Source organism: Ornithorhynchus anatinus, chromosome 3 (genome assembly GCF_004115215.2).
Source record: "Ornithorhynchus anatinus isolate Pmale09 chromosome 3, mOrnAna1.pri.v4, whole genome shotgun sequence".
NCBI lineage: Eukaryota > Metazoa > Chordata > Mammalia > Monotremata > Ornithorhynchidae > Ornithorhynchus > Ornithorhynchus anatinus.
Genome location: NC_041730.1, coordinates 1,858,006 through 1,930,094, shown reverse-complemented (window position 1 = coordinate 1,930,094; position 72,089 = coordinate 1,858,006).

The following is a 72,089-nucleotide window of genomic DNA, read 5'->3' as shown; positions in this document are numbered from 1 at the left end:
ACAAATACCAGAACGATGATGAGGTTGATTAAATGGTCTCTAATCAGCTTCTGGCTTTCCATAGAACTGAGATTTCGCTATTGGGTTTATCGGGCAGCGCGGCTCAGTGGAAAGAGCCTGGGCTTCGGAGTCAGAGGTCATGAGTTCGACTCCCGGCTCTGCCACTTGTCAGCTGTGTGACTGTGGGCAAGTCGCTTCACTTCTCTGGGCCTCAGTTACCTCATCTGTAAAATGGGGATTAACCGTGAGCCTCACGTGGGACAACCTGATGACCCTGGATCTACCCCAGCGCTTAGAACAGTGCTCTGCACAGAGTAAGCGCTTAACAAATACCAACATTATTATTAGTAGTTGTTGACCCAACACCTACCAAATGCAGAACACTGTACTAAGCGCTTGGACGGGGAACCCAGAAGCAAGACAGAAGCAGCCTGGCTTAGTGGCTAGACCACGGGCCTGGGAGTCAAAAGGACCTGGTTTCTAATCCCAGCTCCTCCACGTGTCTGCTATGTGACCTTGGGTAAGTCATTTCCCTTCCTCTATGCCTATATTACCTCATCTGTAAAATGGGGATTAAGATTGGGAGCCCTATGTGGAACAGGGACTGGGTCCAATTTGATCAACTTGTATCTACCCCAGTGTTTAGAACAGTGCTTGGCACACAGTAAGCACTTAACAAGTAGCCCAGCTCTGTCTCTGGTAAGCTGTATGACTGTGGGCAAGTCACTTCACTTCTCTGTGCCTCAGTTACCTCATCTGTAAAATGGGGATGAAGATTGCGAGCCTCACGTGGGACAACCTGATGACCCTGTATCTACCCCAACGCTTAGAACAGTGCTCTGCACATAGTAAGTGCTTAACAAATACCAACATTATTATTATTAAGTACCATAATAATAATACTAATAATAATATTTCCTGCCTTCAAAGGGCTTCCAGTTGAATGGGTAGAGACAGGCACAAATGACTCCCAGAGAGCGAAAGCAGGCAGGAAAAGCTGGAGTCAGAGAGACAATCTAACCAGATATATATTGTTATATTGTACTCTCCCAAGTGCTTAATACAGTGCTCTGCACGCAGTAAGCACTCAATAAATACGATATACTACGTGCCAGGCATTGTACTAAGCAGTGGGGTAAATGCAAGATAATCAGGTTGGACAGAGTCCATGTCCCACATGAAGCTCTCCGTTTTAATCCCCATTTTTCAGATGAGGTAACTGAGTCCCAGAGAAGTGAAGTGACTTGCCCAAGGTCACTCGGCAGACAAGTGGCGGGGCCAGGATTAGAACCCAGATCCTTCTGGCTCCCAGGCCCAGGCTCTAGCCGCTATGCTACACTGTTTCTCTACTTTGCCAGGAGGGCTGGGTTTCGGGGGGAGGATGAGGAGTTGTGTTTTGGACACGTTGAGCTTTAGGTGTCAGCAGGACATGGCAGGGAATGTGTCTGTTCATTATTATAGTGAACTCTCCCAAGTGCTTAGTACAGTGCTTTGCACATAGTAAGCACCCAATCAACACAATTGAATGCGTGGATGAATAATAATAATAATAATAATGGCATCGGTTAAGCACTTGCTATGTGCCGAGCACTGTTCTAAACACTGGGGTAGATACAAGGCAATCAGGCTGGACTGCAGGCCATGTCCCACATGAGGCTCACAGTCTTAATCCCCATTTTACAGATGAGGTCACCGAGGAACAGAGCAGTAAAGTGACTTGTCCAAGGCCACACAGCAGGTACGTGACAAAGCGGGGATTAGAACCCATGACCTCTGACTCCCAGGCCCGGGCTCTATCCACCACACCATGCTGCTCCTCCTGTTCCGATGAATGACATCCGAATGGAGATATCGCCGAGCCGGGAGGAGGTGTGAGACTCCAGAAGAGAAGAGATGTTGGGGCTGGAGAGGGTAGATTTGGGAATCATCTTTGTGACAAACTCTGGAGGTGGCAATTGACTGCACTTAGTGAGAGCTCAATAAATATCATCGATCAATTGATTGATTGATACCCACATGGCAACTAGGGAGATTGGATGCCAGGGGTGTCTAGGGACAGGCTGGGGGGCCCTCAAGATCAGCCCTGTGTGTTTGTTTCTACCTTCTGGGGTCTTTCAGATGCTACACCCCCAGATGGTAGAGGAAGCTTCGTTTGAGGGGAGATACCAGCCCCATCACCCCCTTGGCTGGGATCCGGGGACCCCGGCCTCGTTACCCTGGCGGGGTCGCCTCTCCTGGTCGGTGAAAGAGCCAGTGCTCTTCGCCCCTGACTGAACCTGGCCATTGACGGGGCGCTATGCCCCACCTGATTCATTCAGTCGTATTTATTGAGCTCTTACTGCATGCAGAGCACTGTACTAAGCGCTTGGCGGAGCATGCGATAACAATAAACAATTTCCCTGCCCACGACGAGCTTCCAGTCTAGCTGTGATCCCTGGCCACAGCCCCAGCAAAGGCCTGGCTTCATCCACAATAATAATTATGGGATTTATTAAGCGCTTACTATGTACCAAACACTGTTCTAAGCTCTGGGGTAGATACAAGCTAATCCAGTTGGACACAAGCCCCATCCCACATGGGGCTTGCAAACCTAATCCCCATTCCCAGGAAACCCCAGAGGGGACACTTGGCCCCCTCAATCTCCTGGGGAAATGCTGGTTCTGACTGATCTCCGTCCCCCCAACTGCCCCCCATGCCGGGTAGGAATGTGGGGGTCACACCCCACACCTTCCCCCTCATCTTCTTCCCCCACCCCGCACACAGGCAGAGGGGGTCTCTGCCTGGTTCACCCCGACACTGGCTAGGCCTCCCCGCTCTTGGGAAATGTTCTGTTCACTTTCCTTTATTTGAGTGATACCTCCTCTTCCTCTCCCCCTTGCCCCCTTCCCTCTCCTCTCTCCCTCTCCCCAGACCCCTTTCTGTCTCCCTTCACCCCCTTCCTTCTCCCCTCTCTCCCCTTCTCTCTCCCTTCACCCCCTTCTTCTCCCCTCACCCCTGCCCTCTCCCCTCATCCCTCACCCCTGCCCTCTCCCCTCACTCCCTTCCCTCACCCCCTTCCCTCTCCCCTCACCCCTTCCCTCTCCCCTCACCCCCTTCCCTCTCCCCCTTCCCTATCGCCTCACCCCTACCCTCTCCCCTCACCCCCTTCCCTCTCCCCTTGCCCCTTCCCCTTGCCCCCCTTTCCTCTCCCTACTCCTCTCACCCCGTTTCCTCTCCCTTCACCCCTTCCCCCTCTCCTCGCCCCTTCCCACTCCCCTCACTCCCTTCTCCCCCTCCTCGCCCCTTCCCTCTCCCCTCACCCCCTTCCCTATTCCCTCACCCCTTCCCTCTTTCCTTGCCCCTTCTCTCTCCCTTCACCCCCTTCCCTCTCCCCTTGCCCCTTTCTCTCTCCTCTCACCCCCTTCCCTCTCCCCCACCCCCTTTCCTCTCTCCCCCTTCCCCCTCCCCTCTCTCCACTCCCTCTCCCCTCTCCCCCCTTCCCTTTCCCCTCTTCTCCCTACTCCCTTCGCCCCCCTCCTCCTCCGTCCCTCTGTTTTCCTTCCCTGCTGGCCCCCGGGCCGGGGATTGTTTGAAGTCAGTGGCTAGGCCACCGGCCAGTTTAAATTTCATCTGCCTCCCCTCCTCTCCCGCCCCCACTGCCTCTGGCCTCTGGCCTCGCCCACCGGACCCCCGACGAAATCTCCACACCCTCTGGGACCCCCTTTTCCCAACCCCCCTCTCTGCCCTCCAGGCCCCCTCTCCCCCTTCCCCATTTTTCCTTCCTCCATCTCCCCCCACCCTTACCTCTTTGCCCCCTCCCCCCTTCCCTCTCTGCCCTCCAGACCACCCCCCTCCTCCCCATTTTCCCGTTCACTCCCTCCCCCAGAGCCCCCATAATAGCTTCCCCAATTCTCCGACCCCCGGGGTCCAAACTGTTTCCTCCGAGTTTTGTCTGTGTGTCTGAGTGCCTGGGGGGGTCGGGGGGAGTGAAGGGGGCTTCGCAGAATTTGGGGAGGAGGGGGACAGTCTGCATTTTTTTTCAAGTTCCCCCCCGCCCCCCCCCAAAACGAATACATTTTTCACATTTCAGCTCGTTGGATGGGGGGTGCAGACTTTTATTTGTGTATTTATTTGGGGCGGGGGGAGGAAGAGCAGGCCTTTGTTTTTTACTTAGGAAAGAGGAGACTGTGGGAGTGACAGGACCCTGAGCCAGAAAAGAGGGGGGATGCGGGGTTGGGGGGGGGGGGCGCAGACGTAAACAAAAAGTAGTAGAAGATCCGCCCTCCTCCTCCAGCCCCTTTCCTCTTTTTTTCAGGGACCGGAGGTTAGAGAGAGGCCAAACTGGTGCCCCTTGACCCTTGCCCTCTTGAATCTGGGGTCACCCTTTGAAGCCCTTTCCCCAAAATAGCCAACAGGCGAGGGGCTGGGGGGTGGGAGAGGGGACCGGAGGGAGGGACCAGCCCCCCTACCATCCTTCCCCGCTCCTGTGGCTAAAAAAGTGGCTGGCCCAGGGAGGACAGAGACAGAGACAGTTGCAGAGAGAGAGGTAGAGACACAGGGAGAGAGACAGGGCAACAGAGACAGGTAAGTATGGTACTTAATAAGTATGATATTTGTTAAGTGCTTACTATGTGCCAAGCACTGTTCTAAGTGCAGGGTAGACTCGAGTTAGGTTGGACCTGGTCCCACACAGGGCTCACACTCTTATTCCCCATTTTACAGATGAGGTAACTGAGGCCCAGAGAAGTAAAGTAATAATAATAATGATGGTATTTGTTAATGCTTATTATGTGCCATGCACTGTACTGAACACTGGGGTGGATACAAGCAACTCAGGTTGGACTCAGTCCCTGTCCCATGTGGGGCTCACAATCTCAATCCCCATTTTACAGATGTAACTGAGGCACAGAGAAGTGAAGTGACTGGCCCAAGGTCACACATCAGACACGTGGCAGAGCCGGGATTAGAACCCATCACCTTCTGACTCTCAGGCCCGTGCTCTATCCACTACACCATGCTGATTTGTCCAAGGTCCTACAGTAGACATGTGGCAGAGCCAGGATTAGAACTCATGACCTTCTGACTCCCAGGCATGAGCTCTATCCACTAAACCTTGCTACTTCTCCAGCATAACAAATACAGAGAGAGAGGTAGAGTCACAGGGAGAGAGGCAGAGAGAGACAGAGGGAGAGACAGAGACATAGGGATAAAGACAGAGAGAGGTAGAGACGGGAGACAAGGACACAGAGAGAGAGAGGCAGGGGCACAGAGACAGAGAGACAAAGGCAGAGACACAGGCAGAATGGCAGAGAGACAAGCAGAAAGAGGCAGAGGCACAGGGTGAGAGACAGAGACAGAAAGAGGGGCAATAGGGAGACCGACACCCAAAGAGAGTGAGATAGACACCCAAGGAGAGAACAGAGACAGACAGACACAGAAGGACAGAGAAACAGGGAGAGACACAGAGAGAGATATTCATTCATTCAATTGTATTTATTGAGCGCTTACTTTGTGCATAGTACTGTACTAAGCATTTGGAAAGCACAATTCAGCAATAGAGACAATCCCTGCCCACAGTGGGCTTACAGTCTAGATTCAATCAATCATATTCATTGAGCGCTTACCATGTGCAGAGCACTGTACTAAGCGCTTGGAAAGTACAATTCAGTAATAAGGAGAGACAATCCCTGCGCACACCAGGCTTAGCGTCTAGAAGGAGGGAATCTCTCATTCTATCCCACCTGGATTACTGCATCGGCTTCCTTGCTGACCTCCCCGTCTCCCGTCTCACCCCACTCAAGTCCACCCTTCGCTCTGTTGCCCGGATCATTTCTCCACAGAACCGTTCAGTCCACTCACTCCTCAAGAACCTCCTTTTTTTTTAATGGTATTTGTTAAAAGCTTAGAATGTATCAGACCCTGTACTAAGCACTTGGTAGAGGAGCAGCAGGGCTTAGTGGATAGAACAAAGGCCTGGAAGTCAGAAGGTCCTGAGTTCTAATCCTAGCTCCGCCATATGTCTTTATGTTATTTTGTTAATGAAATGTACATCGCCTTGATTCTATTTATTTGCTATTGTTTTAATGAGATGTTCACCCCCTTGATTCTATTTATTGCTATTGTTCTTGTCTGTCCGTCTCCCCCGATTAGACTGTAAGCCCGTCAAAGGGCAGGGACTGTCTCTGTTACCGATTTGTCCATTCCAAGCGCTTAGTACAGTGCTCTGCACATAGTAAGCACTCAATAAATACTATTGAATGAATGAATATGTCTAGAAGGGGGAGACAGACTTCCAAACAAGTAAACAAACATCAATAGCATCAATATAAATAAATCGAATTAGAGATTATATACATATCAAAACGAGTAAACAGGCATTAATATAAATAAATAGAATTATAGCTATGTACATATATACACAGGTGCTGTGGGGCAGGGAGGGGGGTAGAGGAAAGGGAGCGATCGGTGCGATGGGGAGCGGAGGGGGAACTGAGGAAAAGGGGGCCTAGTCCGGGAAGGCCTCCTGGAGGAGGTGAGCCTTCAGTAGGGCTTTGAGGGGGGGAAGTGTGCAAGTTTGGCAGATTTGAGGAGGGAGGGTGTTCCAGGCCAGAGGTAGGACGTGGGCCAGGGGTCGATGGCGGGGCAGGTGAGAAGGAGGCCCAGTGAGGAGGTGAGCGGCCGCAGAGGAGCGGAGTGTGTGGGCTGGGATGGAGAAGGAGAGAAGGGAGGTGAGGTAGGAGGGGGAAAGGGGATGGAGATAGAGAGTGCAGCATGTCCTCGTGGATAGAGCATTGGCCTGGGAGTTAGAAGACCTGGATTCTAATCCCCATTCTGCCCCTTGTCTGCTGTGTGACCTTGGACAAATCACTTAACCTCTCTGTGCCTCAGTTCCCTCACCTGCAAAATGGGAAATCAATACCTGTTCTCCTTCCTATTTATTATTAGTAATAATAATAATAATGGTTTTTAAGTACTTACTATTTGTACTTTACTTACTATTAAGTAATTTTTAATGAGATGTTCACCCCCTTGATTCTATTTATTGCTATTGTTTTTGTCTGTCTCCCCCGATTAGACTGTAAGCCCTTCAAAGGGCAGGGACTGTCTCTATCTGTTACCGATTTGTACATTCCAAGCGCTTAGTACAGTGCTCTGCACATAGTAAGCGCTCAATAAATACTATTGAATGAATGAATGAATATTACTTTACTTAAGTTACTTACTTAAGCTACCATTAAGTAACTATTACTATTAAGTACTTACTATTACTTACTACAAGCACTGTTCTAATTGCTGAGCACTGTTCTAAGACTGTGTGCCCCATGCGTGACCTGATTATCTATTATCTCAACGATCAGTACAGTGCTTGACATAGAGCAAGCCAATTCCCATAACTTTTATTACAGGGACGGAGACACTGAGGCAGAGACCAAGAGACAGTATGGAGAGATATACAGTCAGAGACATGGAGAGACACAAAAGCAGAGAGAGAGTAGTAGTATTTATTAAGCTCTTACTGTGTGCAAAACACTGTGCTAAACTCTCCCTTGACCCCACGGCTTCCTCCAGTTATCGCCTCATCTCCCTCTTACCATTCCTCTCCCAACTCCTTGAGCGAGTCGTCTACACCCTCTTCCTCTACTTCCTCTCCTCCAATTCTCTCCTCGACCCCCTCCGATCTGGCTTCCGCCCCTTCACTCCACAGAAACCCCCCTCTCAAAGGTGACCGATGATCTCCTCCTTGCCATATCCAACGGCCTCTATTCCATCCTCATCCTCCTCGACCACCCAACCGCCCTCGACATGGCGGACCACCCCCTTTTCCTGGAAACATTAGCCAACCTCGACTTCACTGGCTCTGTCCTCTCCTGGTTCTCCGCTTGTCTCTCTGGCGGCTCGTTCTCGGTCTCTTTCACGGGCTCCTCCTCTGCCTCTCACCCCCTAACTGTTGGGGTCCCTCAAAGCTCAGTGCTGGACCCCCTATCTATTCTTCACCTACAACTACTCCCTTGGAGAACTCCCATGGTTTCAACTCCCGTTTCTATGCAGAGGATTCCCAAATCTGTATCTCCGGCCCTGATCTCTCTCCTTCTCTGCAGTCTCGTATTTCCTCCAGCTTTCAGGACATCTCAACTTGAATGGCCTGCCAACACCTCAAACTTAACATGTCCAAAACAGAGCTCCTTATCTTCCCACTCCATCCGTGTCCTCCCCCGACTTTCCCATCACCATATTCATTCATTCAATCCTATTTTTTGAGTGCTTACTGTATGCAGAGCACTGTACTCAGCACTTGGGAAAAGCACAATAAACAGTGACATTCTCTGCCCACAATGAGCTCACTATCTAGAGCTGGGGAGGCAGACATTAATACAAATAAAGAAAATTACAGATATGTACATGAGGGCTTTGAGTCAGGGAAGGGGGAAGACCAAAGGGATTGATACCCCTGCCTCACAAGGCTATAAATTTGGCATTATCCTTGACTTATCTCTCTCGTACAACCCACGTATTCAATCCATCACAAAATCCTGTCGGTTCAACCTTCCCAACAGTAAAATCCACCCTTTCCTCTCCATTCATTCAATAGTATTTATTGAGCGCTTACTATGTGCAGAGCACTGTACTAAGCACTTGGAATGTACAATTTGGCAACGGATAGAGACAATCCCTGCCCAGTGATGGGCTCACAGTCTAATCGGGGGAGACAGATGGACAAAAACAAGACAACATCATCACGATAAATAGAGTCAGGGGGATGGACACCTCATTAACAAAATAAATAGGGTAATAAAAATATATATAAATGAGCCTTCTATCCAAACTGCTTCCGCATTGATCGTAGCACTTATCCTACCCCACCTTGATTACTGTATCAGCCTCCTTGCTGACCTCCTTCCACACTCTAGTCCATACTTGACTCTGCTGCCCGGATCATTTTTCTACAAAAACGTTCAGGACATGTCTCCCCACTCCTCAAGAAACTCCAGTGGTTACCCATCCACCTCCACATCAAACTAAAACTCCTCACCGTCGGCTTTAAAGCCCTCAATCATCTTGGTCCCTCCTACTTCACCTAGCTGCTCTCCTTTTACAAGGCAGTGCCCATATTTCGCTCCTCTAATGCCAACTTTCTCACTGCGTCTCCATCTCGTCTATCTCCCCGCTGACCTCTCACTCACGGCCTGCCTCTGGCTGGGACCACCCTCCCTATTCATATCCGATGACAATTACTCTCTCCACCTTCGAAATCTTAATGAAAGCAAATCTCCTCCAAGAGGCCTTCCCTGATAAAGCCCTCATTTCCTCTTCTCCCACTCCCTTCTGCTTTACTCCGATTTTCTCCCTTTATTAACCCCCAACCTCAGCCCCAAATCACTTATGTCTACATCCGTTATTTATTTACTTCTATTAAGGACTGTCTCCCCTTCTAGACTGTAAGCTCTACTTGGTTATCCTCCCGTCATCTCAACCTTAACATGTCCAAAAAACAGAACTCCTTATCTTCCCAGCCAAACTCTGTCCTCCCACTGACTTTCCCATCACTGTAGACAGCACTACCCTCCTTCCTATCTCACAAGCCCGTAACCTTGACTCCTCTCTCTCGTTCAACTCACATAGTCAGTCTATCACTAAATCCTGCGGGTTGCACGTTCACGGCATCACTAAAATCCGTCCTTTCCTCTCCATCCAAACTACTCCCGAGTTAATACAGTCACTCAATCTATTGGCCTTGATTCCCCTGTCAGCCTCTTTGCTGACCTCCCTGCCTCCCATTTCTCCCCACTCCAGTCCATACTTCGCTCTGCTGCCTGGATCATTTTTTGACAGAAACATTCAGGCCATGTTTCCCCACTCCTCAAGGACCTCCAGTGGTTGCCCACCCACCTCTGCATCTAACAAAAACTCATCACCATTGGCTTTAAAGCAAAGTAATAATAATTATTATTATTATTGTTATGGCATTTGTTAAAGTGCTTACTATGTGCCAGGCACTATACTAAGCACTGGGGTGGACACATGCAAATCAGGTTGAACACAGTCCCTGTCCTAAGGGGGGCTCGTAACTGAGGCCCAGAGAAGTAAAGCGACTTACCCAAAGTCACCCAGCAGACAAGTGGTGGAGATGGGATTAGAACTCATGACCTATGACTCCGAGGCCTGTGCTCTATCCACTATGCCATACTAGTGCTCTAGTGATGTCCAGCACAGCGCCCTGTTCCCAGTAGGAGCCCAGCAAAGCACTCTACACACAGTAGATGCCCAGCACATTGCTCTGGAGACAGTAGTTACCCAGCTTAGTGTTTTACATGCAGTAGATACCCAGCACACCACTCTGCACATAGTAGATACCCAGCAGAGAGCTCTGAACACAGTAGATGCCCAGCATAGTGCTCTGCACACAGTAAAAATAATAATAATAATAATTATGGTACTTGTTAAGTGCTTACTGTGTGCCAAGCACTCTTCCAAGCACTGGGGTTGATACAGGTTAATCAGGTTAGACCCAATCCCTGTCCCACATGGGGCTCACAGTCTCAATCCCCACTTTACAGATGAGGTCACTGAGGCCCACAGAAGTGAAGTGACTTGCTCAAGGTCACCCAGTCCAGAAGTGGCGGAGCCGGGATAATAATAATTATGGTATTTGTTAAGTGCTTACTATGTGCTAAACACCGTTCTAAATGCTGGGATAGATACAAGGTGATCAGTTAGTCCGACTCACAGTCTTAATCCTTATTTTACAGATGGGATTAGAATCCATAACCCTCTGACTCCCAGGCCTGGGCTCGATCCACTGGGCCATGCTGCAGCTCTACTCAGCCACTTGTCAGCTGTGTGACTTTGGGCAAGTCACTTAACTTCTCGGTGCCTCAGTTACCTCATCTGTAAAATGGGGATTAAGACTGTGAACCCCACATGGGGACAACCTGATTCCCCTGTGTCTACCCCAGCGCTTAGAACAGTGCTCGACACATAGTAAGCGCTTAACAAATACCAACATTATTATTATTATTATTACCTGCATCCATTAATGCCCAGTCAGTCATTCATTCATTCGATAGTATTTATTGAGCGCTTACTGTGTGCAGAGCACTGTACTAGGCCCTTGGAAGGTACAATTCAGCAATAGCGACAGAAAATCTCTGCCCACACCGTGTTTACATTTTAGAAGGGAGGAGACAGGCATCAAAACAAATAAACAGGCATCAATAGAAATAAATGGAATTATAGCCATATATACACATCAAAACAAGGAAACAGGCATCAATAGAAATAAATAGAATTATAGATATATACATATATACACACAGTCCTGGTGATATGATCGAGCACCCGTAATTACACACACACACACAAGCCCTAGACCAGCGTTTCCTCTCCTCCCACCCCCTTCTGGAGCCCACCAGGGTGGGCTGGAGGAGGGGGCTCCCCCTCCCTGGAGCTGTCAATCATCAGCAAAGCCCTGCTGAGGTGGGCAGGGCCTCCCTGGCCGGATCGGGTAATTCTCTTTAATGACCCCGGGAGGCCCAACTAATTAATAAACGGAAACACAACTAGTGGGACTACCGCCAGGGTCATCAATCATTCATTCAATCGTATTTATTGAGCGCTTTCTGTGTGTAGAGCACTGTTCTAAGCGCTTGGAAAGTACAATTTGGCAACTGAGAGAGATAATCCCTACCCAACAATGGGCTCACAGTCTACAAGGGGGGAGACAGTCAACAATACAAGTAGACAGGCACAGTAGCATCAATATAAATAAATAGAATTATAGATAGATACACATCATTTGTAAAATAAATAGAATAATCAATATGTACATATATATTCACAAGTGCTATGGGGCGGGGAGGGAGGTAAAGCAGAGGGAGGGGACAATGGGGAGGGGAGGAGCAGAGGACAAGGGGGGTTCAGTCTGGGAAGGCCTCCTGGAGGAGGTGAGCTCTCAGTAGGGCTTTGAAGGAGGGAAGAGAGCTAGTTTGGCGGATTTGAGGAGGGAGGACATTCCTGACCAGAGGGAGGATGTGGGCCGGGGGTCGACGGCGGAACGGGGTAGAAGGAGGCCCAGTGAGGAGGTGAGCGGAGGCAGAGGAGCGGAGTGTGCGAGTTGCGATGGAGACGGAGAGAAGGGTCATCCCTCACCCACCCTTCCTCCCTCCTCTTTCGTTTATTCAATCATATTTATTGAGCACTTACTGTGTGCAGAGCACTTTACCAAGTGCTTATACTAAATTTCGGTATTTGTTAAGCGCGTATTACATGTCAAGCGCTGGGGTTGTCCCACGTGGGGCTCACAGTCTTCAGCCCCATTTTACAGATGAGGTAACTGAAACACGGAGAAGTTAGGTAACTTGGCCAAGGTCACACAGCAGACAAGAGGGAGAGCAGGGATTAGAATCCCTGTCCTTTAAGTCCCAAGCCCATGTTCTTGCCACTAGGCCACGTGGCTTCTGGAAGGGCATCAGCGACAGCCGGTTCTTGCTGGAATAATAATCATAATACTGGTTTTTAATAGTGATGGTATTTGTTAAGCGCTTACTATGTGCCAAGTACTGTTCGAGTCACTGGGGTAGGTAGAAGGTTATCAAGTTATCCTATAGTTGGCTCACAGTTTTCATCCCCTTTTACAGATGAGGTAACTGAGGTCCAGAGAAGTGAAATGGCTGGCCCAAGGTCACAAGACAGACAAGTGGTGGGGTCAGGATTAGAATAATAATATTGATGGTGTTTGTTAAGCACTTACTATGAGCCAGGCATTGTACTAAGCGCTGGGGTGGATTCAAGCAAATGGGGTTGGACACAGTCCCTGTTCCCCATGGGGCTCACTGTCTCAATCCCCATTTTATAGATGAGGTCACTGAGGCCCAGGGAAGTGAAGTGACTTGCCCAAGGTCACACCGCAAACAATTCACATCATCTGACTCCCAATCCTGTACTCTTTCCACTAAGCCACGCTACTTCTGCCTACTCTTTTCTGAGCCCCGTAACTAAGTTGTGGGGTAAAATCAAGATACTCAGGTCCCACGTGAGCCTCAAAGCCTAAGAATTTTCCCAAGCCCTTAGTACAGTGCTCTGTACACAGTATGCACTTAATAAATACGATGGAATGATTAAGTAGGGGGGAGAACAGGGATTGAATCCCCATTTTGCAGATGCGGAAACTGAGGCACAGAGAAGTAAATTGGCTCCCCCAACATCACACAGCAGGCTCGTGGCAGGGCAGGGATTAAAACCCAGGTCTCTTGGGCCCCAGACCCTCTCCCTTGGTCCTAGACCCTGAGGGTCCCCGACGCCTACCCAGCTGGGGACACTGAATAGGGGAGGGGAGACTGCGACCTCTGAGAGGAAATTCATTCCGAGACCCCGCTGTCATTCATTCAATTGTATTTATTGAACGCTTACTGTGTGCACAACACTGCATTAAGTGCTTGGAACGTACAATTCAGCAACAGAGAGAGACAATCCCTGCCCAACAACGGGCTCACAGTCCTCTTGTGTGTGTGTGAATAATAATAATAATTATTATTATTATGGTATTTGTTCATTCATTCATTCAATCGTATTTATTGAGCCCTTTCTGTGTGCAGAGCACTGTACTAAGCTCTTGGAAAGTCCAATTCTGCGATAAAGAGAAACAATCCCTGCCCACACGGGGTTTACAGTCTAGAGCAGGGGGAGACAGACATCAAAACAATTAAACAGGTATCAATAAATAAGCGCTTACTATGTGCCAAGCACTGTTCTAAGTACTGGGCTAGATACAAGGTAATCAGGTTGTCCCAGTCTTCATCCCCATTTCACAGATGAGGGAACTGAGGCCCAGAGAAGTGAAGTGACTTGCCCAAGTGGCAGAGCTGGGCGGGGGAGCGGTTGTGTGTGTCTGAGAGGCTCGAATGGGACAACCGGATTACCCCCTATCTATCGCAGCGCTTAGAACAGTGATTGTCACATAGTAAGCGCTTATCAAATACCAACATTATTATTATTATTTGGGAGGAAAGAGGTGGTCCGTCGGGTCCCCCCCGAAAGGAATCGCCCCTGCAGGGTTAACTTCTCTGGGCCTCAGTGACCTCATCTGTAAAATGGGGATCAACTGTGAGTCTCACGTGGGACAACCTGATGACCCTGTATCTACCCCAGCACTTAAAACAGTGCCCTGCACATAGTAAGCGCTTAACAAATACCAACGTTATTCTTCTTCTTCTCTGGGTGCCCGGTTCCGGAAGGCGGAGGGACTTCCACTGCAGCCGGAGGGATTGAGGTTAGACTTTCTTCACCGCCTCCTCTTCCCCCACGACCGAGGCAGGATGGGCCCGGAGGCCCCGAGGCCGGGGAGGGGGTGGGACGGGGTGGAGGAGGGGAGGGGGCCTTTCCGGTCCCGGTAGGCTTCCCGGCCCTTCCCCTGCCTGGAAGTGTGACTCAGACCAGAGGGGGTGACCCCGGAGCCGGGCACAGGACGCTGCCCGCCAAGGGAAGGGAAGGGAGAGGAAAGGAGGGCTGCCCTGCCCTGCCCTGCCCTGCCCTGGAAGTCAGGGTTGGGCTGCTCGGGAAGAGGAGAAGGGGAGTGGGCTGCCCTGAAAAAGGGGGTTGGGGTTGCCCGGCAAACTGGTGGTTGGCCTGCCCTGAACTGGGCCCCCCTTTTCCTCTGCTCCCCTTCCCCTCCCCATCGCCCCCGACTCCCTCCCTTTGCTCTACCCCCCTCCCCGCCCCACAGCATCTGTGTATCTAGGGACATATTTATTATTCTATTTATTTTATGAAGGATGTGTATAGGTCTATAATTCTAGTTATCTATTTCGAAGCTACTGATGCCTGTCTCCTCGTTCTGTTGTGTTGTCTGTCTCCCCTCTTCTAGACTGTGAGCCGTCGTTGGGTAGGGATTGGCTCTATTTGTCGCTGAATGGTGCTTTCCAAGAGCTTAATACAGTGCTCTGAGCACAGTAAGCGCTCAATAAATACGATTGAATGAAATGGGCCCTGGGCTGCCCTGGAGGTGGGGGTTGGGCTGCTTGATAAAGATGAGGGGTGGGCTGCCCCAGAAATGGGGGCTGGGCCACCCTGGAAATTGGGGTTGGGTTGCTTGGGAAAAATGGGGGGTGGGCTGCCCTAGAAATGGGGGCCGGGCCGCCCTGGAAGTGTGGGTTGGGCTGCTTGGGAAAGATGGGGGGTGGGCTGCCCTAGAATTGGGGGCTGGGCCACCCTGGAAGTGTGGCTTGAGCTGTTTGGGAAAGATGGGGGGTGGGCTGCCCTGGAAATGGGTGCTGGGCCGCCCTGGAAAGTGGGGTTGGGCTGCTTGGGAAAAATGGGGGATGGGCTGCCCTAGAAATGGGGGCTGGGCCGCCCTGGAAATTGGGGTTGGGCTGCTTGGGAAAAATGGGGGTTGGGCTGCCCCAGAAATGGGGGCTGGGCCGCCCTGGAAGTGTTGGTTAGGCTGTTTGGGAAAGACGGGGGGTGGTCTGCCCTGGAAATGGGCGCTGGGCCGCACTGGAAGTGGGGGTTGGGCTACCTGGGAAAGATGGGGGGTGGGCTGTCCTGGAAATGGGGGCTGGGCGGTCTGGGAAGGCCGGGAGGTGGGCCGCCTTGGAAGTGGCGGTTGGGCTGCCGGGATTTGAAGGCGGGGGGGTTTGGCCTGCCCTGGAAGTGGGGGGATGGGCTGCCTAGGAAGGGGGTGCGCCCGGCTGCCAGCAGCTCCCTGCCAGGAAGGGCAGGGCGGTCAGCCAAGCCCCCGTGGTGGGCCACCCCTGGCCAGCCGGGGGTCCTGACGTGGTGGTCCACTCCTGGCCGGCCGGGGGTCCTGATGTGATGCCGGGACGGGAGGACTCGGTCCGATTCTCTTCCAGGAAATAGGAGGATCCCGGGGGTGGGATGGGGGGTTGGGGTGTTCGGAGGCAGAGTCAGGAGACCTGGCCCGGTGTGGCGGGTCTGGGGGAGAGGGAAGCGTCTGGCTGTGCTGTGCGGCCAGAGGAAAGCTGCCGGACCTCTCTGGTCCTCTCCAGTCAATACAGTGGGGAGAATCGTCCTGGCCCACAAGGAGCTCACAGTCTAAACGGAATGGAGGACAGGCCTCAAATCTCCGGCTCAGTGGAAAGAGCACGGGCTTTGGAGTCAGAGGTCATGAGTTCGAATCCCAGCTCTGCCACTTGCCAGCTGTGTGACTGTGGGCAAATCACTTAGCTTCTCTGTGCCTCAGTTACCTCATCTGTAAAATGGGGATTAAGACTGTGAGCCCTACGTGGGACATCCTGATTCCCCTGTGTCTACCCCAGCGCTTAGAACAGTGCTCGGCACCTAGTAAGCGCTTAACAAATACCAACATTATTATTATTATTTTACGGATGAGGAAACTGAGGCCCCGAGATGTTCATTAATGTATTCAGTTGTATTTATTAGGTGCTTACTGTGTGCAGAGCACTGTACTGAGCGCTTGGGAAAGTACACAGTGTAACAATAAACAGAAGGGAAGTGACTTGTATAAAGTCACATAGCAGGTAAGTGGCAGGGCTGGGATTAGAACCCAGGGCCTCTGACTCCCAGGCCTGGGTTCTTTGCACTGGCCCAGGCGGCAGTGGGAAGAAGCAAGGCCTAATGGATTGACCATGGGCCTGGGAGTCAGAAGGCCATGCGTTCTAATTCTCACTCTATCACTTGTCTGCTGTGTGGCCTTGGGCAAATCACTTCTCTGTGCCTCAGTGTTGTCATCTATAAAATGGGGATTAATAGTAATGTTGGTATTTGTTAAGCACTTACTATGTGCAGAGCACTGTTCTAAGCACTGGGGTAGATAGAGGGTAAACAGGTTGTCCCACGTGAGGCTCACAGTCTTAATCCCCATTTTACAGATAAGGTAACCGAGGCACAGAGAAATTAAGGGACTTGCCCAAGGTCACACAGCTGACAAGTGGCAGAGCCGGAATTCGAACACACGACCTCTGACTCCCAAGCCCATGCTCTTTCCACTGAGCCACACTGCTTCTCTGGGTAGATACAGGGTAATCAGGTTGTCCCATGTGAGGCTCACAGTTAATCCCCATTTTACAGATGAGGTAACTGAGGCACAGAGAAGTTAAGTGACTTGCCCACAGTCACACAGCTGAGACAACCTGATTACCTTCTATCTACCTCAGCGCTTAGAACAGTACTTGGCACATAGTAAGCACTTCTTAAATGCTATCATTATTATTATTATGGTCTTCTCTTTCAGCCCCATAAACTCCCTTTGGGGAGCCAGGTAGTAATCATTCATTCCATTGTATTTACTGAGTGCTTACTGTGTGCAGAGCACTGTGTTAAGTGCTTGGGAAAATTCAATACAACAATAAAGAGTGACATTCCCTGCCCACAGTGAGTTTGCGGTCTAGATTGAGGGAGACAGACCTCAATTAACAAATGCTATCATCACGATCGTGGTATTTGTTAAGAATTTACAACATGCCAGGCACTGTTCTAAGCACTGGGTGATCGGTTGGATCCAGTCCCTGTTCCACATGGGGGTCGCAGTCTTAATGCCCGTTTTACAGATGAGGGAACTGAGACCCGGAGAAGTGAAGTGATATGCCCTAGGTCACAGAGCAGACAAGCGGCGGAGTGGGATTAGAACCCAGGTCCTTCTGGTTCCCAGGCCCGGGCTCCGGCCACAGGCCCGGGCTCTGGCCACTAGGCTGGGCTGCCTGGGGCGGGGCGGAGGTGGGGGGTCCAACCTCCCTTGAATCCAGTTCTCCTGGTAGCCGGGCAGGCCGGAGAAGCTGGGGAGACCAGGGAGCTGTGGAGGCTGGGGAGGCTGGGGAGCTAGGGAGGTTGGGGATCAAGGGGGCTGAGGAGGCTGGGATGGGGAGGTGGGGAGGCTGGACTTCTGAGACAGTGGGAAGCAGGGGGGCTGGGGAGACTGGGATGGGGGGGGTGGGGAGGCCGGGGGTCTGGGGCAATGGAGAGCAGGGGGGATGGGGAGGCCGGGGAGCTGAGGGGCTGGGGAGGCTGGGATGGGGTGGGGGAGAGCCCGGGGGTATGTGGCAATGGGGAGCAGGGGGGATGGGGAGGCCGGGGGGTCTGGGGCAATGGGGAGTGAGGGGGATGGGGAGGCCGGGGGTCTGGGGCAATGGGGACCGGAGGGGATGGGAGGGCCGGGGGTCTTGGGCAATGGGGAGCTGGGAGATGGGGAGGCCAGGGGGTTGGGGGAGTGGGGAGGCTGGGAGCAGGGGAGCTAGGGAGGCCGGGGGTCTGGGGCAATGGGGAGTGGGGGGGATGGGGAGGCGGGGGTCTGGGGCATGGGGAGCGGGGGGGATGGGGAGGCCGGGGAACCGGGGGGGATGGGGAGGCTGGGATGGGGTGGTGGGGAGGCCGGGGGGTCTGGGGCAATGGGGAGCGGGGGAGATGGGGAGGCCGGGGGGTCTGGGGCAATGGGGAGCGGGGGGGATGGGGAGGCCGGGGGGTCTGGGGCAATGGGGAGCGGGGGGGATGGGGAGGCAGGGGGGTCTGGGGCAATGGGGAGCGGGGGGGATGGGGAGGCGGGGGGTCTGGGGCAATGGGGAGCGGGGGGGGATGGGGAGGCCGGGAACAGGGGAGGAGGCCGGGATGGGGCGGTGGGGAGCGGGGGGGATGGGGAGGCCGGGCGGTGGGGCGATGGTCGGAGGAGAGAGAGGACCCCGCGGGGCGGGGGTCCGGGCGGGCGTCGGGGGTCGTCGGGTTGGCGGCCGGGGCCGGGGCCGATGAGTCACACGTGGAGGCCTCCGGGGGCTGCGGGGCAGCAGGGCCGGGGCCAGGACGCTTCCCGGAAAGCCCGGGGCGGGGGGCGGGGGCCGGGGGGCTGCGATGCGGGGAGGGAAAAGGCGGGGGAGGGGGAACCGGGCCCTGCCCGGAGATTGAGCAATCTCCGTCCGGATTCATTCATTCGGTCAATCGTATTTATTCTAATGATGGCATCTGTTCAGCGCTTACTATGTGCCAAGCGCTCTTCTAAGCGCCGCGGTAGACACGAGCTCATGAGGTTGGCCCCCGCGGGGCTCACGGTCTTCATCCCCATTTTGCAGATGAAGGGAACAGAGGCCCAGGGAAGTGAAGTGACTTGCCCAAAGTCAACCGGCTGACAAGTGGCGGAGTGGGATTAGAACTCACGACCTCTGACTCCCAGGCCCGGGCTCTTTCCACGGAGCCACGCTGCTTCTCTATTTAGCGAGCGCTTACTGTGTGCGGAGCACTGTACTAAGCGCTTGGGAGAGGACAATTGCCAACCTGCGGCCGCCCCTCCGACCGGGAAGACGCTCGGGAGGAGGGGGCCGGGGGGGAGGGGCAGCTCTGAGCAAGGGGGGCTCCCCCACCCCCCTGGCGAAGCTCCAAGGTCATGGATTCTAATCCCGGCTCTGCCACTTGTCTGCTGTGTGACCTTGGGCAAGCCTTTTCACTTCTCTGGGCCTCAGTGACCTCATCTGTAATAATAATAATAATGTTGGTATTTGTTAAGCGCTTACTATGTGCCGAGCACTGTTCTAAGCGCTGGGGTAGACACGGGGAATCAGGTTGTCCCACGTGGGGCTCACAGTCTTAATCCCCATTTTACAGATGAGGGAACTGAGGCACAGAGAAGTCAAGTGATTTGCCCACAGTCACGCAGCTGTAAAAGGGGGATTGGGACTGTGAGCCCCACATGGGTTAACCTGGTAATTTTGTATCCACCCCAGAGATTAGAACAGTTCTTGGCACCTAGTAAGTGCTTAAGAAATACTGTAATAATAATAATAATAATAATAAGCACTTTTCGAAGCACTGGGGTGGCCCAAGGTTACCACATTTTCCCACGTGAGGCCCACAGTATTAATCCCCATTTTACAGATGAGGTAACTGAGGCACAGAAAGTTAAGTGATTTACCCAAAATGACAGCTGCCAAGTGGCGGAGGCTTAGTGTTTAGAACAGTGCTCGGCACATACTAAGCGCTTAACAAATATCATTATTATTAGAGCCCGGGTCTGAGAGTCAGACAGTCATGGGTTCTAATGCCGACTCTGCCTCATGTCTGCTGTGTGACTTTGGGAAAGTCACTTCATTTCTCTGGGCCTCAGTTCCCTCATCTATGAAATGGGGTTTAAGACCGTGAGCCCTATGAGGGACAGGGACTGTGTTCAACCCAATGATCTTGTATCTACTCCAGCACTTAGAACAATGCCTGGCGCAGTAAGCGCTTAAGAAATACCGTAATTATTATTGTCTGTTGTGTGACCTTGGACGGATCACTTCCTTCTCTATGCCTCAGTGACCTCATCTGTAAAGTGGGGATGAAGACTGTGAGCCCCAAGTGGGACAACCCGATTACCTTGTATCCCCCCCCAGTGCTTAGAACAGTGCTTGGCATATCTTAGGTGCTTAACCAATACCATTATTATTATCATCATCATCATTATCATTTTCCGGGCCTCGGTTACCTCTCAATGCTACCTTCAAAAAAAGATAAAAAGTTTTTCTAAAAGAAAAACACCAAACAAAAAAACTACACTGTATATAAGAGAATTTACAGTGCTCAGCACACAGTAAGTGCTTAACAAATACCATAATTATTATTACTATTATTATTACCTCACCTGCAAAAAGAGTGCGAGCCCTATGTGAGACAGGGATGGTGTCCAACCTGATTAGCGCGTATCTACCCCAGTGCTGAGAACAGTGCTTGGCACATAGTCACTGCTTAACCAATGTCATTATTATTATTATTACCTCTTCTGCAAAATGATTGCAAGCCCTATGTGAGACAGGGACGGTGTCCAGCCTGATTAGCGTGTATCTACCCCAGCGCTTAGAACAGGGCTTGGCAGATAGTCAGTGCTTAACAAATGCCATCGTTATTATTTATTAGGAACTCCTCGGGGGTCGGGGTGCCCCTCGGGGGGGGAGCTGGGGGGCGCGGCAGGATCCGCACCCCCCGGCCCGGCCCGGGCCGCCCCCCGCACCGGGCGCGGGGGCAGGACAAGGGGTGGGGGGCGGCCTCGTCGATGCACAGCGCGAGGGGCGGGACGTCCAGAGCAGAAGCCACCCTTCCAGCTTCTGGGGCTTCTCTTCCAGCCTGGCCTTCTGTCCTCTGCCACCCTTCTCTCTGCCCCCGTCCCTTCTCTCTGACCTCTACTTCTGCCCCTTCTCACTGCCTTCTGCCCCTGCCCCTTCTCTCTGACCTCTACTCCTGCCCCTTCTCACTGCCTTCTGCCCCCTGCCTCTTCTCTCTACCCCCGTCCCTTGTCTCTGCCCCCCGTCCCTTCTCTCTGACCTCTACTCCTGCCCCTTCTCACTGCCTTCTGCCCCCTGCCCCTTCTCCCTGACCCCGTCCCTTGTCTCTGCCCCCCGTCCCTTCCCTCTGACCTCTACTCCTGCCCCTTCTCACTGCCTTCTGCCCCCTGCCCCTTCTCCCTGCCCCCATCCCTTCTCTCTGACCTCTACTCCTGCCCCTTCTCACTGCCTTCTGCCCCCTGCCCCTTCTCCCTGCCCCCATCCCTTCTCTCTGCCCCCCATCCCTTCCCTCTGACCTCTACTCCTGCCCCTTCTCACTGCCTTCTGCCCCCTGCCCCTTCTCCCTGCCCCCATCCCTTCTCTCTGCCCCCGTCCCTTCTCTCTGACCTCTACTCCTGCCCCTTCTCACTGCCTTCTGCCCCCTGCCCCTTCTCCCTGCCCCCGTCCCTTGTCTCTGCCCCCCGTCCCTTCTCTCTGACCTCTACTCCTGCCCCTTCTCACTGCCTTCTGCCCCCTGCCCCTTCTCCCTGCCCCCGTCCCTTGTCTCTGCCCCCCGTCACTTCTCTCTGACCTCTACTCCTGCCCCTTCTCACTGCCTTCTGCCCCCTGCCCCTTCTCCCTGCCCCCGTCCCTTCTCTCTGCCCCCCGTCCCTTCCCTCTGACCTCTACTCCTGCCCCTTCTCACTGCCTTCTGCCCCCTGCCCCTTTTCTCTGCCCCCATCCCTTGTCTCTGTCTCCGGTCCCTTCTCTCTGACCTCTACTCCTGCCCCTTCTCTCTGCCTTCTGCTCTCTGCCCCCTGGCCCTTCTCTCTGCCTTTTGCCCCTCTCTCTGCCCCCATCCCTTCTCTCTGCCCTCTGCTCTTGCCCCTTCTCACTGCCTTCTGCCCTCTGCCCCCGACCCTTCTCTCTGCCCTCTGACCCCTCTCCCTGCCCCCGTGCCTCCTCTCTGCCCTCTGCTCCCTATCTCTTCTCTCTGCCTTTTGCCCCTTTGCTCTACCCTCCGTCCCTTCTCTCTGCCCTCTGCTCCTGCCCCTTCTCACTGCTTTCTGCCCTCTGCCCCGACACTTCTCTCTCCCCCTTCTCTCCTCTCCATGCCCTCTTCCCTATCTCTCTGCCCCCTGGCCCCTCTCTCTGCCTTCCGACCCTTCTCTCTGCCCCGTCCCTTCTCTCTGCCCTCTTCTCCTGCCCCTTCTCACTGTCTTCTGCCCTCTGCCCCCCTCCCTTCTCTCTGCCCTCTCCCCCTTCTCTCTGCCCCCTGCCATTTCTCTCTGCCCGCTGCCCCTTCTCTAGCCTCTGCCCCCTCTCTGCTCCCTACCCCTTCTGTGTGCCCTCTGTCCTTCTCTCTGCCCTCTTCCCCCTACCCCTTTTGTGTACCCTCTAGCTCCTGCCCCCACCCAGGGCCCTTGATTTCTGCTATCTGCCTCCTCTTCTTGGTTTTAGCCCTCTGCCCCTTGTCCTCTGCCCTTTCCCCTTACCTCCAGCTCTCGCCTTGCCCTCGGCCTTCTGCCCTTCCCACTCCTGCCCTCTTCCCGGTATCCTCTGCCCCCGCCCTCCTGCCCTGTCCCTGCCTTGGGGAACACAAGCCCCTGTCTGTGTGTCCCCCGATTTACGTCTTCCTCTTAGCGCCTGTCTCCCCCTCTAGACTGCAAGCTTCCTATGGGCAGGGAATGTGTATATTTATTGTCGCATGATCCTCACACACAATAAATGCCCAGTAAATACGATCGAATGAATGAATGAATCTCCGTCTCCACGTGCGACGCTCTGTCTTCCTCCCTGGTGTCTCTCTTCATCTCTGTCTCCTTCCATCTCTGGCCCCGGTTGTTTCCTCCAGTTCATGTTCTAACCGCTGGCTCCCGGCCCCCGCTTGAAAACCCATCAAGCAGAGCCCCTGGGGCCTCCCCCGACTCCCCCTCCCCGGTCTGCGGCCGGCCCGGCTCGTGCCAGAAGCAGCCGCGGCCTGGGATAAACCCCGTGGCTGTGCCGCGTGGGCCAGGCCGAGACGGTCTCTGAGCAGGGGAAGACGGTAGGCGGCGGGAGCTTGGGGGACACCCCCGGCCTCCCTCCCCGGGAACCCCAATTTGCTGCTGGGATTTCCCCATCAAGCAATCGATCAATCAATCAATGTGGTATCTATTAAGCACTCACTATGTGCCAGACACTGTACTAAGCTGTGGGGTGGATACAAGCCTATCGGGTTGGACGCCGTCCCTGTCCCACGTGGGGCTCACTGTCTTCATCCCCATTTTGCAGATGAGGGGACTGAGGCACGGAGAAGCGAAATGACTTGCCCAAGGTCACACAGCAGATGAGTGGAAGATCTAGGATTAGAACCCATGACCTTCTGACTCCCAGGCCCGGGCTCTACCCACTAGGCCATGCTGCTTCTTGGGACCGTGCCCAGAAGCGGGTGATGATGATCGTATCCGTTAAGTGCTTAGTAATGATGATATTTGTTAAGCACTTACTATGTGCCAGGCACTGCACTAAGCGCTGGGGTGGATGCAAGCAAATGAAGTTGGACACAGTCCCTGTCCCACATGGGGCTCACGCTTTTAATCCCCATTTTCCAGATGAGGTACCTGAGGCCCAGAGAAGTGAAATGACTTTCCCAAGGTCACACAGGAGACAAGTGGAAGAGCTGGGATTAGAACCCATGACCTTCTGACTCCCAGGCTTCATCCACTAGGCCATGCTGCTTCTCAAGGTCCAAAGTGGGTGATGACGATGAGATCTGTTAAGAAGCAGCGTGGCTTATTGGAAAGAGCCCGGGTTTGGGAGTCAGAGGTGGTGGGTTCTAATCCTGACTCCCCCACTTGTCAAGTGGGTGGCTTTGGGCAAGTCACTTCACTTCTCTGTGCCTCAGTGACCTCATCTGTAAAATCGAGATGAAGACTGTGAGCCCCACGGGGGACAACCTGATTACCTTGTATCTCCCCCAGTGCTTAGAACAGGGCTTGGCACATAGTAAGCGCTTAACAAATACCCTCATTATTATTATTGTTATTATTATTAAGCACTTACTATGTGCCAGGCACTGTTCTAAGGGCTGAGCTCACTGTGAGCCTGAGGACCCCAATCTCTGCTGGAATTTCCCCTCACTTGGGCTCCCACGGATACTCAGTCCACGATTCCCAAATCTACCCCTCCATCCTCGATCTCTCTCTTTCTCTGCCGTCTCGTGTTTTCTCCTGCCTTCAGGACATCTCTATTCGATTGTCATTCATTCATTCATTCAGTCATATTTACTGAGCGCCTACTATGTACAGAACACTGTACTAAGCACTTGGAATGTACAATTCAGCAACAGTAAGAGACAATCCCTGCCCAGGAAGCAGCGTGGCTCACTGGAAAGAGCATGGGCTTTGGAGTCAGAGGTCATGGGTTCGAACCCTGGCTCTGCCACTTGTCAGTTGTGTGACTTTGGGCAAGTCACTTAACTTCTCGGTGCCTCAGTTACCTCATCTGTAAAATGGGGATGAAGACTGTGAGCCCCACGTGGGACAACCTGATTCCCCTATGTCTACCCCAGTGCTTAGAACAGTGCTCGGCACATAGTAAGCGCTTAACAAATACCAACATTATTATTATTATTATTATTAAAAGAAGAAGCAGCGGGGCTCAGTGGAAGAAGCGCGGACTTCGGAGTCAGAGGTCATGGGTTCTAATCCCGGCTCTGCCACCTGTCAGCTGTGTGACTTTGGGCAAGTCACTTAACTTCTCTGGGCCTCAGTTCCCTCCTCTGTAAAATGGGGATGAAGACCGTGAGCCTCACGTGGGACAACCTGATTACCCTGTATCTACCTCAGAGCTTAGAACAGTGCTCGGCACATAGAAAGCGCTTAACAAAACCCAACATTATTATTATTATTATTATGAAAAGCGGGAGACAGACACCAAAACAAAACAAGTAGTCAGGTATCAATACTATCAAAATAGATAAATGGAATCATAGATATATACACAGGTGTCGATTGTCCTGCTGACACCTCAAACTTTACCCGTCCAAAACAGAGCTCCTTATTTTCCCACCCAAACTCTGACCCTCCCCACTCCCGTTACTTCCTCATCACTGTAGACGGCACCACCATCTTCCCCGGCTCACAAGCCCGTGACCTTGGCGTTGTCCTCGCCTCCCCTCTCTCGTTCGATGCACATGTTCAATCCGTCCCCAAACCCTGTCGGTTCAACCTTCACAGCACGTTCAGAATCCGCCCTTTCCTCCCCATCCACGCTGATCCAAGCACTTCTCCTCTCCCTCCTTGACTTCTGCATCAGCCTCCTTGCTGACCTCCCTGTCTCCGGTCTCTCCCCACTCCAGTCCTTCCTTGCTCCCCTAACAAATACCCTCATTATTATTGTTATTATTATTAAGCACTTACTATGTGCCAGGCACTGTTCTAAGGGCTGAACTCACTGTGAGCCTGAGGACCCCAATCTGCTGCTGGAATTTCCCCTCACTTGACTCCCACGGACACTCAGTCCACGATTCTTCTACAAAAGAAGAATTTTTCTACAAAAACGTCCGGTTCCCATCTCCCCATTCCTCAAAATCTGCAATAGTCGCCTCTCACTTCCTCATCCAACAGAAACTCCTTACCAATGGCTTTAATAACTCAGTTCGCCCCCTCCTTTCTTACCTCTCTGATTTCCTACTGTAACCCAGCCCACTCACTTCACTCCTCTAATGCCAACCTACTCCCCGTTCCTCTATTTCACCCCGGACCTCTGGCCCACCTCCTGCCTCTGGCCTGGAACTCCCTCTTTCTCCATATCCGGCACTTAGTACAGTGCCTGGAACATAGTAAGCACTTAACAAATAGCATAATTATTATTATTATTATCCAACAGATGATCCCTCATCCCACTTTCAAAACCCTCCTAAGAATACATCTCCTCCAAGAGGCCTTCCCGGACTAAGCCCTCATTTCCTCCCTCCGTCTTCCCCTCTGCATCGCCCTTGCACCTGGAGGCCCCCTTAAGCACTTTAATAATAATAATTATGGTATTTGTTAAGGACTTACTATGTGCTAGGCACTGTACTAAGCGCTGGGGTGGATATAAGCCAATCGGGTTGGACACAGTCCCTGTCCCACGTGGGACTCACAGTCTCAACCTCCATTTTCCAGATGAGGGAACTGAGGCTCAGAGAAGGGAAGTGACTTGCCCAAGGCCACACAGCAGACAAGTGGCGGAGGCGGAATTAGAACCCATGACCTTCTGACTCCTATGCCCAGGCTCTATCCTTTACACCACGCGTCTTCTCCCACCACCTGTAGTCCTGCACTATTTATGTCCATATAATTACACTCTGTTATTTCTCCTGTCAGGAGGGTGTTTTAATATCTTCTTTCATTCAACAGTATTTATTGAGCACTTACTATGTGCAGAGCACTGTACTAAGCGCTTGGAATGGACAAATCGGTAGCAGATAGAGACAGTCCCTGCCCTTTGATGGGCTTACAGTCTTCTTCCCCTCTAGACTATAAACTCCCTGTGGGCTACCACACAATCTATCAACTTTATGCTATAATAATAATAATAGCATTTGTTAAGCACTTACTATGTGCCCGGCACTGTTCTAAACGCTGGGATAGATACAAGGTAATGAGGTTGTCCCTCGTAGGGCTCACAGTCTTAATCCCCATTTTAGGGATGAGGAAACTGAGGCACAGAGAAGAGAAGTGACTTGCCCAAAGTCACCAAGCTGATAAGTATTGTACTCCCTCAAGAGCTTAGTACAGTCGATAAACACCACTGACAGATTGATTGACACAGCATCCAGCTAGGGTGCACATGTAAATTTACATATGTGTACACATCCCCACTTACTAAGACTCTTAGCACACATGCGTACCACGAAGGCCTCCTGCACATAGAAAAACACGTCATATATGCATTCCTCCACACGCTGAGACTGTACACACAAGTGCCTGCATGCACATGCAAACCCACGTGTGCACAGCATGCGGTAGTGGATCGGAAGCGGCGCGGCATAGTGGATCCGACCTTTCATTCATTCAATAGTATTTATTGAGCGCTTACTATGTGCAGAGCACTGTACTAAGCGCTTGGGATGAACAAGTCGGCAACAGATAGAGACAGTCCCTGCCGTTTGACGGGCTTACGGTCTAATCGGGGGAGACGGACAGACGAGAACAATGGCAATAAACAGCGTCAAGGGGAAGAACATCTCGTAAAAACCGATGGCAACTAAATAGAATCAAGGCGATGTACAATTCATTAACAAAATAAATAGGGTAACGAAAGTATATACAGTTGAGCGGACGAGTACAGTGCTGTGGGGATGGGAAGGGAGAGGTGGAGGAGCAGAGGGAAAAGGGAAAAATGAGGCTTTAGCCGCGGAGAGGTAAAGGGGGGATGGCAGAGGGAGTAGAGGGGGAAGAGGAGCTCAGTCTGGGAAGGCCTCTTGGAGGAGGTGATTTTTAAGTAAGGTTTTGAAGAGGGAAAGAGAATCGGTTTGGCGGAGGTGAGGAGGGAGGGCGTTCCGGGACCGCGGGAGGACGCGACCCGGGGGTCGACGGCGGGATGGGCGAGACCGAGGGACGGTGAGGAGGTGGGCGGCAGAGGAGCGGAGCGTGCGGGGTAGGCGGGAGAAAGAGAGGAGGGAGGAGAGGTAGGAAGGGGCAAGGTGACGGAGAGCCTTGAAGCCTAGAGTGAGGAGTTTTTGTTTGGAGCGGAGGTCGATAGGCAACCACTGGAGTTGTTTAAGAAGGGGAGTGACATGCCCAGATCGTTTCTGCGGGAAGATGAGCCGGGCAGCGGAGTGAAGAATAGACCGGAGCGGGGCGAGAGAGGAGGAAGGGAGGTCAGAGAGAAGGCCGACACGGTAGTCTAGCCGGGATATTCCGAGAGCCCGTAGCGGTAAGGTAGCCGATTGGGTGGAGAGGAAAGGGCGGATCTCGGCGATATCGTAAAGGTGAGACCGGCAGGTCTCGGTGACGGATCGGACGCGTGGGGTGAACGCGAGAGACGAGTCGAAGACGACGCCGAGGTCGCGGGCCCGAGAGACGGGAAGGATGGTCGTGCCATCCACGGTGATAGAGAAGTCTGGGAGAGGACCGGGTTTGGGAGGGAAGATGAGGAGCTCAGTCTTGCTCATGTTGAGTTTTAGGTGGCGGGCCGACATCCAGGTGGAGACGTCCCGGAGGCGGGAGGAGATGCGAGCCCGAAGGGAGGGGGAGAGGACAGGGGCGGAGATGTAGATCTGCGTGTCATCTGCGTAGAGATGGTAGTCAAAGCCGTGAGAGCGGATGAGTTCACCGAGGGAGTGAGTGTAAATGGAGAACAGAAGAGGGCCAAGAACTGACCCTTGAGGAACTCCAACAGTTAAAGGATGGGAGGGGGAGGAGGCTCCGGCGAAGGAGACCGAGAATGACCGGCCGGAGAGGTAAGAGGAGAACCGGGAGAGGACAGAGTCCGTGAAGCCGAGGTGAGATAAGGTATGGAGGAGGAGGGGATGGTCGACGGTGTCAAAGGCAGCAGAGAGGTCAAGGAGGATCAGAATGGAGTAGGAGCCATTGGATTTGGCAAGAAGGAGGTCACGGGTGACCTTAGAGAGAGCAGTCTCGGTAGAGTGGAGGGGACGGAAGCCAGATCGGAGGGGGTCTAGGAGAGAATGGGAGTTAAGGAATTCTAAGCAGCGAGTGTAGACGACTCGTTCTAGGATTTTGGAAAGGAAGGGTAGTAGGGAGATAGGACGATAACTGGAGGGGGAAGTGGGGTCAAGAGCGGGTTTTCAGCGGGTCATGGGTTCTAATCCCGGCTCTGTCACTTATCTGCTGTGTGACCTTGAGCAAGTCTCTTCACTTCTCTCTGCCTCATTTACCTCATCGGTCAAATGGGGATTGAGACTGAGCCCCCCGTGGGGCAGGGACTGTGTCCAACCCAATTTGCTCGTACCCACCCCGGCGCTTAGTACAGTGCCTGGTACATAGTAAGGGCTTAACACCCTGATTATTATTATTCACACACCCACGTTTTCTAAAACCATATGCACACAGGTGGGAAGCAGCGTGGCCTAGTGGATAGAGCACAGGCCTGGGAGTCAGAAGGACCTGGGTTCTAATTCCAGTTCTGTCCCATGTCTGCTATGTGACCTGGGGAAGTCACTTGACATCTCTGGGCCTCAGTTCCTCATCTGTAAAATGGGGGTTACGACCGCGAATCCCATGTGGGACAGGGAACTATGTCCAACTTTATTAGCTCGTGTCTATCCCAGCATTTGGAGCCATGCTTGACACATAGTAAGTGCTTACCGAATACCACCGTCATCATCACACGTGCACCCACCCCCAGTCCATCAATCAATCGGTCGTATTTATTGCGCGCTTACTGGGTACCGAGCACTGTACTAAGCGCTTGGGAGAGGGCAATGCAACTTACTTGGTTAGACACATTCCCTGCCCACACTGAGCTTAGCCTAGAGGAGGAGGCAGATATTAATTGAAATAAATAAATAACGGATATGGACATAAGTGCTGTGGGGCCAAGTGAGGGGAGAATAAAGGGAGCACACATTTTAAGACCACACACACATACACATAAATACACAGAGAAGCAGCGTGGCTTAGTGGAAAGAGCCCGGGCTTGGGAGTCAGAGGACGTGGGTTCTAATCCCGGCTCCACCACTTGTCTGCTATGTGACCTTGGGCAGGTCACTTCACTTCTCTGTGCCTCATCTGGAAAATAGGGATTCAAAGTGTGAGCCCCACGTGGCACAACCTGATTGCTCTGAGTCTACTCCAGCGCTTAGAACAGTGCTTGGCACATAGTAAGCACTTAACAAATACTATCATCATCATCATTATTATTAATATTAGTATGCAAGCACACATTCATTCATTCATTTGGATTTACTGTGTCACACCCACACTTTCTACAGCCACATGCACCCAAATGTATGAGCAGCATGGCATAATGGATAGAGCACAGGCCTGGGAGTCAGAAGGTCACAGGTTCTAATCCTGCCTCCGCCACTTGTCTCCCGTGTGACCTTGGGGAAGTCACTTCACTTCGCTGGGCCTCAGTTCCCTCATCTCTAAAATGGGGATCGAGACTGTGAGCCCCGCTTGGGACAGGGACTCTGTCCAACCCGATTTGCTTGTACCTACCTCAGTGCTTGGCACTTAGTACGTGCTAAACAAATACCATCGGTATTATTATGAGCACCCACTCCATGCTGCCTCTGACTGTTTCTGAGAAAATCTATTGTCTCTTCACTATTTTGGCCCCTTTGAAAACTCTTTAGTTTTCTTTAAAACTCCTCCACCTCACCCCAGTCCCCTCACGGGTTGTGGGGCATGGAATCCTAGAAGCTCCATGAGGAGTCCCCATGGGAGAATAATAATAACACTAATTATGGTATTTGTTAAGCGCTTACTATGTGCCAGGCACCGTACTAAGCGCTGGGGTGGATACAAGCAAATCGGGTTGGACACGGTCCCTGTTCCACATGGGGCTCACACACTTAATCCCCATTTTACAGATGAGGGAACCGAGGCCCAGAGAAGCGAAGTGACTTGCCCAAGGTCACACAGCAGACAAGTGGCAGAGCTGGGATTAGAACCCCTGACCTTCTGACTCCCAGGCCTGTGCTCTCTCCGCTAGGCCACGCTGCTTCTCGCTATCCCATGATGTTTCTCAAAGGTGAGGGTCGGGGAGGTTGCAAGCCGGGGACCCCAAGGGTCTTCTCTGTGTGACTCGCGGGACCTTCTTGGTGGCCCTGAGCCCCAGGACCCTCGGCTTCCCCTCTTTTTCTCGGGCGGCGCTGCAGCCGGGAGTGGGGACGGGGGAGGAGTAGTGAGGACGCTCTCGGGGTGGGGAGGGGGGCTGGAGAAGCCCGGCGGCCTCTTTCTCCTTCCCCTGCGTCTCCCACAACTTTGTCCCGACCTCAAGCTTCTTGGAGAAATTTTGCCGATGTCCGAGCCAGAAGGTTTGTCCTACCCTCCCCCGAGCCCCCAACAGGGCCAACGTCCACCCCCTGTACCTCCACCCCGCCCCCTCCCTCCGACATCCCCTCCCCACGCCGGTCTGCCTCCCGAAGGATTCCCCCCGCGCCCGCCCCCGTTTTCTCTGGCCTGTTCCCCGTCCCGCCCCCGGCCCCCCCGGTTCGGGATAGCCTCTCGGTGCCTGCCGTTTGGAGAGAGAGGCCCCCCTTCCCCGGGCGGCCCTGGGCGCCGATGGGGGGACCCAGACATTCCCGCCCGGGAGGAGCCAGGCCTGGGCCTGGATCACTGGAGAGGGAGGCCGAGAAGCGGGGTGAGCCAAGCTCTCCGGGAGCTTCGCGGATCAGACCCTCCCACCGCTCGCCCCCAGCCCAGAGGTCGTCCGGGGGACCCAGGAGCCCCGGGTTGGAGTCCCCATCCTGGGGCGCTCCAGGCCTCGGTTTCCCCACCGGTGAAACGGGGATGGGTTCCCCGCTCCCCCTGTGGGACCGTGAGCCCCGCGTGGGGGAGAAACGGGGAGGTGGGGAAGGGTGATAGATCCGATTCTCCGGTCATCCACCCGAGCGCTGGACACAGAGTGAGGGCCTAATCCAACCCGGAATGATGCCGCTGAGAGCTTCGCGTCGGATCAGCTCCCGGCCCTGCCGGATCACCGAATGGGCCGTAAGAGACCCCTCTCCCGAAGACCCTCGAGGCCAGAGCCCCCCGCCCCCCTCCAGGGTCCGTCCTTCCCTACCCCCACCCGTCGGCCGTCGCCGCCCTGACTCCTTCCAATCCCTCCCCTCCCTTTCCCGACTTCTGGCTCGCTCCCGCCTTCTCTCTTCCTTCCCGGCAGAAGGCCTCCCACCTGACCATCCTAAGGGAGCGTCCCCTCCCGCCCCCCCCCCCCAACACACCCTGTCAGGCCGCTGACCTTTTGACCCCGGGCCCTCTCCCCATCTCCGCTTTCCCCATTTCCCTCCCCCAGGCTCAAGACAGCCTCGCGTTCCCTGGAATCTGGCAGAGCCCGACGCCTTGTTGATTGCTATAAACAATCTTAAAGGTCACATTTTTCCCCCCCTGCAGAGGAGGAAAAACGAAAAGTCTTTCTCTCAAATTAACGACCGCAGCGATGTAAACTGGGGATCCAGCCCAGAGCAGCCTCTGCCCTAGACCGAGAAACCCCTCAGAGGACCCAAGGGTGACCCCCTCCGCCCCGCAAGCCCCTGTCCCACGTGGGGATCGAGGGGGGGCTTAGGTTCAGGCAGGGTGAGGAGGAGGAGCGGAGCTTGGAAGAGGGGAAGTGGTCTTTCAGAGGAGATGAGGGGATAAACTGATATCCCATCCATCGCTGTCATCACCGAAGTCAAGGTGAAAATCATCATCGACATCTACATTGGTCCATCCTGGACTTCGTCACCATGGTGACTATCATCACTGTCATCATTGGTCCAACGGGCCATCGTCACCATGGCGATCAATGTCATCGTCACCATCATCGGTCCGGCGAGGTCCTCGTCGCCATGGTGACTATCATCACTCTCATCATTGGTCCGCTGAGGTCCTGGTCGCCATGGTGAACATCATCATTGTCACCATTGGTCCATTGTGGTTATCATCGCCAAGGTGAACACCATTGTCATCATCCTTCCACTGTGGCTACCGTCACCATAGTGAACGTTGTCAGCGTCGTCGCTGGTTCATCACAGACATCATCATCATGGTGAATATCATCATCCTCACATTAGTCCATCGTGGTCATCGTCACTATGGCGAATAGCGCCATCATCATCGTCACTGGTCCATTGTGGTCATTGTTGCCATGGCCAACACCATCATCATTGATCCATCATGGTCATCGTGGCCTTGACGAACGCCATCATCATCTACCACCGGGCCTTCGTTGTCATCTTCTTCAGTACCGCCATCATCATAGGAGCATCGGACAGACATTGAACCTCTTCGTGCCTGGTCCTTCCATTCATTCATTCATCCGATTATATTTATTGAGTGCTTACTGTGTGCAAAGCACTGTGCTAAGTGCTTGGGAGAATCCAAAACAACAAAAAACAGGCACATTCCCTGCTCACAATGAGCTCAGGACTCTGTCTCTGGCAGCATGGAGTGCTGGAAGGAACTGTGTGCTGGTCACCCTCCTGGACACTACCCCCAGTTAGAGATGGACCATCCAACCCCCATGACTCTCCTTTCTCCATCCCTGATTCTCCTCCAGTGACCCAGCATGGACCATCCCACACCCCTGACTTTCCCCTCTCCATCCCTGACTCTCCCCTAGTGACCCAGCACAGACCATCCCACACCCCTGACTCTCCCCTCTCCATCTCTGACTCTCTCCCTGATGACCCAGCTCGGAACATTCCTCACCCTGTACTCTCTCCTCTCCATTCATTCATTCATTCATTCAATCATATTTATGTAGCGCTTACTGTGCTCAGAGCACGATACTAAGCACTTGGAGAGGACAGTACAACAATAAACAGACACATTCCCTGCCCACAACGAACTTTAATTCATTCAATCATATTTGTTGAGCGCTTAATGTGTGCAGAGCACCGTACTAAGCACTTGGAAAGTACAATTTGGCAACAGATAGAGACAATCCCTACCCAACAATGGGCTCATAGTCTAGAAGCGGGGAGACAGAGAACAAAACAAAAGACGGGGCGAGTCAGACGTGAATACAAATAAATAAAATGACAGATATGGACATAAGTTGTGTGGGGCTGGGGGGAGGGGAAGAGAAAAGGGAGCAAGTCAGGGCGATGCGCAAGAGAGGGGGAGATGAGGAAAAGTGGGACTTAGTCTGGGAAGGCCTCTTGGAGGAGATGGGCCTTCAATAAGGCTTTGAAGTGGGGGGAGAATAGTTGACTGTCATATTGAGGAGGGATGGCATTCCAGGGCAGAGACAGGACGTGGGAAAGGGGTCAGTGGCGAGACAGTTGAGATGGAGACACAGTGAGAAGGTTAGCACTAGAGGAGTGAAATGTGTGGACTGGGTTGTAGAAGGTGAGAAGCGAGGTGAGGTAGGAGGGGGCAAGGTGGTGGAGGGCTTTTAAGTCAATAGTGAGGAGTTTTTGTTTGATGTACAGGTGGAGGGGCAACCACTGGAGTTTCTTGAGGAGTGGGAAAACATGGCCTGAATATTTCTGTAGAAAAATGATCGGGGCAACAGAGTGAAGTATGGCCTGGGGTGGGGAGAGACAGGAGGCAGGGATGTCAGCGAGGAGGCTGGTACAAGTAATCAAGGTGGGATAGGATGAATGATTGAATTAACCCGGTAGCAGTTTGGATGGAGAGGAAAGGGTGGATTTTAGCCATGTTGTGAAGGTGGGACTGACGGGATTTAGTGATGGATTGAATATGTGGGTTGAAGGAGAGAGAGGAGTCAAGGCTAAAGCCAAGATAATGGGCTTGTGAGACAGGAAGGATGGTGGTGCCGCCTACGGTGGTGGGAAAGTCAGGGGGAAGACGGGGTTTGGGGGGAAAGTTAAGGAGCTCTGTTTTGGACATGTTAAGCTTGAGGTGACGGGAAGACATCCAAGTGGAGATGTTTTGAAGGTAGGAGGAGATGCGAGACTGGAGAGAGGGAGCGAGATCAGGGCTGGAGATGGAGATGTAGGAATCATCCAAAAAGAGTTGGCAGTTGAAACTATGGGAGCAAAGGAGTTCTCCAAGGGAGGGAGTGTAGATGAAGAATAGAAGGGGACCCAAAACTGAAGCTTGAGGGACCCCCACAGTTAGGGAGTGGGAGGCAGAGGGGGAGTCCGAGAAGGAGACTGAGAATGAACGGCCTGAGAGATAAGAGGAGAAAGAGGAAGGGACAGAATCAGTGAAGCCAAGGTTAGATAACGTTTCCAGGAGCAGGGGATGGTCCGCAGTGTCAAAGGCAGTTGAGAGGTGGTGGAAGATTAGGATGGAGTAGGGGGCCGTTGGATTTGATGATCTTTGAGAGGAGGGTTTCTGTGGCGTGAAGGGGATGGAAGCCAGATTGGAGGGGGTCAAGGAGAGAATTGGAGGAGAGGGATTTGAGACCGCAGGTCTAGATAACTCCCTCAAAGAGTTCGGAGAGGAATGGTAGGAGGGAGATGGGAGGGAGATGGGGCGATAACTGGAGGGAGCCAGGGGGTCAAAGGAGGGTTTTTTTAGAATAGAGGAGACACGGGCATGTTTGAAAGCAGTGAGGAAGAAGCTATTGGAGAGCAAAAGGTTGAAGGTGGCTGTTAGGGAGGTGACTCTCCCCCTTTGACCCAGCACAGACAATCCCACACCCCCTAACTCTCTGCTCTCAATCCCTGACTCTCTCTCCAGTGACCCAGCTTGGACCATCCATCTCCCCTGACTCTCCGATCTCCATCCTTGACTCTCCTCCAGTGTCCCAGCACAGACCATTCCACACCCCTGTTGCTCTTCTTTCCATCCCTGACTCAGTGGTTCATAATAGAATATGATGACGCGATACAAAAATCCACCCAACCCCTCCAAACCTAGAATGCTTCCCCCAAGACCCCCTGAGATTTCCCTTTTCATCCAAAGAAGCAATTCAGATGAAGTTGGTTTGGAGCTTTCTAAATTTTTTCATCAATGCCTCTCTGGCCTGTCTCTGGCTCTGCTCTTGCCTTGCTGTGTGACTCTGGAAAAGTTACTTATCCTCTCTGGGCCTCAGTTTCCTCCACTGAAAAATGAGGATGATGGCATTCCCAGCCTCTCCCTGCCTCTCTAGATTCCCCGACAGTGAATCGTACTTATTGAGCGCTTACTGAGTGCAGAGCACTGTACTAAGTGCTTGGGAGAGTACAATATAAAAATTAACAGGTTTATTCCCTGCCCATAACGAGCTTACAGTCTAGAGGATGATCTAAGGGTCTCACTTCTTGAGCCATGGCGGGAGAAGGACAAGGACATGGACGGGGAAGAGGAAGAGAGCTGTTTCCAGCCATTCATTCATTCAGTCATATTTATTGAGCACTTACTATGTGCAGAGCACTTCACTAAGCGCTTGGGAGAGTACAACAGAACAATAAAGACACATTCCCTGCCCACAAGGAGCTTACAGTCTAGAGTGGGGGAGATAGGCATTAATAATGATAATAATAATGTTGGTATTTGTTAAGCGCTTACTATGTGCCGAGCACTGTTCTAAGCGCTGGGGTAGACACAGGGGAATCAGGTTGTCCCAGGTGGGGCTCACGGTCTTAATCCCCATTTTACGGATGAGGTAACTGAGGCACCGAGAAGTTGAGTGACTTGCCCGAAGTCACACAGCTGACAAGTGGCCGAGCCGGGATTCGAACCCATGACCTCTGACTCCAAAGCCCGTGCTCTTTCCACTGAGCCACGCTGCTTCTCTATTTATTTATTGCTATTTATTAATAGCAATAAATAGATATGGACATAAGGGGTGTGGGGCGGGGCGTGGGGGCGATGACTGAAGGGAGCAGGTAAGGCTGATACAGAAGGGAGTGGGAGAAGAGGAAAGGAGGGCGCAATCAGGGAAGACCTCTTGGAGGAGATGGGCCTTCAATAAAGCTTTGAAGTGGGGGAAAGTCCTTGTCTGTCAGATTTGAGGAGGGAGGGCATTTCAGGCCAGAGGCAGGACGTGGGCGAGGGGGCGGCGGTGACGTAGATGAGATGGAGGTCCATTGAGAAGGTTGGCATTAGAGGAGCCAAGTGTGCGGGCTGGGTTGGAGTAGGAGGGCAGCAAGGTGAGATACGAGGGGACGAGGGGACTGGGGGCGTTAAAGTCGATGGTGAAAAGCCCTGGCTCTCTATCTCCTCCCACTCCTCTGTTCGCCCCCCGGGCCCAAGGAAGATGGTGGAGGAGATGGAGGAGATGATGGGCTATGAAAAAGCAGCGTGTCTTAGTGGAAAGAGCCCGGGCTTGGGAGTCAGAGGTCGGGGGTTCCAAACCTGGCTACGCCACTTGTCGGCTGTGTGACTCTGGGCAAGTCAAGCAGCGTGGCACAGTGGAAAGAGCCCGGGCTTGGGAGTCAGGGTTCATGGGTTCCCATCCCGGCTCCGCCGCTTGCCAGCTGTGTGACTTTGGGCAAGTCACTTCACTTGTCTGTGCCTCACTTACCTCATCTGTAAAATAGGGATTAAAACTGCGAGCATGGGACAACCTGATCACCCTGTGTCCCCCAGCACTTAGAACAGTGCTGTGCACAGAGTAAGTGCTTAACAAATATCACCGTTTTTTCTCTGTGCCTCATTTATCTCATCTGTAAAATGGGGATTAAGACTGTGAGCCCCTCATGGGACGACCTTGTTACTTCGTATCTATCCCAGCACTTAGAACAGTGCTTGGCATATAGTAAGTGCTTAATAAATACCATCATCATTATTATTGAGGTGGTTGACATTTGCTGCAGTAGAGCTCGGGAAGGACAGCCCCGTGGCTCAGTGCAAAGAGCCCAGGCTTAGGAGTCAGAGGGCACGGGTTCTAATCCCTGCTCCGCAACCTGTCAGCTGTGTGATTTTGGGCAAGCCACTTGACTTCTCGGTGCCTCAGTTCCCTCATCTGTAAAATGGGGATGAAGACTGGGAGCCCCAAGTGAGACAACCTGATTACCCGGTATCTACCCCAGTGCTTAGAACAGTGCTCTGCACATAGTAAGCGCTTAACCAATACCAACATTATTATTATTACCCCAGACAAAAATGGGGGACTATGGGGCAGAGAGTACGGAATGCCCGAATCTTCCCTTCCCACCCCTGACCCTCGAGTGTACCTAGGGCCAGCTGGTCAACCCAGGCCAGCCTCCCTGGTCCTTCCCCCTGACCCCGCTCATCTTGGCTCAGTGGAAAAGAGCCTGGGCTTTGGAGTCAGAGGTCATGGGTTCGAATCCCGGCTCGGTCACTTGTCAGCTGTGTGACTGTGGGCAAGTCACTTCACTTCTCTGGGCCTCAGTTACCTCATCTGTAAAATGGGGATTAACTGTGAGCCTCACGTGGGACGGACCTGATTCCCCTGTGTCTACCTCAGCGCTTAGAACAGTGCTCGGCACATAGTAAGCGCTTAACAAATGCCAACATTGTTATTATCGTTTTATCAATCAACTGATCAATCATTCAATCATATTTATTGAGTGCTTATTGTATGCACAATACTGTAATAATAAAAATAATAAAATTAGGGTATTTGTTAAGCGCTTACTAAGTGCCAAGCACTATTCTAAGCCCTGGGATGGATAGGGAGTCATCAGTTTGTCCCACGTGGGGCTCAAAGTCTTAATCCCCTTTTTAAAGATGAGCTAACTGAGGCACAGAGAAGTGAAGCGACTTGCCCAAGGTCACACAGCGGACAAGTGGCAGAGCCGGGATTAGAACCCATGACCTCCTGACTCCCAAGCCTGGGCTATTACCACTGAGCCACGCTGTTTCTCCACTGAACTAAGCGCTTGGGAGAGTACACTATAACCGAGTTGGTAGGCGCGTTCCCTGCCAGCAAGGAATTTATAGTCGAGAGGGGGAGGTAGACACCAGAACAAATTATGGATTTGTACCTACGTGTTGAGGGTGAGGTGAATAAAGGGCAGAAATCCAAGGACAAATCCAAGTTCCAGCCTCTCCCTGCAGCCAGCCCCCTGCCCCCGAGCCCCCCAAGGAACTTGGCTGAGTGGAAGGAGCTCAGGACTGGAAGTCAGAGGACCTGGATTCTAATCCCAGCCCATCATATGCCTGCTGTGTGATCTTAGGTGAGTTGCTTAACCTCTCTGGGCCCCAGTTTCTTCCTCTGTAGAATGGGGATGAAATACTTGTTCTCCCTCCCTCTTAGTCTGTGAGTTAATAATAATAATAGTGTTAGTATCTGTTAAGCGTTTAAGCACTGTTCTAAACACTGGGGTAGATACAGGGTAATCAGGTCGTCCCACATGAGGCTCACAGTCTTAATCCCCATTTTACAGATGAGGTCACTGAGGCACAGAGAAGTGAAGTGACCTGCCCACAGTCACACAGCTGACAAGTGGCAGAGCCGGGATTCGAAACCATGACCTCTGACTCTCAAGCCCGGGCTCTTTCCACTGAGCCACGCTGCTCTATCCGGTGCTTGGCACACAGTAAGCGCTTAAGAATTCCACGCTGTCTCCTAGGTCCTCTGGAACTCATAATTATGATATTTATTAAACGCTTACTATGAGGCAGGCACTATACTATGCGCTGGGGTGGATAAAAGAGAAGCAGTGTGACTCTGTGGAAAGAGCCTGGGCTTGGAAGTCAGAGGTCATGGGTTCTAATTCCGGCTCTGCCACTTGTCAGCTGTGTGACTTTGGGCAAGTCACTTCACTTCTCTGTGACTCAGTTACCTCATCTCTAAAAAGATTAAGGCTGTGAGCCCCAAGTGGGACAACCTGATCACCTTGTATCCCCCCCAGCGCTTAGAAGAGTGCTTTGCACATAGTAAGCACTTCAATACCATCATTATTATTATCATTACTTCAAGCAAATCAGGCTGGACACAGTCCCTGTCCCACATGGGGCTCACGGTCTCAATCCCCATTTTACAGATGAGGTACCTGAGGCCCAGAGACGTGAAGTGACTTACCCAAGGTCACACGCAGCAGACAAGTGGCAGAGGCAGTATTAGAACCCGTGACCTTCATTCATTCATTCAATAGTATTTATTGAGCGCTTACTATGTGCAGAGCACTGTACTAAGCGCTTGGAATGGACAAATCGGCAACAGATAGAGACGGTCCCTGCCCTTTGACGGGCTTACAGTCTAATCGGGGGAGACGGACAGACGAGAACGATGACAATAAATAGTCGAGGGGAAGAACATCTCATTAAAACAGTAGTCCTTCAGGCCCGTGCTCTAACCGTTATGCCATGCAGAGAAGCAGCGTGGCTCAGTGGAAAGAGCCCGGGCTTGGGAGTCGGAGGTCATGGGTTCGAATCCCCGCTCGGCCATATGTCAGCTGTGGGACTGTGGGCAAGTCACTTCACTTCTCGGTGCCTCAGTTCCCTCATCTGGAAAATGGGGGTGAAGACTGTGAGCCCCACGTGGGACAACCTGATTCCCCTGTGTCTACCCCAGCGCTTAGAACAGTGCGCGGCACAGAGTAAGCGCTTAACAAATACCAACATTATTATGCTCCTGCTCTTATACCACAGCGGAAGGAAAAGGCATTCCTTCAGTTCCTTTGCTTCACTCGCCGTCTGATTTCTACGCTGTCCACTCGGCCGGATTTCCGTCGGTCTCACGGGGGCTTGGGAATGTGTTATGGAATGCTGCATCTTCCTGGCACAACGGAGGGAGAGCCAGGGAGGTCAGTGTGTTGTTTCAGTCCCTCCGGCCACCATTGGCCAGTATTGTTGTTCCTGACCTCAGGCGCCAGCTTTTTGGCTGGGACTCCTGGCTGTTAATAATAATAATAATAATAATAATAAATAATGATGATAATTGTTAAGTGCTTACTATGTGCCAAGCATTGTTCTAGATGCAAGTTAATCAGTTTGGACACAGTCCCTTGTCTCCCGTAGGGAGCACACTCTGATGCCCGTTTTACAGCTGCAGGGAAGTTAAGTGACTTGGCCAAGGTCACACAGCAAGACATATAATAATGTTGGTATCTGTTAAGCGCTTACTATGTGCCGAGCACTGTTCTAAGCGCTGGGGGAGATACAGGGTAATTAGGTTGTCCCACGTGAGGCTCACGGTCTTAACCTCCATTTTACAGATGAGGTAGTTGAGGTCCAGAGAAGTGAAGTGACTTGCCCACAGTCACACAGCTGACAAGGGGCAGAGCCGGGATTCGAACTCATGACCTCTGACTCCCAAGCCCGTGCTCTTTTCACTGAGCCACGCTGCTTCTCAGCGGGAGGAGACGGGATTAGAACCCAGTTCCTTCTGACTCCCAGGCCCATGCTCTACCCATTTGGCGACCCCGGCAAGTCCATTGGGCTACCATCAGATGATACTGCTGTCCTTGACCACAGTTGCCAACTCTTAGGCTGGGCCTCTGTGTTGCCGGTGCCCGCTGCCACCCTGTCATGACCTGAGGAGGTGTTTATTCAATCATCGATTCAATCATATTTATTGAACGCTGACTGTGTGCCGAGCACTGTACTAGACCCTTGGGAGAGGACAGTACAACAATAAGCAGACACATTCCCTGCCTACAATGAGGGGGCAGACAGACATGAATAGGAATAATTCGGGGAAAATTGGGGGAAGCAGCGTGGCTCAGTGGAAAGAGCCTGGGCTTCGGAGTCAGAGGTCATGAGTTCGAATCCTGGCTCCGCCACTTGTCAGGAGGGTGACTGTGGGCAAGTCACTTCACTTCTCTGTGCCTCAGTTACCTCATCTGTAAAATGGAGATTAAGACTGTGAGCCCCACGTGGGACAACCTGATCACCTTGTATCCCCCCAGCACTTAGGACAGTGCTTTGCACATAGTAAGCTCTTAACAAATACCATCATCATTATTATTATTAAGTGGCAGAGCTGAAATTAGAACCCAGGTCCTTCTGACACCCAGGCCCAGGCTCTATCCAGTAGACCAAGCTGCTTCTTAATTCTTCCACTTACCCGCTGGGTGACCTTGGGCAAATCACTTGACTTCTCTGTGCTCTAGTTTCCTCATGGGAAAAATGGGAATTAAATCCCCGCTCGCCCAATTTTCCCCGCAGCTGGAGCTCTGGGGCATCCGCGGCAGCACCTGTTTGTAGGGAAGGAGATCCACCGGTCAGCTGTGTGACCTCGGGCAAGTCACTTCACTTCTCTGTGCCTCAGTGACCTCATCTGTAAGATGGGGATGAAGACCGTGAGCCCCTCGTGGGACAGGAACTGTGTCCAACCCGACTTGCTTGGGTCCACCCCAGCGTTAGAAGCAGCATGACCTTGTGGATTATGGAAAAGCAGCGTGGCTTCGTGAAAAGAGCCCGGGTTTGGGAGTCAGGTCTTGGTTTCTAATCCCGGCTCCATCACTTGTCTGCTGTGTGACCTTGGGCAAGTCACTGCACTTCCTCTGAGCCTCAGTGACCTCATCTGTCAAATGGGGATTGAGACTGTGAGCCCCGGGTGGGACAGCCTGATGACCTTTTATCTACCCCAGCGATTAGAACAGTGTTTGGCACAGAGGAAGCGCTTAAATGCCATCATCATCATCATCAACAGTGCTTGGCACACAGTAAGTGCTTAACAAATACCTCGATGATGATGATGATGACTGTGAATAAATTAGAGAAGCAGCGTGGCTCAGTGGAAAGACCACGGTCATAGGAGTCAGAGGTCATGGGTTCTAATCCTGGCTCTGCCACCTGTCAGCTGTGTGACCTTGGGCAAATCACTTCACTTTTCTGTGCCCCAGTTCCCTCATCTGTAAAAAGGGGATGAAGATTGTGAGCCCTACGTGAGACAACCTGATTACCTTGTATCTACCCCAGCGCTTAGAACAGTGCTTGGCACATAGTAAGCGCTTAACCAATAGCAACATTTATTTTTTAATTTTTTAATTTAGGGCCCAAATCCTCTTTGGGTCCCTAAACAGCGTGGCTCAGTGGAAAGAGCTCGGGCTTGGGAGTCGGAGGTCATGGGTTCGAATCCCGGCTCTGCCACTTGGCAGCCGTGTGACTGTGGGCAAGTCACTTCACTTCTCTGGGCCTCAGTTCCCTCATCTGTAAAATGGGGATGAAGACTGTGAGCCTCACGTGGGACAACCTGATGACCCTGTATCTCCCCCAGCGCTTAGAACAGTGCTCTGCACATAGTAAGCGCTTAATGCCAACATTATTATTATTATTATTAATAATAATAAACGGTTCCAGCAAAGATCCCGCCCAGGCCACGCCCCACCACACAGACCACGCCCACTACCGCACAAGCCACGCCCCCTTCGCCTAGGCCACGCCCCCGTGGCTGCCGGCCGCTGTGTCCTTCCTGCCCTGGCCACGAGGTGGCGCTGCAGTAACAGCACTGCGAGGCCGGCGGGGTCACCACTGGTCGAGCGCTTAGTCCAGTGCTCTGCACGCAGTATGAGCTCCATAAATACGATCGAATGAATGACAGAACGGTCTCTCTCTCACGGCATTTGCTAAGCTCTTAGTGCGGAACCGCTTCATTCATTCCTTCATTCAATGGTATTTATGGAGCGCTTACTATGTGCAGAGCACTGTGCTAAGCGCTTGGAATGGACAATTCGGCAACAGGTAGAGATAATCCGTGCCCGGTGACAGGCTCACAGTCTAAACGAGGGAGACAGTCAGCAGAGCAAAACAGCTTCTCTGGGCCTCTGTTCCCCTCTTTGGCAAAATGTGGATTAAGACTGTAAACCCCCCGTGGGACAACCTGATGACCTAGCATCTCCCCCAGAGCTTAGAACAGTGCTCGGCACATAATAAGTGCTTAACAAATACCATAATTGTGGTTATTATTTTGTCCTTGTCCCACATGGGTCTCACAGTCTCATTCCCCATTTTATGGATGAGGTAACTGAGGCTCAGAGAAGTGAAGTGACTTGCCCGAGGTCATACAGCAGACAAATGGCAGAGCAGGAATTAGAACCCAGGTACTTCTGACTCTCAGGCTCGGGCTCTCTCCTCACCAACTGCTCCCGGCGTCGCTGCCCCCTTATAATAACAATAATAATTATGATAATTAATAGCCTCCTTGCTGACTTCCTTGTCTCCTGTCTCTCCCCACTCCAGTCCCGCTGCCTGGATCATTTCTCGACAGAAACGTTCAAAGCAAGTTTCCCCACTCCTCAAGACCCTCCAGTGGTTGCTCATCCACCTCAGACAGCAACTCGTCACCATCGGCTTTAAAGCCATCCATCCCCTCGCACCTTCCTATCTCACCTTGCTGCTTTCCTACTCCAACCCAGCCTGCTCACTTCGCTCCTCTAATCCCGATCTACTCGATCATCTATGTCGCTGCCACCCTCTCATCCACATCCTTCCTGGGGCCGGGAACTCCCTCCCCCTTTCATATCCAAAGGACCAGTCCTCTTCCCACCTTTAAAACCTTCCCCCAAATCATGTTTCCTCCAAGAAACTTTCCCCAGTTAACCTCTCATTTTCCCATTCTATTCACCCGTCCCTCTGTGTCACGTACTCTCAAAATCTTTACCCTTTTAAGCACTTGATATTCACACCACACCACTTATGTCCATATCCTTCTACTAGGCCATCTCTCCTATCTGTAATTTACTTAAATGTCTCACCCTCGAGACTGTAAGCTTATCGCGGGCAGGGAACGAATCTGCCAACTCTGTTGTATTTTACTCTCCCAATCGCTTAGTACAGTACTCTGCACGTAGTAAGTGTTCCATAAATACCACCGATTGACTGATTTAAATAACTGTCTTCCCTTCTAGAAGATAAACTCCTTGTGGAGAGGGATTATGTCTACAACTCAGTTGTATTGTAGTCTCCCAACCATTTAGTACAGTGCTCGACAAACATTAGATGCTCCAAAAATACCATTGATCGATTGGTTGAGGCCCGGAGAAGTAAAGGCCCTGGTCCTCTCCCCTCTGGCCAGGGGCTAGAGCAAGAGGAGGTGAATATGAGAAGCAGTAAGGCCTAGTGGCCGGGAGTCACAGGACCTGGGTTCTAACTCCGACTCTGCCACTTGTCTGCTGTGTGACCTTGGACGGGTCACTTAACTTCTCTGGTCCTCAGTTCCCTCATCTGTAAAATGGGGATTAAGTCTGTGAGCCCCACATGGACAAAATGATTACCTTGTAACTACCCCAGAGTTTAGAACAGTGCTTGGCACATAGTAAATGCTTAGCAAATACCATTGTCATTATTATTATTCTCCTTCCCCCATCTCCTCTTCCTCCTCCCTCTCACCCTTCTCCTTTCTCCTTTTCCTCCTCCTCCTTTTCTTCATCTTCCTCTTCCTCTCCTCCATCTCCCTTAGGCTGGTCCCTTAGATTGGGGGAGCAGAGCGAGGGGGCTCTGAGGGGAAGCCCCAGTGACACGGGGGTGGTGGAGGCTGCCAAGCATAGGCAGGGAAATGCCGTTCACGGAAAATGGGGCGGTGGGGGATGTGTCCAGCTCAGGGCTACTCACCTTTGTCCCTTGTGCAACCACGCTCAGGAGGTCCGAACTGCCCTTCGCCCCCCATCCGGCCTTCACCTTCACGGCCATTGACCGGGGGGGCGGTCCCCGGGCTCGGCCCCTACCTCAGCCTTTAATCCTTTCCCCGGAGCTGGGAAACACCCCACCCCCAACCCCCAACCCCTCGGTTCCTAACCCGAGTTGGGGTCCGCGAGCTGGGACCCAGGATGCCAGAACTGGGAACGAGGTTTCTGGGGGTCCGGGGTCCCTTTCACTCATTCATTCACTCATTCAGTCACATTTATTGAGCACTTACTGAGTGTCCTAAGTGCTTGGGAGAGTTCAATAAACAGACACATTCTCTGCACACAAAGAGCTGGGTGCTGGGGCGCCGGGGTCCAGGAGAAGGCTCACTCAGGCTTCGGGAGCAGATCCCAGCAGACTGGTCCTCCAGGAAAGCCCCCTCCACCCCGCAGCTCCACGTCCCTGGCCCAGCCCTGAGACCTGATTCTGGTGGGTGAATGGGGCAGGCATTCAGAAGAGTGCTGTGGGCTGCCACTTGTCGGCTGTGTGACTGTGGGCAAGTCACTTAACTTCTCTGTGCCTCAATTCCCTCATCTGTAAAATGGGGATGAAGACTGTGAGCCCTACGTGGGACAACCTGATTCCCCTATGTCTACCCCAGCGCTTAGAACAATGCTCGGCACATAGTAAGTGCTTAACAAATACCAACATTATTATTATTATTAGTAGTAATAAGAATAACTGTGCTATTTATTTAGTACTAACTATGTGCCAGGCACTGTACTAAGCATTCGGGTGGATACAAGCAGATTGGGTTGGATACAATCCCTGTCCCACCAGGGACTCCCAGTCTCAATCCCTATTTGACAGATGAGGTAACAGGCACAGAGAAGTGAAGTGACTCACCCAAGGACACCCAGCAGAGAAAGGGTGGAGCCTGGATTAGAACCCAGGTCCTGATGAGTTCCAGGCCTGAGGGGGGTGGGGGGTGAGGGGCAGCCAGGTTGCTCAGAGCAGAGGGTCAGACTGACCCAAGTTGGGGGGTCAGGGTGTGGGGGGAGGAGCATTCCTGCCTCTCAGATGCTCTTGGGTGAGGCCAGAGTCCTGCAAGGACAGCTGTGACAAACCCAATCAATCAATCCATTAAGCAATGGCATTTACTGAGCGCTTACTGTGTGCAGAGCATTAATAGTAATAATAGTAATTATTATTATGGTATTTGTTAAGCGCTTACTGTGTGCCAAGCACTGTTCTAAGCACTGGGGCAGATGCAAGGTAATCAGGTTGTCATATGTGGGGCTCACAGTCTTAATCTTATAGAGAAGCAGTGTGGCTTAATCCTGGCTCTGCCATTTGTCAGCTGTGTGACTTTGGGCAAGTGACTTAACTTCTCTGTGCCTCAGTTATCTCATCTGTAAAATGGGGATTAAGACTGTGACCCCACGTGGGACAACCTGATTACCTTGTACCTACCCCAGTGCTTAGAACAGTGCTTGGCACATGGTAAGCACTTAACAAATCTTCTTCTTATTATTATTATTAATAATCCCTATTTTCCTCTTGAGGTAACTGAGGCACAGAGAAGTTAAGTGACTTACCCAAGGTCACACAGCAGACAAGTAGCAGAGTCGGGATTAGAACCCACACCCTCTGACTTCCAAGCCCGGGCTCTTTCCACTAAGCCAGGCTGCTTCAGAGCATTGTACAGAGCCTTGAGAGAGGACAGTACGACAGAATTAGTAGTCAGTGTATTTATTGAGTGCTTACTGAATGCAGAGCTCTGTAGCGAGAGCTTGAGAGACGACAGTACATCAGAGTTGGTAGACACGTTCCCTGTCCACAACAAGCTTTCCCTCTAAAGGGGGAAGCAGATGCTTAAATAAATTAATGAGAGGGGAAATGGCAGAGTATAAGGATACGGACATAAGAACTGGAGCTGGTGTTGGGGTGAATATTAAATAATAATGATGGTATTTGTTAAGCTCTTACTATGTGCCAAGCACTGTTCTAAGCACTAGGATAGATACAAGGTAATCAGGTTACCCCACGGGGGGCTCACAGTTCTCATCCCCTTTTTACAGTTGAAGTAACTGAGGCACAGAGAAGTTAAGTGACTTGCCCACAGTCACACAGCTGACTAATGGCAGAGCCAGGATTAGAACCCACAACCTCTGACTCCCAAGCCCGGGCTCTTTCCACTAAGCCAGGCCGTTTCCCTTAAAGTGAAATATTAAAGCGTTGAGAGATGCAGGGTTTGGAGCCTCTTGAGGGACAGGGATCGTGTCTAATTCCCATCTGGGTTAGTTCTCCTAGCACTTAGTACGATGCTTTGCACACAGTAAGCGAGTAATAAATAATATGACTGCTGTAGACCCAAAATCATAGGCGACATAGAAGGGAGAGAGATAAGGAGATGAGATGTTAAGGGAAGTTTTCTTGAAGGAATTGTGATTTTAGTAGGAATTGAAAAGTGGAGAGAGGGGTGGTCCGTGGGATGTGAAAGGAGAAGGAATCCAGGTCGGAAGGAAGACATGGGCAGGGGGTCGGTGGTGTGAAAGAGGAGACTGAGCAGAGAGTAGGTAAGAGGCGTGAAGTGTGTGGGCTGGGTTGTAGTAGGAAATCAGAGAAGTGAGGTAGGAGGGGGAGAGCTGATTAAGTGCCTTAAATTCAAGGGTGAAGAGTTTCTCTTTGATGCGAAGGTAGATGGGCAACCACCGGAGATTCTTGAGGAGTGGCAAAACATGAACTGAACGTTTTTTGAGAAAAGATGATCCAGGCAGCAGAGTGAAGTATGAACTGAGTGGGGAGAGACAGGAGGTCAGCGAGGACACTGATACAATAATCCTGGTGGGATAGGGCAAGTACTTGGATCAGCATGGATGGAGAGGAAAGGGTGGGTTCTAGAGATGTTGTAAAGGTAGAACCGACAGGATTTGATGCAGGGAGAGTCAGGGATGGAGAGGGGAGAGTCGGGGATGTTGGATGGTCCGTGCTGGGTCACTGGGGAGAGTCAGGGATGGAGAGGGGAGAAACAAGAGTGTGAGATGGTCCATGCTGGGTCACTGGGGGACAGTTTGGGATAGAGAGAGGAGAGTCAGGGGTGTGGGATGGTCAGTGCTGGGTCACTTGGGGAGAGTTTGTCTTGTACTCTTCTCTTCTCCCTCAAGAATAGAAAGCCTTGGACCAGAGAAGTGAACTTTCCTACTGGAGCGGTGGGATTCAGGATACCCAAGCCAGGCATTGTCCATATTTCCTGCCCACCACAAGCTTACAGGCTAGAGGGGGAGACAGACATGCATATAAATTACAGATATGGACATAAGTGCTGCGTCTGAAGGCGTAGTGATTAACAAGTGTTTAATGGGAAAAGATCCAATTACAAAGATGACTCCGAAGGAAAAGGGAGTATGGGAAACGAAGGGCTAGTTAGGAAAGGCCACGAGGCAGCATGGGATAAGCGCTTGGCTTTGGATGGAGAGGAAAGGATGGATTTTAGCGATGTTGTAAAAGTGAAACTTTGAATATGTGCATTGAATGAGAGAGATGAGTTGAGGATCATGTCTAGGTTTTGGGCTTGTGAGACAAGGAGGATGGTGGTGCTGTCTACAGTGATGACAGAAAACCTCCCAAACCTTCAAATACTGACAGGGTTTCATTGGGAAGATGAGGAGTTCTGTTTTGGACATGTTAAGAGTGAGGTGTCAGCAGGATGCCCCAGGAGAAGTGTCCTGAAATGTCCCGAACCACCTCTCTGCTTTCCAACTACAACCCAGTCTGCACACTTCACTCCTCTAATGCCAACCTTGTCACTATACCTTGATCTCACCTATCTTGTTGCCAAAACCTCGCCGTGTCCTGCTCCGGGCATGGAATGCCTTCCCTCTTCACATCTGTCAGGCAGTCACTTTACCTATTTATTTTCAAAACCTTATTAAAATCGCATCTCCCAGAGGCCTTCCCTGACTAAACCCTCATTTCCTCTTCTCCCACTCCCTTCTGTGTCGGCCCTGCACTGGGATTTGCAACCTTTATTCACTCCACCCTCAGCCTCACAGCACTTATGTACCTATCCATTTTTAAAACCATTATTTATATTAATGTTTGTCTCCCCCTCTAGATTGTAAGATCCTTGTGGACAGGGAATGTGTCTGCAAACTCTGTTACAGCATTCTCTCCCAAACCTTTAGTTCAGTGCTCTGCTCGAAGTAAGTGCTCAATAAATACAATTGATTGATTGATCGATTGATTCTGAGGCCAGAAGAAATGTGAGACTGCAGAGAAGGAGAGAGATAGGAGCTAGAAATGGAGATTTGGGAATCATCTGCGTAGAGATGGGAGTTGATGCTGTGGGAGTGAATGAGTTCTCCAAGGCAGTGGTTGTAGATGGAGACATGAAGGTGACCCCCAGTTAGGGGGTGGGAGGAAGAGGAGGAGCCGGTGAAAGAAACTGAGAATGAGTGACCAGAGAGACAGGAGGAGGACCAGGAGAGGACAGTGTCAGTGAAGCAGAGGTTGGATAATGTTTCCAGGAGAAGGGGGAGGTCAACAGCGTTGAAGGCAACTGAGAGGTCGAAGAGGATTAGGATGGAGTAGAGGCCATTTGATTCGGCAAAAAGAAATTCACTGGTGACTTTTGAGAGGGCGGTTTCTGTAGAACAAGAGGATGGAAGCCAGGTTGAAGGGGGTCGAGGAGAGAATTGGAGGGGAGGAACTTGAGACAGCCGGTGTAGACAACTCGCTAGAGGGCTTGGGAGAGGTATGGAAGGAGGGAGATGGGGCAATAACTGGAGGGAGCCGTGGGGTCAAGGGAGGGATTTTTTAAGATGGGGTGGCATGAGCATGTTTGAAAGTAGTGGAGAATAATACTAATAATGATGATGATGGTGTTAAGTGCTTACTATATGCCAAGCACCGTTCTAAGCACTGGGGTAGATATAAGGTAATCAGGTTGCCCCACGTGGGGCTCACAGCCTTAATCTCCATTTTACAGATGAGGTAACTGAGGCGCAGAGAAATTAAGTGACTTGCCCAAAGTCACACAGCTGATTAGTGATGGAGCCGGGATTAGAACCCACGAGCGGTGACTCCCAAGCCCGTGCTCTTTCCACTAAGCCGTGCTGCTTCTTATTAGATAGCAAACAGTTGAAGATGGCAGTAAGGGAGGGAAGAAGGAAGGGGCCAAGGGTTGTCTTCTCCTAGTTCTCCTCCTATCTCTTTGGCTGCTCATTCTCAGACTCTTTCACGGGCTCCTCCTCTATCTCCGACCCCCTAAATGTGGGGGTCCCTCAAGTTTCAGTTCTGGGTCCCCTTCTAGTCTCCATCTACACCCACTCCTTTGGAGAACTCATTCGCTCCTATGGCTCCAACTACCACCTCAGTGTGGATGATTTCCAAACCTACCTCTCCAGCCCTGATCTCTCTTCCTCTCTCCAGTATCAAGACATCTCTGCTTGGGTAGCCTCCCGTCACCCTCAAACTTAATATGTCTAAAGCAGAACTTATCTACCCACCCAAACCCTGTCCTCCCCCTGACTTCCCCATCACTATAGGCGACACCACCATCCTTCCTGTCTCACAAGCCCATATTCTTGGCTTTATCCTTGACTTCTCACTCTCATTCAACCCACATATTCAATCCATCACTAAATCCTGTCAGTTCCCCCTTCACGACACCACTAAAATCTGCCCTTTCCTCTCCATCTAAACTGCTATCGTGTTAATACAATCATTTTTCCTATCCCACCTTGATTACTGTACCGACCTCCTTGCTGACCTCCCTGACTCCTGTCTCTCCCCACCTCATGCCGTACTTCACTCTGTTCCCCAGATCATTTTTCTACAAAAAATGTTCAGGTCACGTTTCCCCACTGCTCAAGAAACTCCAGTGGTTGCCCATCCACCTCTGCATCAAACAAAAGCTCCTCACCATTGGCTTTAAAGTAGTCCATCACCTTGCTCCCACTTACCTCACCTTGCTACTCCTCTCCTACTTCAACCCAGCCTGCACACTTCACTCCTCTAATGCCAACCTTCTCACTGTACCTCAATCTCATCTATCTCGCCGCCAATCTCTCACCCATATCCTGCCTCTGACCCAGAATGCCCTCCCTCCTCATATCCAACAGACAGTGACTCTCCCCCTTCCAAAGCTTTACTGAAAGCACATCTTCTCCAAGAGGCCTTCCCTGACTAAACCCCCCTTTCCTCTTCTCCCACTCCCTTCTGCGTCGACCTGACTTGCTCCCTTTATTCATCCCCCCTCCAGCCCCGTGGCCCTTAGGTCTATATCTGTCATTTATTTATTTATATTATTTATTTTTATTAACGTATGTCTCCCCATTTATACTGTAAGCCCATTATGGGCAGGGAATGTGTCTGCTATATTGTTATATTGTACTCTCTCGAGTGCTAGTACAGTGTTCTGCTCACAGTAAGCATTCAATTAATACAATTGACCAACTGACTGACCAACTGGGTCCGTGATGCCTGGCACAACACAGAATGGCTCCCGTGCCCTCCGGCCAGGTTTGCCCGTGCGGTCTGAGGCCTGTCCCCCCGCCCCCAGGACCAGGGCCCCTCCCCACCAGCTGTGGTGTCCAAGGCCAGTTTCAGGGAATGGGGAGCAGGTTCTGCCCGCTGGGTTTATCGATCGGGGTTTTGTACATTTCTGAGAAGCGGGAGGCGGGGGTGTGCCCAACTACGTCCGACAGTTCACTGTCCTCTGCTGCCGTGGCCCTGGCTCTCTCTACCCCATCCCTCTCCCTCTTTCTGCCCCCTCCTCTTCCTCCCTCCATCGCTGCCCTCCCCCCCACTCCTTCCCTCTCCACTTCCCTCACCTCCCTCTCTACCCTCTTCCCCCCATCTGCCTCTCTTCTCCCTCCTTCTCCCTCTCCCTAGACGGTAAATTCACAGGCAGGGAATATGTCTGTAGTATTGTCAGAGTGTACTCACCCAAATGCTTAGTACAGTAGTCTGCACATAGTAATATTATTATATTATTAGTAATATTATTGGGGAAACAGCGTGGCTTAGTGGAAAAGAGCCTGGGCTTCGGAGTCAGAGGTCATGAGTTCGACTCCCGGCTCTGCCACTCGTCAGCTGTGTGACTGTGGGCAAGTCACTTAACTTCTCTGTGCCTCAGTTCCCTCATCTGTAAAATGGGGATTAACTGTGAGCCTCACGTGGGACAACCTGATTACCCTGTATCTCCCCCAGCGCTTAGAACAGTGCTCGGCACATAGTAAGCACTTAACAAATACCAACAGTATTATTATAATACGTCTTACCTCTGGCCTGGAACACCCTCCCTCCTCAAATCCACTAAACAATCACACTTCTCCCCTTCAAAGCCCTACTGAAGGTTCACTTTCTCCAAGAGGCCTTTCCAGTCTAAGCCCCTCTTTTCCTTTGCTCCCCGTCCCCTCCGTGTCACTCCAACTTGCTCCCTTTTCTCTACCACCTCCCGCCACTGCCCCAAACACTTGTGTATATATGTACATATCTATAATTCTATTTGCTTATAATGGTGCCTGTTTACTTGTTTTGATATGTGTATATCTATAACTCTATTTATATTATAATAGTGGTATTTAATAATGATGGTATTTGTTAAGCGCTTATTATGTACAAAGCACTGTTCTAAGCAGTGGGGGGGATACAGGGTGATCAGAATGTCCCACATGGGGGTCACAGTTCAAATCCCCATTTTACAGATGAGATAACTGAGGCACAGAGAAGTTAAGTGACTTGCCCAAAGTCCCACAGCTGGCAAGCGGCAGAGCCGGGATTAGAATCCATGACCTCTGACTCCCAAACCCAAGCTCTTTCCATTGAGCCATGCTGCTTCTGCCTGTTTACTTGTTTTGATGTCTGTCTCCCCCCTTCTAGACTGTAAATCCGGTGTGGGCAGGGATTGTCTCTTTTTGTTGCTAAATTGTACTTTCCAAGCTCTTAGTACAGTGCTCTATGCACAGTAAGTGCTCCATAAGTATGATCAAATGAATGAATGACTGGGTTCTAATCCTGGGTTCGCTACTTGTCTGCTGTGTGACCTTGGCCAAGTCACTTCACTTCTCTGGGCCTCAGTTAACTCATCTGTAAAATGGGGATTGAGACTATGAGCCCCAGGGAAGAAAGGGACTGGGTCCAACCCAATATGTTTGTATCCACCCTAGAACTTAGTACAGTGCCTGGTACATAGTAAATGCTTAAGAAAAACCATTATTATTATTATTAAATATGATTGACTGTAATGGACTCTGTCTACCTTACCCTCCCTCTCTGCCTCTTCCTAACCCTCCTTTTCTGCCCCCTTCCCCCTCCCTATCTCTTGGCCTCCTTCCCCACTCCCTCTCTGCATCTCCCCCAGACTCCTCCTCCTTCTCTTTCTCTTCCCCCTCTCTCTCTGTCTCCTCTCCCTCTTCCCCCTCTCCATCCCCTCCCGTCACCACTCTTTTCCCCACCTCCTCCTCCCTCCCCCTGCCTCTTCCTCCATCCGTTCCCCTCTTTCTTCCTCTTTCTTCCCTCTCTTTCTCCTTACCCCTCCCTATCTCCCCCTCTGTCTTCCCTTAGTCAAGCAATAAATCAGTTGTATTTACTGAGTGCATACTACGTGCAGAGCATTGTAATAATTATGGTATTTGTTGAGCGCCTACTATGTGGCAGGCACTTTACTACGTACTTGGAAGAGTACAAAAAAGAGAATTAGCAGACCCTCCCTCTTTGCCCTCCCCCTCACCTATGTCTCACCCTCCCTCTGTCCCCAAGGCTTCAGGATCTGTGCCTAGAGCCTTGACTCCCCCTCCACCTCATCCTCCACTGACCCTGACCTGACCCCAATCGACACTAACCTAACCCTTGGGATTTGGGTTAGAGTTAGGGTCAAGGTGAGAGCTGGACCTAAGAAATGCACCTAGGGTTAGGGTTAAATTAGGGTTGAGATTAGGGGTCAGGGTTAGGGTTGGGGTTAGGGTAGAGATTCGAGTTAGGGTTAGGGTTAAGGTTAGAATTAGGGTTAGGATTAGAGTTAAGGTTAGAATTAGGGTTAGGTTAAGGTTAGAGTTAGAGTCAGGGTTAGAGTTAACAATGAGGTTAGAATAAGAGTTAGGGTTAAGATTAGAATTGCTTGTTCTTTATTGAATATTAATAGAATTAGGGTTCTAGAATTAGGGTATAGAATTAGGGTTAGGTTAAGGTTAGAGTTAGGGTTAGCGTTAAGGTTAGAATAAAAGTTAGGATTAAGATTAGAATAACTTGTTCTTTATTGAATATAAATAGAATTAGGATTCTAGAATTAGGGTATAGAATTAGGGTTAGGTTAAGGTTAGAGTTAGGGTTAGCATTGAGGTTAGAATAAAAGTTAGGATTAAGATTAGAATTACTTGTTCTTTATTGCTAATTGTACTTTCCAAGCGCTTCATATTGTGCTCTGCACACAGTAAGCGCTCAGTAAATACGATTGAATGAATTAGAGTTAGGGTTAGGATTAAGGTTAGAGATAGGGTTAAATTAGGGTTAGGATGAGAGTTAGAAAGCACTTCAGCCGGGTTTTCAGTTCAAGGATGGGCCCCATCTCTCTGTCTCTCTGGGCTGGTCCAGCTGACCCTCCACCACCCCCCATCCCCCACCCACCCAAAAGCCTTTCCAGGAATCAGAAGGTTGCAGGACCTCCTGGGGGAGAGGCCCACCAGAAGTGGGGGATCCCCCTAACAGGGAGTTCAGACTTGAGAACAGCTCTTGTGCTCCTTCCTGCTCTGCATGGAGTCTAGGGCTGGGAGCTGAAAAAATCCAGGAGAGGAGAGCAATCAAAATTTCAAGCTCTCAATCCGCTTGCTCCCTCCTGCCTCATCTCACTGTTCTCATTCATTCATTCATTCATTCATTCATTCATTCATTCATTCAATTGGATTTATTGAGCACTTACTGTGTGCAAGGCACTGTACTAACCGCAAAGGAGAGGATAATATAACAATAAACAGATACTTTTTCTGTCCACAACGAGCTCTCTTACTACAACCCAGCCCACACACTTCACTCCTTTAACACCAATCTACTCCCTCTACCTCCATCTCATCTAGCTTGTCACTGACCTCTAGCCCACGTCCCGCCTCTGGCCTGAAACACCTTCCCCTTCATATCCGACAGACAATGACTCTCCCCACTTTCAAAGGCTTATTGAAGGCCCACCTCTTCCAAGAGGCCTTCCCTGACTGAACCCTCCTTTCCTCTTCTCCCACTCCCTTCATCATCCTGATTTGCTCCCTTTATTCATCCCTTCATCAATCCCACAGCACTATGTACACATCTGTAATTTATTTATTTATATTATTGTCTGTCCTCCCCCTCTGAACAGGGAGGAATGTGTCTACCAAATCTGTTACATTGTACTCTCCCAAGCACTTAGTGCAGTGCTGTGCACACAGTAAGCTCTCAATAAATATGATTGATTGGAAACCAAGTTCTTCCTCCTCTTCCTCTTCCTTGTCTCCTTGGCTTAGTGGATAATAAATTCATGGATTCTAATCCTGGCTCCACCACTTGTTTGCTGCATGACCTTGGGCAAGTCACTTTGCTTCTCCGTGCCTCAGTTACCTCATCTGGAAAATGGGGATTGAGACTGTGAGCCCCAGGTGGGATAGGGACTGCGACCAAACTGATTTGCTTGTATCCACCCCAGCATTTAGTACAGTGCTTGGCATTCCTTCATTCAATTGTATTTATTGAGCACTTACTGTTTGCAGAATACTGTCCTAAGTGCTTGGGAGAGAACACTATAACAATATAGCAGACACATTCCCTGTCTACAATAAGTTTACAGTCTAGAGGGGAGACAGATATATAAATAAATATCACCATCACCATCAGCATCCTTATCATCTCTGCCATCATCTTGTCCACTATCGCCATCATTCTTAGAATAGTGCTCCAGTGATTAGAACAGTGCTTGGCACAGAGTAACCACTTAACAAATACCATCATTGTTATTACCATTATCACCATCTATAGCCCCTTCTAGACCGTGAGGCCATTGTTGGGCAGGGATTGTCTCTATTTGTTGCTGAATTGTACTTTCCAAGAGCTTGGTACAGTGCTCTGCACACAGTAAGCGCTCAATAAATATAATTGAATTGAGTATCTTCTGCTTCAGTTTGCCTTTCTCCACTTACCAACAGCAATGTTTCTCCTTCCTAATTCACTCCCGGATCCAATGCCCCCACCAGCTTTTCCAAACATTTAATTCCCTTCTCAAACCTCTTCCCCACCTCCGTCCCCCGGTCCCCACCAACTCTTTCCCCTAATGACCTGGCCACATATTTCATCGACAAAATAGAATCAGGTCTTATATCCCTAAAATCTTTCCTGCTCCTCTCCACTCCCCCCGCTTCTCCACCCTCTTCAACTTTCCCTGTATTCCCTGCAGTATCTCAAGATGAAATCTCTCACCTCCTCTCTAAACCCACCTCCTCCACCCCTGCTTCTGACCCCATCCCTTCATACCTTTATAAACACTTTCCCCCTCACCTTCTTCCCTCTCTGCCTGCCATCCTCAACTGTTCACTTTCCAACAGCTGCTTTCCTACTGCTTTAAATATGCTTATGTCTCCCCATTCTAAAAAAAAAACCTCCCTTGACCCCACGGCTCCCTCCAGTTATCTTCCCATCTCCCTCCTACTATTTCTCTTTAAACTTCTTGAGAAAGTTGTTTACACTCACTGTTTCCACTTCCTCTCCTCCAACTCTCTCCCTGATCCCCTCCTATCTGGCTTCCCCCCTCTTCACTCCACAGGTAACAAGTGATCTTCTTCACAACCAATCTGACAGTCTCTACTCCATTCTAATCCTCCTAGATCTCTCAGCCGCCTTTGACGCCGTAAACTATCCCCTTCTCCTTGAAACCTTATCCGACCTTGGATTTACTGACACTGTCCTCTCTTGCATCTCCTCTTCCCTCTCTGACTGCTCCTCCTCAGACTCATTTGCTGGCTCCTCCTCTGCCTCCCACCCTCTGACAGTAGGGGTCCCTCAAAGCTCAATTCTAGGTCCCCAACTATTCTCCCTCTATACCTACTTCCTTGGAGAACTCATTCGCTCCCATGGCTTCAATTACCATTTCTGTGCAGTTGATTCCCAAACCGACATCTCCAGCCCCGACTTTTCTCCTCCCCTGCAATGTTACATTTCCTCCTGCCTTCAAAACTTATCTACTTGGATGTCCTTCCGACCCTTCAAATTAAACTGTACTCCTTATCTTTCCACCCAAACCCTGTCTCTCCCGTTACTGTAGACAACACTGCTATCCTCCCTATCTCCCACGCTCATAACCTTGGCTTTATCCTCAACTCATCTCTCTCATTACACCCACAGATTATGTTACCAAATCCTGTTGGTTCTACCTTCACAGGATCGCTAAAATCATCCCTTTCTTCTCCATCCAAATTGCTATCATGCTGAACCAAGCACTTCACCCATCCCACCTTGACTACTGCTGACCTCCCAGCCTCCTGCCTCTCCCTGCTTCAATCCATACTTAACTCTGCTGCCCGGATCATTTATCGACAAAAAGGTTGGGTCCATATCTCGTCACTCCTCAAGAACCTCCAACGGTTGCCCATCCACCACCACCACCTACGTCAGCATCCACGGCCTCGTCACCATCATCCTCTCCATCCCCACCACCATCATCCTCCTCACTCTCAGTATAATTATAATAATAATGATGATATTTGTTCAGTGCTTACTATGTGCTAAGCACTGTTCTAAGCACTGGGGTAGATACAAGTAATCAGGTTGTCCCACCTGCGTCTCACAGTCTTAATCACTATTTTCCAGATGAGGTAATTGAGACATCGAGAAGTGATCCTCTCCACCCACACCATCATCATCCTCATTATCCTTATCCACACTCCCATCATCTCTACCATCAGTAATAATAATGTTGGTATTTGTTAAGTGCTTAACATGCACCAAGCACTGTTTTGAGCACTGGGGTAGATACAAGGCAATCAGGTTGTCCCACGTGGGGCTCACGGTCTTAATTCCCATTTTCCAGATGAGGTCACTGAGGCATAGAGAAGTTAAGAGACTTGCCCAAAGTCACACAGCTGACAGGTGGCAGAGCCAGGATTAGAACCCACAACCTCTGACTCCCAAACCCTTGCTCTTACCACTAAGCCACACTGCTTCCCACTGCCATCACCTTCTAGACTGTGAGCCCGTTGTTGGATAGGGATTATCTCTATTTGCTGCTGAACTGTACTTTCCAAGAGTTTAGAACAGTAAGCGCTCAATTAATACGATTGAATGAATGAATCTCCACCATTTTCCCCATCATCACCTTCAATACCATCAACACTCTCATCTCGATCATCCTCTCCATCTCCAGCCCCATCATCATCCTTGTTATCGTTGCCAGGGTCAAATTCTGACACCTCCAGATCTTCTCCTAGAACAGGATGCAGCAGTGAGGCCAGTCCATTGGTGGCAGGGGAGGATGACGCGCTACTCAGTGGTCAAGTTCTGGTTGAGTAGGGATCAGGGGGAAAGAAGTTAGAAATCTCCTCCCCCAGCAAGCACCAGACTTTTCGTTTGGTCTGCAGCCCCCTCACCCCACTCTGATGCTTCTTCAAAGGTTGTCCCTGTCGACAATCTCTTCCCGTCTGCTCACAATCCGCGGGAGCCAGGGAAGGGTGGGAATAGTAATAATAATAATTATGGCATTTGTTAGGCACTTACTAGGTGCCAGACACTGTTCTAAACTCTGGGGTGGATACAAGTAAATTGGGATGGACACAGTCCCTGTCCCACGTAGGGTTCGCAGTCTCAATCCCTATTTTTCCAGATGAGGTAATGGAGGCCCAGAGAAGTGAAGTGACTTGCCCAAGGTCACACAGCAGATGAGTGACAGAGCTGGGATTAGAATCCACTATCATTTGACTCTCAGGTCTGTGCTCTATCCACTACGCCATGCTGTTTCTCCCATTTCACTGAGGCTCAGAGAGGTCAGTTTTAGCCCAGGGGTCAAACAGCAGGCTAGCAGCGGAGCTGGGCTAGAATAATAATAATAATTGTGGTATTTGATAAGCGCTTACTATGTGCCAAAGCAGGGTACTAAGCGCTGGAGTCGATACAAGCAAATCGGGTCGGACACAGTCCCGGTTCCTCTGAGGCTCAAATCTTAATCCCTATTTTACCCATTTGTACATTCCAAGCACTTAGTACAGTGCTCTGCACATAGTAAGCGCTCAATAAATACTATTGAATGAATGAATGCATTTTACAGATGGGGTAACTGAGGCCCGGAGAAGTGAAGTGACTTGCCCTAGGCCACACAGCAGACGTGTGGTAGAGCTGGGATGAGAACTGATGACCTTCTGACTCCCAGGCCCGTGCTCTAGCCACTACGCCACGCCGCTTCTCCTAGAACCCAGGTCTCGGGACTCCCAGATGGCAGTCTGCGCCCTCAGAGGTGGGCTGGTGGGGGTGATGCAGGGACCCCCCCAGGCCAGATCCTCCCTCTTGGGCCTGCCGACTGGCCGGAAGGAAGGGAGGGCAGAGAGCCCCAGGGTCAGGGTCGGCAAGGCTCAGGGTACCTCCAGCCTGTCATTATCTGGGCTGGCATGGCTCAGCGGGGGAGAGCCCACTGCCTGTTGGGAATTACAGGGCAGGGCGGGCCAACCGGAGCCGGGCAGGGTCGGGCAGGGTCGGGCAGGGCTGTGCCCTGCGGCTGCCATGGCCCCAGCTAATGGGTGTTTACGCAGAGTCTCTCCCGGCGGGGTGGGGGGCCCCCACTGCCCACCTCCTTTCACACCCAGCAGCGGCAGACACAGCTCACCAGCTCTCCGCCCCCCACCCTTCAACTCCCACCATCCCCCACTCCTGCCTGTACAGGGTTGCATCGGGAGGGGGGCTCTCTTTTGGGGGTAGTGGTCCCAGAAGGGTGAAATTTTCCAAAGAAGGGCTCTCGCTGGGTGTCAGTGTAGAGGGGTCCACGCTGGGTCACTGGGGGAGAGAGAGATGGAGAGGGAAGAGACGGGGTGTTGGATGGTCTGTGCTGGGTCACTGGGGAGAGGTAGGGATGGAGAGAGAGTCAGGGAGGTTGGATGGTCCGTGCTGGGTCACTAGGGGGGAGTCAGGGATGGAGAGGGGAGAGTCAGGGGTGTGGGATGGTCTAAGTTGGGTCACTGGGGGAGAGTCAGGGGTGTGGGATGGTCCATGCAGGGTCACTGAGTCAAGAGTCAAGGATGGAGAGGGGGGAGAATCAGCAGTGTTGGACCTGACCATGAGGATTGGTATCCCAGAAGGCAACCAAAACACAGTTCTACCCAGAGAGAATCCTGGGCCTGAGCAGTCATGTGCCCTCCCCCCGCCCACAATCTTTGCCTTGTTTGTTTTGGGGGGGCCCTGGAGGTGGGGATTGTCCCTGGGTTGAGAGAGCCCCAGGACTGCAACTGATCAGCGGCAGGCCCTTTACTCTATGACCCCATCGGCCTCACACTGGCACCCTGGGGGTGGTGGGGGGGAGCGGGGGCACCCGGGGCAACCGGCTGGAGTCTCCGTCCCAGGCGCCCCGACCCCGTCTCCCCGTTTCCTCCAGCTCGAGTTACCCCGGGTCTGCGGCGATTTTGAAACCCTTTTGAAAATGCTTCCTTTGTTTTGTTTTATTTAGAAATATCCCACATTTTTTACCGAGTTAAAGAGACAACCGCAAGAATGCATACCCTTGGTGGACAACAGGAATAAACAACCCCCTTCCCCACCGCCGCCCCCTCTGTCCCTCCCCACCCTTTCTGTTCCTCCCTACCCTTTCCCTCTCATTTCTTTCTCCCCCGTGCAGAAGAGGGAGGTGCGGGGTTGGGGAGATGGACAACAGCACAGTGGCTTCGATTTCCGGCCCTCCGGGGGATCGCAGCAACCCCGGCCTCCTTCCTACTCCCCTCCGGCCCCCTTTCCCCCAGATCTGGGACATCCTGGCAAATGGAAAGTGCCCACAAGCCCCCTGCCTACAACTGCCCTGAGGGAGGGATGTTGGAGCCTTTCAGGGCCCTGTCAGGCCAGCGGAGGGAATGTGAGGTTAGGGTGGGAGGGAGCATTATTGTGGTGGCCCCGACTTGTTTTTTAATGGTATTTGTTGGGTCGATGGGTCGATCAATCAGTCGTATTTATTGAGTCATTACTGTGTTCGGGGCACTGTACTAAATGCTTGGGTACAACACAATATAATAGACACATTCTCTGCCGACAACAAATTTACGGTCTGGTGGGGGAGACAGACATTATATAAATAAATAAATGACAGATATGGACATAAGTTCTGCAGGACTGGGAGGGGGGTGATGAATTAAGAGAGCAAGTCAGGGCGACCCAGAAGGGGATGGAGGAAAAGGAAAGGAGGGCTTAGTCAGGGAAGGCTTCTTGGAGGCTTTGAAGGTGGGGAGAGAAATTTTCTGTCCGATATGAGGGCGTTCTGGGCCACAGGGAGGATGAGAGCAAGAGGTTGGCAGTGAGATAGACGAGAATGAGGTACAGTGAGTAGGTTGGTATTAAAGAAGTAAAGTGTGCTGAGTGGGCTTTAGGTGCTTACTATGTGCCAGGCTGCAGTTTTAAGTATTGGGGCAGTTACAAGGAAATCAGGCTAGACTCAGTCCATGTCCCACACAGGGCTTACAGTCTTAATCCCCATTTTACGGATGAGGTAACCGAGGCACAGAGAAGTTGTTACCTGCCCAAGGCAACCCAGCTGACAAGTGGTGAAGTAGGGATCAGAACCCAGCTCCTTCTGACTCCCAGGTCTGTGCTCTAATACCTAGGCTGCATTGCAGCAGACCAGAGGTTACTTCTCTCTTGCTTTCCCCTGCTCTGCTTCCGGGCATTATTCATTTATGTATTATGGTATTTGTTAAGTGCTTACTATGCGTCAAGCACTGCATTAAGCATTGGGGTAGTTACGAGTTCATCAGGTTGGACAGAGTCTCTGTCCCCCTTGGGGCTCAAAGTCTAAAAATAAAAATAAAATAAAAAAAATAAGTTGTGGTATTTAAGAGCTATGTTCCAGACTATTGTACTAAGCGCTGGGGTGGATACAAGGAAATCGGGTTGGACACAGTCTTTGTCTGATGTGGGGCTCACAGTCTTAAGTTCCCATTTTACAAAGTCACTGAGGCCCAAAGAAGTGAATTAGGAGGGAGAGCAATATTGGATCCCCATTTTACAGATGAGGTATTTGAGGCACAGAGAAGTGAAGTGTCTTGCTCAAGGTCACGCAGCAGGCAAGTGGCAGAACCCAGATTAAAACCTAGATCCTTCTGACTCCCAGGCCTGTGCATCTTGCACGATGATAATGCTAGTATATGTAAAGCACTAGCTATGTTCTGAGCACTGTGCTGGGCTCTGGGGTAGATACAAGATAATCAGGTCGGACACAGTTCCAGTCCTACATGGGGCTCACAGTCTAAGGGCGAGGAAAAAGAGATATTTAATCTCCCATTTTGCAGATGAGGAAAACGAGGGACAGAGAAGTGATATGCCCAGCCGAGTCCGCACACTCCTCTCCTCTAGTGCCAGCTTCCTCACTGTGCCCCGATTCATTCATTCAGTCCTATTTATTGAGCACTTACTGTGTGCAGAACACTATACTAAGCGTTTGGAAAGTACAATACAGCAATAAAGAGAGACAATCCCTACCCACAACGGACTCACAGTCTAGAGCTGGGGAGACAGACGTCAAAACAAGCAAAAAGGTATTGACATAAATAGATAGAATTATAGTTAAAATACGATCTTGTCTATCTCACCCCCGACCCCTTTTCCACAACCCCCCCCAGCCTCGAACTCCCCCCAGCCTTAGACACTAGATCACCGCTCTCTCCACCTTCAAAGCACTACTAAGGTCACACCTCCTCTAAGAGGCCTTCCCAGACTGAGCTCCCCTTTTCCTTCTGATCCCTCTACCCTCCCCTTCACCTCTCCGCAGCTAAACCCTCTTCTCCCCCCTTTCCCTCTGCTCCTCCCTCTCTCCCATCCCCTCCCCTCAGCACTATACTCATCCGCTCAATTGTATATATCTTCATCACCCTATTTTGTTAATGAGATGTACATCACCCTGATTCTATTTATTTGCTATTGTTTTAATGAGATGTTCTTCTCCTCGATTCTATTTATTGCCGTTGTTCTTGTCTGTCCGTCTCCCCCGATTAGACCGTAAGCCCGTCAAAGGGCAGGGACTGTCTCTATCAGCGTGGCTCAGTGGAAAAGAGCACGGGCTTTGGAGTCAGGGCTCATGAGTTCGAATCCCAGCTCTGCCACTTGTCGTCTGTGTGACTGTGGGCAAGTCACTTAACTTCTCTGGGCCTCAGTTCCCTCATCTGTAAAATGGGGATTAAGACTGTGAGCCCCACGTGGGACAACCTGATTCCCCTATGTCTACCCCAGCGCTTAGAACAGTGCTCGGCACATAGTAAGCGCTTAACAAATACCAACATTATTATTATTATTATCTGTACCCATTTGTACATTCCAAGCGCTTAGTCCAGTGCTCTGCACATAGTAAGCACTCAATAAATACTATTGAATGAATGAATGAAAAAGGCCTTCCCTGATTTAGTTCTCTTTTCCCCAGCTCCTTGTCACCCCCTCTAGACTGTAAGCTCGTGGCGGATAGAGAATGTGACTGTTATACTGTTGTGTTCTCCCAAGCTCTACTACAATGCTCTGCACAGAGTAAGCACTTAAGAGCACAGGTATGGGAGTCAGAGGACGTGGATTCTAATCCTGGCTCCACCACTTGTCTGCTGGGTGACCTTGGGCAAGCCACTTAACTTCTCTGTGCCTCAGTTACCTCATCTGGAAAATGGGGATTGAGACTATGACCCCCACGTGGGACAACCTGATGACCTTGTATCTACCCCAGCGCTTAGAACAGTGTTTGGCCCATAGTAAGTGCTTAACAAATACCATAATTATTATTATTGTTATTATTGACTGACTGACTTCTGCAATACCTATACACTATGAACTCTGACCTTTAGACATTTGATATTTGCCCCACCCCCAACCTCACAGCACTTATATACATATCTTTAAATTACATATTATAAATGACTTATTTATTCATATTAATGTCTCTCTCCCCCTCTAGATCGTAAACTCATTATGAGCAGGGAACATGTCTGCTAATTCTGTTGTACTGTACTCTCCCAAGTGCTTAAGACAGTGCTCGGCACATAGTAAGTGCTCAATAAATGTGATTGATTGATTGATAAAGGTAACTCACCCAGAGGCACAGAGCAGTCAAGGAAGGGACTTGGGATCAGAACCTACAACTCCTGACTCCCAGGTCCAGGCTCTGTCCACCAAAGAAGCAGCATTGCTTAGTAGAAAGAACCCGGGCTTGGGAGTCAGAGGTCATGGGTTCTAATCCTGGCTCCGCCACTTGTCAGCTATGTGACTTTGGGCAAATCACTTCACTTCTCTGATCCTCAGTTTCCTCATCTGTAAAATGGGGATTAAGACTGTGAGCCCCATGTGGGACAACCTGATTGGCTTGTATCTACCCCAACGCCTAGAACAATGCTTGGCATATGGTAAGCGCTTAACAAATACCATCGTCATCATCACCACCACACCTAACCTTCCTCACCTTGATGGATGACAGCTTTCATTCATTCATCTCTATTTATCGAACACTTCCTGTGGACAGAACACTGTACTAAGCGCTTGGGAGAGTACAATACAACAATAAACAGACACATTCAAGGGTTCTCCTTGACATTCCTGGGTCCTTCCTGGAAGCAGCTGCTGGGACTAGCAGGGCCAGGAGAGGGAGGAGGAGAGAGGGGGAATGTGTTGGTGTTTGTTAAGCGCTTACTATGTGCCGAGCACCGTTCTAAGCGCTGGGGTAGACACAGGGGAATCAGGGTGTCCCACGTGGGGCTCACAGTCTTAATCCCCATTTTACAGATGAGGTAACTGAGACACAGAGAAGTGAAATGACTTGCCCACAGTCACACAGCTGACAAGTGGCAGAGCTGGGATTCGAACTCATGAATGTGGGGGATTGTGTCTTTTGACCTGAGAGAGAGAGAGGAGCCGAAAGAGGTAAGACATAAGCAGGAGAGAGAGTGAAGAGCCCCAGAAGCTAGGTGTGGCTTGAAATAACAGTTTACCTGAAGTGGAAGAAAGAGGTGGGGAGAAAAACAGAGGCAAAGAACAGCTAAAGAGAGAGTTAGAGGCAGAGAGAGTGATCGTATTCACTGAAGATCAACTGGGCATCTGCCTCATGACCTCAAGCAAGTCACTTCCCTGCTCTGGACCTCGGTTTCCTCACCTGTAAAATGGGGATTCAGTATTTTTCCTCCCTCCCTTTCAGACTGTGACCCCCAAATGAGGCAGGGGCCGCGACTGATCGAATTGTATGGAATCTACTTCGAGGCTTAGCATGGTACGTGGGACATCGGCTCCTCTGGTGCCGCTAACCTCTCACTGGGCCTCGTTCTCGCCTGTCCCACCATTGACCTCTGGCCCGTGTCTTCCCTCTGGTCTAGAACACCCTCCCTCTTCACATCCGCCAAACTAGCTCTCTTCCCCTCTTCAAAGCCCTACTGAGAGCTCACCTCCTCCAGGAGGCCTTCCCAGATTGAGCCCTCCCTCTCCCTCTGCTCCTCCTCCCCTCCCCACTGCCCCTACTCCCTCCCTCTGCTCTACCCCCTTCCCCTCCCCACAGCACTTGTCTATATTTGTACACATCGATTGCTCTATTTATTTTATTAATGATGTGTATTTACCTATGGTCTATTTATCTATTTTGATGGTAGATACCTGTCTACTTGTTTTGTTTTGTTTTCTGTTTCCCCCTTCTAGACTGTGAGCCTGTTATTGGGTAGAGATTGTCTCTATCTGTTGCCAAATTGTACTTCACAAGCGCTTAGTACAGTGCTCTGCACACAATAAGCGCTCAATAAATGATTGAATGAGTATATATGTACATATTTATTATTCTACTTATTTTATTAGTGATGTATATATATCTCTAATTCTATTTATCTATATTGATGCTATAGATGCCTGCTTATTTGTTTTGATGTCTGTCTCCCCCCTTCTAGACTTTGAACCTGTTGAGTGCAGGGATTGTCTATTTGTTGCTGAATTCTACTTTCCAAGTGCTTAGTACAGTACTCTGCACACAGGCAGTGCTCAGTAAATACGATTGAAAGAATGAAAAGGTAAAGGATATGGTTCCTAAGCATCTAACGCAGCACTCTGCACATAGTAGGAACCCAAAACGGTGCTCTACACCATCAATCTATCAATGGTATTTATTAAGCGCTTACTATGTACAGAGCACTCTACTAAGCACTTGGGAGAGTACAGTGCAACAGAATTCACACCTAGGTTCCCTGCTCATAATTAGCTTACAATCTAGAGGGGAGATAGATATAAATATGAATAAATAAGTAATTTATAGTATATAATTTAAAGATATGTACTTAAGTGCTGTGGGGATACCTAGTATAGTGCTCTGGACAATAATAATAAAGGTTTTTGTTAAGCGCTTACTATGTGCCAAGCACTGTACTAAGTAAATCAGGTTGGGAACAGTCCCTGTTCCATGTGGGGCTCACAGTCTCAATCCCTATTTTACAGATGGGGTAACTGAGGCTCAGAGAAGTGAGACAACCTGCCTAAGGTCGCACAGCAGACAAGCGAGGGAGCCGGGATTAGAACCCATGACTTTCCAACTCCCCAGGCCCGTGCTTTAGCCGCTACGCAGTGCTGTTACTCATTTGGACGATATAGGTGTGTGCTTATATATTCAAAGAAGACGCTCCTGAAGAACTAAGAGTGTGACATATGGTTGCAAAGGTCAACAAAAGAGCCGTAACCATGTCCACACTGGCCATACAAAAACAGCTGTGCCTAGTTGCACCTAATGTTTCTGTGCCCAGTGTTGTTTTCTCTTTTGCCTCCTCATCTCTTTTTCCCTAATAATTGTGGCATTTGTTAAGCGCTTACTACGTGCCAGGCTTTGCACTAAACACTGAGGTGGATACAAGCGAATCACGTTTGACCCAGTCCCTGTCCCACGTGGGGCTCACCGTCTCAATGCCCTCTTTATAGATGAGGTAACTGAAGCACAGAGAAGTGAAGTGACTTGCCCGACGTCACACAGCAGACAAGTGGCAGAGAACATCTGGCCACGCTTTGGCTCGAAGAGAGCAGCTTCCTTCTCAGGGGCAGTGCACCATGGTGGTCTGTCCTCATTGATTCATTCAATCGTATTTATTGAACACTTACCATGTGCACAGCACTGTGCTAAGTGCTTGGGAGAGTACACTATAACAACAGGCCTATTCCTAGCTACAGTGAAGTTTTGCTCATTTTTCAGCTGGAGGCAGCACTGTCTGAAACTCCATTCCCGTGTCCTTAAAATGTTTCCTCTACCCTTCCAGCTTCTGGTTTCCCAATTTCAGCTCTCCACAGGGCAGTTGTTCGGTTATTTTGTTGCTTGTTCTCATCACGTGTCCCAACCCTCAGAGCTGCGTAAAGGTGAGCAGGGCTTCGATGCCAGGAGACTGACCACTTTCCTCAACTTCACTGTTCATCTTCTTGCACTGCCATAGTGAGTCAGATCTGCCAGCGATGCGGGTGAAACCGCTCAAGGAGCCGGTGGTGGTGTCCGCTTAGAGATCGGGGCTCCCGGCCGAAGAGAGGGTTGGGCCACACGACAGCTGTAAAATCGAAATTAAGATTGCGAGCCCATGTGGGACAGGGACTGTGTGTCCAGCCTGATTATCTTGTATCTACCCCAGCGTTTAGTACAGTGTCAAGAACAAAATAAGCGCTTAACAAATATCATTTAAAAAAAAGAAAACCAGCTCTGTTGACCTCCAGTCTGCTCTGGAGCCTGAGATGACATTGCTGCCAGACTCTGACCGTCTCCCAAAAGATGAGCTGGTCTTCTTGATTCTGATTCCATCTACCTGTCTATCGCTGCATCGAGGGTCATTGCGCTGCTTGGGTAGCAGAATTTTGTCACAACTTTTAGTTCTGTATTGACAGTGCGGCTTCCCCAGTGTGGGCTGATACAGCAACTGGGTTTTCTCCAGACCTGTTATTTTCAGTCCGTAGCGCTTCCCAAGCTCTTAAAATAGCGTTCTGCACACAGTAAATGCTCAATAAATGCCAGTGACTGACCGACTGAATTGGTGAAGCGGTTTGCAGTCCTTCCTGTCGCATTTCTCTACAGCCCGGTTCTTTCCACACGGTAATTTCTCAATCAATTCCTCAATTCCTCAATACTTCCAGGACTTTGCCCATTGCTCCAAATCTGCTGAGGTGGGAGAGTTCTCCAGTGATGAGACTGTAATCTGAGTTCTCTGATTAGACTATAAACCCGTCAAAGGGCAGGGACTGTCTCTATCTGTTATCGATTTGTACATTCCAAGTGCTTAGTACAGTGCTCTGCCCATAGTAAGCGCTCAATAAATACTATTGAATGAATGAATGAATGAATGGAGAGAGCCTATTCGTACCCCTTCATCTCAGAAGATGGAGAAGCAGCGTGGCGCAGTGGAAAGAGCACGGGCTTTGGAGTCAGGGCTCATGAGTTCGAATCCCAGCTCTGCCACTTGTCAGCTGTGTGACTGTGGGCAAGTCACTTAACTTCTCTGTGCCTCAGTTCCCTCATCTGTAAAATGGGGATTAAGACTGTGAGCCCCACGTGGGACAACCTGATTCCCCCCTGTGTCTACCCCAGCGCTTAAAACAGTGCTCTGCACATAGTAAGCGCTTAACAAATACCAACATTATCTCAGTCTTGTCACGTTCTCCACAGCTGCATAAAACAAGCTGAACAGAAACATTGTGGCCTAGCGGATAGATCAGGGGCCCGGGAGTCGGAGGACCTGGGTTCTGATTCTGGCTCCACCGCTTGTCTGCCGTGTGACCTTGGGCAAGTCACTTCACCTCTTTGGGCCTCAGTTCCCTCATCTGTAAAATGGGGATTAAGCCTGTGAGCCCCATGTGGGACAGGGACTGTGTCCAACCTGATTAGCTTCTATCTACCCCAGTGCTTAGTACAGTGGCTGGCACATAATAATTTGGTATTTGTATTTGTTAAGTGCTTACTATGTGCCAAACACTGTTCTAAGCACTGGGTAATAAGGTAATAAGGTTGTCCCACATGGGGCTCATAGTCTTAATCCTTATTTTACAGATGAGGGAACTGAGGCCCAGATAAGTGAAGTGACTTGCCCAAAGTCACACAGCTGATAAGTGGCGAAGCCGGGATTAGAACCCATGACCTCTGCCTCCCAAGCCCGGGCTCTTTCCACTGAGCCACACTGCTTCTCTAAGCACATAGTAGGACCGGACCCCACTTCACACCCTCCTTTACTCCATCAGCCGTGGAGAATGGTCAGACACTCTGGCCTCTGACCCTGCTGACCAATCAATCAATCAATCAAACTCAGTCCCTTTAAAGGAGTCTCAGGATCATAATGAACTTTTCAGGGCAGACTCATTTGCTGTGTATTTTCCTAGGACCAGACCTGCTGATCAATCTATGCATTAAGGGTATTGATAAAATAATAATTATAATAATGATAATAATAAAGGTATTTTTAAATGCTTACTTCGTGTCAAGCACTGTGCTAAAAGCTGGGCATATAGAAGATAATCAGGTTGGACACAGTCCCTGTTCCACGTGGAGTTCACAGTCTTAATCCCCATTTTACAGAGGAGGGAACTGTACTAAGCACTGGGTTAGATAGAAGATACTCAGGTCCCCCATGGGGCTCACAGTTTAAATAGGAGGGAGAACAGGGATTTAATCCCCATTTTGCAGATAAGGGAACTGAGGCCCAGACAAGTGAAGTGACTGGTCCAAGGTCACACAGCAGACAGATCCTAAGATCGTTGAGGGCAGGGATTGTGTCTGTTGTTGTATTGTCCTCTCCTAAGTGCTTAGTCCAGTGCTCTGCACCTAGTAAGCGCTCAAGAGATATGATTGACCAACTGACTGACAAGCGGCGGAGCCGGGATTAGAACCCAGATCCTCTAACTCCCTGGCCCGGTCTCTTTCCACTAAGCCACGTTGCTTAGCGCCGATACTTGAGTGGCGATCGTGCCTGGGTATCCTGCCCGCCCGAGCCAGAACCAGCAACGGAAACACAGCAGCTCTGAATCCGTTGGCTCCCGAGTTGCCTCTTCCTGCTTCCTGGACATTCCCGGTCCTCCCCTCCCCGCGGCCTCCGGCCCACCCCGGCCCCCTTCGCCCTTTCCTCCCACGCCCACAGCTGGGGTTCAGCTTCTAGAGGCCCGACCTGGGAAGGGCCGGGCGTCTGGTCGACCTCCCCACGCCCTGGCTTCCATTGTATTTTTGCCCTCTGCAACACCCTCCGAGGCCCAGCATTGTATCAACAGGAACACAGGAAACCTGTGCCCACCCCAGCCTGCTGCCTGCAGAGTAGCCAGGAGGTCAAGAACCTGGTCTTCTGGCCACCTGGTCCTCTGGCTCTCTGGCCCTCTGGCTCTCTGGACCCCAAGTCCCCCTGCCCTAGCCCCCGACCCTCTGGTCCCCTGACCTCCTGGCTCTCTGGCCAAGCCCTAGGGAAACACGGGCCTGGGAGTCAGAAGGTCATGGGTTCTGATCCCAGCTCTGCCACTCGTCTGTTGTGTGACCGTGGGCAAGTCACTTCACTTGTCCGGGCCTCAGTGACCTCATCTGTAAAATGGCGAGTAAGACTGTGAGCCCCCCAGGGGAACAACCTGATTTTCTTGTATCTACCTCTGCACTTAGAACCGTGCCTGGCACAAAGTAAGTCCTTAACAAATGTTAATAAATAAATGTTAACACATAAGCACCCGACAAAGCAATTATGTATATATGCATATATCTATAATTGTATTTATTTATACTGATGCCTGTTTTCTTGTTTTTGATGTCTGTCTCCCGCCCTGGGCGGGGATTGTCTCTCTTTATTGCGATATTGTACTTTCCAAGCACTTAGTACAGCGCTCTGCACAGAGTAAGCACTCAATAAATACAACTGAATGAATGAATATGTGAATGAATGAACAAATACCATAATTATTATTATCTCTATTCCCCAGCCCCCTAGTTCCCCTGCCCTAGTCCCCTGGCACCCTGGTTCCTTGGTCTCTTGGCTTCCTAGCTCCTGGCCCCCTGGTCCCCCGGCTCCCCAGACTTACAATAATAATAATAATAGTATTTGTTAAATGCTTACTATGTGCAAGGTACTGTACTAAGCGCTGGGGTGGTTACAAGCAAATTGGATTGGACACAGTTCCTGTCCCACGTGGGGCTCCCAGTCCCAAGCCCCACTTTCCAGATGAGGCAACTGAGGCCCAAAGAAGTTAAGTGGCTTGCCCAAGGTCAACCAGCAGAAAAGTGGCGGAGCTGGGATTAGAACCCATGACCTTATGACTCCCTGGTCCATGCTCTATCTCCTACACCTTGTTGCCCCCTGGCCTCTGGTTATTTCCAGGTCCCTTGGCTTCCTGGCCTCCTGGTTTCCTAGTCCCCTGGCCTTCTAGCTCTCTGCCTCCCTGGTCCCTGTTCCCCTAGTTCCTTGGGGTCCCCCTGTCATAATGCCCTGGCACCCCAGTCCACTGGTCATTTGCCCCCTTAGTTCCTGGTTTCCCAGCCCTCTGGTCTTCTGACCACTGGCCCCCGGCCCCCTGCCGCAGTCCCGTGGCACCCTGCCACCCTAGCTCTCACCCTTCTGCCCTCTACCTGTTGGCACTGTCACCCCAGTCTCCTGCCTGACTCTGGTGATGATGATGATGATGATGATGGTATTTGTTAAGCACTTACTAAGTGCCAAGCATTGTTCTAGGTGCTGGGATAGATACAAGGTAATCAGGTTGTCCCACATGGGGCTCACAGGCT